The sequence below is a fragment of the Ranitomeya variabilis genome, chromosome 3 (genome assembly GCF_051348905.1).
Source record: "Ranitomeya variabilis isolate aRanVar5 chromosome 3, aRanVar5.hap1, whole genome shotgun sequence".
NCBI lineage: Eukaryota > Metazoa > Chordata > Amphibia > Anura > Dendrobatidae > Ranitomeya > Ranitomeya variabilis.
Genome location: NC_135234.1, coordinates 321,604,131 through 321,676,219, shown reverse-complemented (window position 1 = coordinate 321,676,219; position 72,089 = coordinate 321,604,131). Strand labels below are relative to the sequence as shown.

The 72,089-nt window shown below is 44.9% G+C and overlaps 1 long non-coding RNA gene across 1 annotated transcript; it reads left to right on the top strand.

Moving 5' to 3' along the window:
• The first annotated feature begins 35,547 nt into the window (after positions 1–35,547).
• Positions 35,548–67,149, top strand: LOC143818200 (uncharacterized). Its single transcript, XR_013224375.1, has 4 exons — positions 35,548–35,635; positions 50,088–50,161; positions 64,158–64,283; positions 67,104–67,149. It is a non-coding gene; the product is annotated as an uncharacterized LOC143818200 (long non-coding RNA).
• The last annotated feature ends 4,940 nt before the right edge of the window (positions 67,150–72,089 follow it).

The following is a 72,089-nucleotide window of genomic DNA, read 5'->3' as shown; positions in this document are numbered from 1 at the left end:
TGGTGGCCCAAAATCCGACAGGACGTGGTCTCGTACATGTCAGCATGTACCACGTGTGCTAGGGCTAAGACGCCTCGCTCCCGTCCTGCTGGCTCGTTACATCCTCTAGGGGTACCCAGTAGGCCATGGACGGAGATCTCTATGGATTTTATCACAGATTTGCCCTCCTCAGCTGGGAACACGGTCATCTTGGTGGTTGTTGATCGATTCTCAAAGATGTCGCACTTTGTGTCCTTGCCTTCGTTGCCTAACGCGAAGACTCTGGCTCAGGTTTTTGTGCAGGAGGTGGTCAGACTTCACGGGGTCCCGTCTGACATAGTGTCGGATAGGGGTACTCAGTTTGTGGCAAAGTTTTGGAAAGCATTTTGCTCACGGCTGGAGATCAAGTTGTCGCATTCTTCGGCGTTTCATCCTCAGTCAAATGGTCAGACCGAGCGTATGAACCAGAATTTGGAGCAGTATTTACGCTGCTTTGTTTCTGACAATCAGGAGGAGTGGTCGACGTTCCTTCCTTTGGCTGAGTTTGCCATTAATAATCACCGCCAGGAATCGTCTGGGGAGTCCCCGTTCTTTTGTGTTTACGGGTACCATCCTCAATTTTGTACTCTGCGTCAGGGTGGCTCTGCTGGCGTTCCCGAGGAGGACCAGCCAGGAGCACAACTGTCATCTGTTTTCAGGAGAGTGAAACAGCGCTTGCTGAGCGTGGGTGCAAGTTACAAACGAGTGGCTAACAGTAGACGTGTGCCAGGTCCGGACCTGAGTGTTGGTGATTGGGTGTGGTGTTATGGTTCTCAATGGCAAGAGAACATAGCCCAGCAAACATAAGTACTAGCTCTTGGAAGGATGGAAACTAAACTGACCATGAACTAAACCTGCCGCACAACTAACAGTAGCCGGGTAGCGTTGCCTACGTTTTTTATCCCTAGACGCCCAGCGCCGGCCGGAGGACTAACTAATCCTGGCAGAGGAAAATATAGTCCTGGCTCTCCTCTAGAGAAGTTTCCCCGATAGGCAGACAGAGGCCCCCACATATATTGGCGGTGATTTTAGATGAAATGACAAACGTAGTATGAAAATAGGTTTAGCAAAATTGAGGTCCGCTTACTAGATAGCAGGAAGACAGAAAGGGCACTTTCATGGTCAGCTGAAAACCCTATCAAAATACCATCCTGAAATTACTTTAAGACTCTAGTATTAACTCATAACATCAGAGTGGCAATTTCAGATCACAAGAGCTTTCCAGACACAGAAACGAAACTACAGCAGTGAACTGGAACAAAATGCAAAAACAAACGAAGACTAAAGTCCAACTTAGCTGGGAGTTGTCTAGCAGCAGGAACATGCACAGAAAGGCTTCTGATTACAATGTTGACCGGCATGGAAGTGACAGAGGAGCAAGGTTAAATAGCGACTCCCACATCCTGATGGAAACAGGTGAACAGAGGGGATGATGCACACCAGTTCAATTCCACCAGTGGCCACCGGGGGAGCCCAAAATCCAATTTCACAACAGTACCCCCCCCTCAAGGAGGGGGCACCGAACCCTCACCAGAACCACCAGGGCGATCAGGATGAGCCCTATGAAAGGCACGGACCAGATCGGAGGCATGAACATCAGAGGCAGTCACCCAAGAATTATCCTCCTGACCGTATCCCTTCCATTTGACCAGATACTGGAGTTTCCGTCTGGAAACACGGGAGTCCAAGATTTTTTCCACAACGTACTCCAACTCGCCCTCAACCAACACCGGAGCAGGAGGCTCAACGGAAGGCACAACCGGTACCTCATACCTGCGCAACAATGACCGATGAAAAACATTATGAATAGAAAAAGATGCAGGGAGGTCCAAACGGAAGGACACAGGGTTAAGAATCTCCAATATCTTGTACGGGCCGATGAACCGAGGCTTAAACTTAGGAGAAGAAACCCTCATAGGGACAAAACGAGAAGACAACCACACCAAGTCCCCAACACAAAGCCGAGGACCAACCCGACGCCGGCGGTTGGCAAAAAGCTGAGTCTTCTCCTGGGACAACTTCAAATTGTCCATTACCTGCCCCCAAATCTGATGCAACCTCTCCACCACAGCATCCACTCCAGGACAATCCGAAGATTCCACCTGACCAGAAGAAAATCGAGGATGAAACCCCGAATTACAGAAAAAAGGAGACACCAAGGTGGCAGAGCTGGCCCGATTATTGAGGGCAAACTCCGCTAAAGGCAAAAAAGCAACCCAATCATCCTGATCTGCAGACACAAAACACCTCAAATATGTCTCCAAGGTCTGATTCGTCCGCTCGGTCTGGCCATTAGTCTGAGGATGGAAAGCAGACGAGAAAGAAAAATCTATGCCCATCCTAGCACAGAATGCTCGCCAAAATCTAGACACGAATTGGGTTCCTCTGTCAGAAACGATATTCTCCGGAATACCATGCAAACGGACCACATTTTGAAAAAACAGAGGAACCAACTCAGAAGAAGAAGGCAACTTAGGCAGGGGAACCAAATGGACCATCTTAGAGAAACGGTCACACACCACCCAGATGACAGACATCTTCTGAGAAACAGGAAGATCCGAAATAAAATCCATCGAGATGTGCGTCCAGGGCCTCTTCGGGATAGGCAAGGGCAACAACAATTCACTAGCCCGAGAACAACAAGGCTTGGCCCGAGCACAAACGTCACAAGACTGCACAAAGCCTCGCACATCTCGAGACAGGGAAGGCCACCAGAAGGACCTTGCCACCAAATCCCTGGTACCAAAGATTCCGGGATGACCTGTCAACGCAGAAGAATGAACCTCAGAAATGACTTTACTGGTCCAATCATCAGGAACAAACAGTCTACCAGGTGGGCAACGATCAGGTCTATCCGCCTGAAACTCCTGCAAGGCCCGCCGCAGGTCTGGAGAAACGGCAGACAATATCACTCCATCTTTAAGGATACCTGTGGGCTCAGAATTACCAGGGGAGTCAGGCTCAAAACTCCTAGAAAGGGCATCCGCCTTAACATTCTTAGAACCCGGCAGGTAGGACACCACAAAATTAAACCGAGAGAAAAACAACGACCAGCGCGCCTGTCTAGGATTCAGGCGTCTGGCGGACTCAAGATAAATTAGATTTTTGTGGTCAGTCAATACCACCACCTGATGTCTAGCCCCCTCAAGCCAATGACGCCACTCCTCAAAAGCCCACTTCATGGCCAAAAGCTCCCGATTCCCAACATCATAATTCCGCTCGGCGGGCGAAAATTTACACGAGAAAAAGGCACAAGGTCTCATCACGGAACAATCGGAACTTCTCTGCGACAAAACTGCCCCAGCTCCGATCTCAGAAGCGTCGACCTCAACCTGAAAAGGAAGAGCAACATCAGGCTGACGCAACACAGGGGCGGAAGAAAAGCGGCGCTTAAGCTCCCGAAAGGCCTCCACAGCAGCAGGGGACCAATCAGCAACATCAGCACCCTTCTTAGTCAAATCAGTCAATGGTTTAACAACATCAGAAAAACCAGCAATAAATCGACGATAAAAGTTAGCAAAGCCCAAAAATTTCTGAAGACTCTTAAGAGAAGAAGGTTGCGTCCAATCACAAATAGCCTGAACCTTGACAGGATCCATCTCGATGGAAGAGGGGGAAAAAATATATCCCAAAAAGGAAATCTTTTGAACCCCAAAAACGCACTTAGAACCCTTCACACACAAGGAATTAGACCGCAAAACCTGAAAAACCCTCCTGACCTGCTGGACATGAGAGTCCCAGTCATCCGAAAAAATCAAAATATCATCCAGATACACAATCATAAATTTATCCAAATAATCACGGAAAATGTCATGCATAAAGGACTGAAAGACTGAAGGGGCATTTGAAAGACCAAAAGGCATCACCAAATACTCAAAGTGGCCCTCGGGCGTATTAAATGCGGTCTTCCACTCATCCCCCTGCTTAATTCGCACCAAATTATACGCCCCACGGAGATCTATCTTAGAGAACCACTTGGCCCCCTTTATGCGAGCAAACAAATCAGTCAGCAGTGGCAACGGATATTGATATTTAACCGTGATTTTATTCAAAAGCCGATAATCAATACACGGTCTCAAAGAGCCATCTTTCTTAGCCACAAAGAAAAAACCGGCTCCTAAGGGAGATGACGAAGGACGAATATGTCCCTTTTCCAAGGACTCCTTTATATATTCTCGCATAGCAGCATGTTCAGGCACAGACAGATTAAATAAACGACCCTTAGGGTATTTACTACCCGGAATCAAATCTATGGCACAATCGCACTCCCGGTGCGGAGGTAATGAACAAAGCTTAGGTTCTTCAAAAACGTCACGATATTCAGTCAAGAATTCAGGAATCTCAGAGGGAATAGATGATGAAATGGAAACCACAGGTACGTCCCCATGCTTCCCCTTACATCCCCAGCTTAACACAGACATAGCTTTCCAGTCAAGGACTGGGTTATGAGATTGCAGCCATGGCAATCCAAGCACCAACACATCATGTAGGTTATACAGCACAAGAAAGCGAATAATCTCCTGATGATCCGGATTAATCCGCATAGTTACTTGTGTCCAGTATTGTGGTTTATTACTAGCCAATGGGGTGGAGTCAATCCCCTTCAGGGGTATAGGAGTTTCAAGAGGCTCCAAATCATACCCACAGCGTTTGGCAAAGGACCAATCCATAAGACTCAAAGCGGTGCCAGAGTCGACATAGGCATCCGCGGTAATAGATGATAAAGAACAAATCAGGGTCACAGATAGAATAAACTTAGACTGTAAAGTGCCAATTGAAACAGACTTATCAAGCTTCTTAGTACGCTTAGAGCATGCTGATATAACATGAGTTGAATCACCGCAATAGAAGCACAACCCATTTTTTCGTCTTAAATTCTGCCGTTCACTTCTGGACAGAATTCTATCACATTGCATATTCTCTGGCGTCTTCTCAGTAGACACCGCCAAATGGTGCACAGGTTTGCGCTCCCGCAGACGCCTATCGATCTGGATAGCCATTGTCATGGACTCATTCAGACCCGCAGGCACAGGGAACCCCACCATAACATCCTTAATGGCATCAGAGAGACCCTCTCTGAAATTCGCCGCCAGGGCGCACTCATTCCACTGAGTAAGCCCAGCCCATTTACGGAATTTCTGGCAGTATATTTCAGCTTCGTCTTGCCCCTGAGATAGGGACATCAAGGCCTTTTCCGCCTGAAGCTCTAACTGAGGTTCCTCATAAAGCAACCCCAAGGCCAGAAAAAACGCATCCACATTGAGCAACGCAGGATCCCCTGGAGCCAATGCAAAAGCCCAATCCTGAGGGTCGCCCCGGAGCAAGGAAATCACAATCCTGACCTGCTGAGCAGGATCTCCAGCAGAGCGAGATTTCAGGGACAAAAACAACTTGCAATTATTTTTGAAATTTTGAAAGCAAGATCTATTCCCCGAGAAAAATTCAGGCAAAGGAATTCTAGGTTCAGATATAGGAACATGAACAACAAAATCTTGTAAATTTTGAACTTTCGTGGTGAGATTATTCAAACCTGCAGCTAAACTCTGAATATCCATTTTAAACAGGTGAACACAGAGCCATTCCAGGATTAGAAGGAGAGAGAGAGAGAGAAAGGCTGCAATATAGGCAGACTTGCAAGAGATTCAATCACAAGCACACTCAGAACTGAAGGGAAGGGGAAAAAAAAAAAAAAAATCTTCAGCAGACTTCTCTTTTCTCTCCTTTCTCTGTCAATTAATTTAACCCTTTTTAGGCCGGTCAAACTGTTATGGTTCTCAATGGCAAGAGAACATAGCCCAGCAAACATAAGTACTAGCTCTTGGAAGGATGGAAACTAAACTGACCATGAACTAAACCTGCCGCACAACTAACAGTAGCCGGGTAGCGTTGCCTACGTTTTTTATCCCTAGACGCCCAGCGCCGGCCGGAGGACTAACTAATCCTGGCAGAGGAAAATATAGTCCTGGCTCACCTCTAGAGAAGTTTCCCCGATAGGCAGACAGAGGCCCCCACATATATTGGCGGTGATTTTAGATGAAATGACAAACGTAGTATGAAAATAGGTTTAGCAAAATTGAGGTCCGCTTACTAGATAGCAGGAAGACAGAAAGGGCACTTTCATGGTCAGCTGAAAACCCTATCAAAATACCATCCTGAAATTACTTTAAGACTCTAGTATTAACTCATAACATCAGAGTGGCAATTTCAGATCACAAGAGCTTTCCAGACACAGAAACGAAACTACAGCAGTGAACTGGAACAAAATGCAAAAACAAACGAGGACTAAAGTCCAACTTAGCTGGGAGTTGTCTAGCAGCAGGAACATGCACAGAAAGGCTTCTGATTACAATGTTGACCGGCATGGAAGTGACAGAGGAGCAAGGTTAAATAGCGACTCCCACATCCTGATGGAAACAGGTGAACAGAGGGGATGATGCACACCAGTTCAATTCCACCAGTGGCCACCGGGGGAGCCCAAAATCCAATTTCACAACAGTGTGGTTGTCCACAAAAAACATAAAACTTAAAGTACCATCCCTGAAATTGGGTCCGAGGTTTATTGGTCCATTTAGGGTCGCCGCCATCATTAACACGGTAGCCTACCGATTGGAGCTTCCTACGGTATATAAAATACACAACGTGTTTCACAGATCTCTTTTAAAGAAGGAGGTGGGTTCCGTGGACGCGGCGCCGATGCCACCTCCAGTCTTGGTGGATGGCAATTTGGAGTTTGAAGTCTCCAAGGTGGTTGACTCTCGTATAGTGCGCCACACATTACAGTACCTGGTACACTGGCGTGATTATGGGCCAGAGGAGAGGTCTTGGGTACCAGCTTCGGACATACATGCGGACCGGCTGGTCAGTATGTTTCACCACCGCCATCCGGACAAGCCGGGTCCTATAAGTTGTGAGGGCCCTGGGGTCCCTCGTAGAAGGCGGGGTACTGTCATGTCGGACGCTATTCACACTAGGGCGTCCGACAGACAGCAGTATTTCCACATTCGTCCACTATACGCTCAGTGGCGCCGGCTAGATTTTTATCCAGGTTGTCCGGGGTTAATCTAGCTGGTAATCTGGTTAGAGGCTGGGTCACGCCCGTGGCCTTTAAAGTCCCTTCTGGACTTTGGGCGTCGCCGATTATAGCTTGTGTCTTGTGCCTGGTGATCTCGGTCTGGAGTGGTGGTCTAGAAGAAATATCGTATCTGGTGGTGTATTATCCTTTGTCATATTTCTCCTTCCTATATTTGTGTTTGTTTTGCCCTGTGCACATTATAGTGTTTTCCTGTGTGTCTGCGGCGTGGTGCGTTTTTTAGTTTTCCCTGTCTGTGCTTTCTGTGGAGGATGGTATGTGGTCTAATCACTGGGTGGCGGGTGGAGGTTTCAGCATAGGGCTGAAACAGGAGTCCGGGTCAGGCCTGGAGGCCCAGACAAGCACACCATCAGTGTTAATTCTGGGAGAGGGACAGACAGGGTTTTCCCTAGTCTGAGGGATTTCGCAGGGGCCCGGGTAATCAGCTGTAGTCTACCCATTACCCCCGTGACAACAGCCTTCCATCCGTAGATTATGTCAGTTGCTTGATTTGTTTATGATCAACATTGCGTGCAGCAGCCATCACAGCCTCCCAGAAACTGTTCAGAGAGGTGTACTGTTTTCCCTCCCTGTAGATCTCACATTTTATGAGTGAGTGAGGTCCTCTATGGGGTTCAGATCAGGTGAACAAGGGGGCCATGTCATTATTTTTTCTTCTTTGAGACCTTTACTGGCCATCTACGCTGTGGAGTAGTTGGAGGCATGTGATGGAGCACTGTCCTGTATGAAAATCATGTTTCTCTTGAACGATACCGACATCTTCCTACACCACTGCTTGAAGAAGTTGTCTTCCAGAAAATGGCAGTAGGTCACTCCATCCTCAACCCGAAAAGGTCCCACAAGTTCATCTTTGATGACACCAGCCCATACCAGTACCCCACCTCCACCTTGCTGGCGTCTGAGTCAGAATGGAGCTCTCTGCCCTTTACTGATCCAGCCTCTGGCCCATAAAGAGTCACTCTCATTTCATCTGTCCATAAAATCTTTGAAATGTCAGTCTTAAGATATTTCTTGGCCCAGTCTTGACGTTTTATCTTATGTTTCTTGTTCAAAGGTGTTCGCTTTTCAGCCTTCCTTACCTTGGCCATGTCCATGAGTATCGCACACCTTGTGCTTTTTGTTACTCCAGTAACGTTGCAGCTCTGAAAAATGGCAAAACTGGTGTCAAATGGCATCTTGGGAGCTTCTCGCTTGATTTTCCTCAATTCATGGGCAGTTATTTTGCGCCTTTTTTGCCCAACACGCTTCTTGCGACCCTGTTGGCTATTTGCCATGAAACGCTTGATTGTTCCGTGATCACGCTTCAAAAGTTTTGCAATTTCAAGACTGCTGCATCCCTCTGCAAGACATCTCACAATTTTGGACTTTTCAGAGCCCGTCAAATCTCTCTTCTGACCCATTTTGCGAAAGGAAAGGAAGTTGCCTAATAATTAAGCTCACCTTATATAGGGTTTTTATGTCATTAGACAACACCCCTCCTCATTACAGAGATGCACATCACCTGATTTAAGTAAATCTGGTAGTTGGCTCTCAAGCCTGAACAGCTTGGAGTAGGACAACATGTATAAAAAGTATAATGTGATCAAAATACAACTTGACTAATAATTCTAATTATATTTATACAGTATATACAGTACAGATCAAAAGTTTGGACACACCTTCCTATTTAAAGATTTTTCTGTATTTTCATGACTATGAAAATTGTACATTCACACTGAAGGCATCAAAACTATGAATTAACACATGTGGAATTATATACCGTACTTAACAAAAAAGTGTGAAAACTGAAATTATGTCTTATATTCTAGGTTCTTCAAAGAAGCCACCTTTTGCTTTGATGACTGCTTTGCACACTCTTGGCATTCTCTTGATGAACTTCGAGAGGTAGTCACCGGGAATGGTTTTCAATTCACAGGAGTGCCCTGTCAGGTTTAATAAGTGGGATTTCTTGCCTTATAAATGGGGTTGGGACCATCAGTTGTGTTGTGCAGAAGTCTGGTGGATACACAGCTGATAGTCCTACTGAATAGACTGTTAGAATTTGTATTATGGCAAGAAAAAAGCAGTTTAGTAAAGAAAAACAAGTGGCCATCATTACTTTAAGAAATTAAGGCCAGTCAGTCTGAAAAATTGGGCAAACTTTGAAAGTGTCCCCAAGTGCAGTGGCAAAAACCATCAAGCGCTACAAAGAAACTGGCTCACATAAGGACCGCCCCAGGAAAGAAAGACTAAGAGCCACCTCTGCTTCTGAGGATAAGTTTATCCGAGTCACCAGCCTCAGAATTCGCAGGTTAACAGCGGCTCAGATTAGAGACCAGGTCAATGCCACACAGAGTTCTAGCAGCAGACACATCTCTACAACAACTGTTAAGAGGAGACTTTGTGCAGCAGGCCTTCATGGTAAAATAGCTGCTAGGAAACCACTGCTAAGGACAGGCAACAAGCAGAAGAGACTTGTTTGGGCTAAAGAACACAAGGAATGGACATTAGACCAGTGGAAAACAGTGCTTTGGTCTGATGAGTCCAAATTTGAGATCTTTGGTTCCAACCGCCGTGTCTTTGTGCGACGCAGAAAAGGTGAACGGATTGACTCTACATGCCTGGTTCCCACCTTGAAGCATGGAGGAGGAGGTGTGATGGTGTGGGGGTGCTTTGCTGGTGACACTGTTGGGGATTTATTCAAAATTGAAGGCATACTGAACTAGCATGGCTACCACAGCATCTTGCAGCGGCATGCTATTCCATCTAGTTTGCGTTCAGTTGGACCATCATTTATTTTTCAACAGGACAATGACCCCAAACACACCTCCAGGCTGTGTAAGGGCTATTTGACCAAGAAGGAGAGTGATGGGGTGCTACGGCAGATGACCTGGCCTCCACAGTCACCAGACATGAACCCAATCGATATGGCTTGGGGTGAGCTGGACCGCAGAGTGAAGGCAAAAGGGCCAACAAGTGCTAAGCATCTCTGGGAACTCCTTCAAGATTGTTGGAAGACCATTCCCAGTGACTACCTCTTGAAGCTCATCAAGAGAATGCCAAGAGTGTGCAAAGCAGTCATCAAAGCAAAAGGTGGCTACTTTGAAGAACCTAGAATATAAGACATAATTTCAGTTGTTTCACACTTTTTTGTTAAGTATATAATTCCACATGTAAAATCTTTAAATGAGAAGGTGTGACCAAACTTTTGGTCTGTAATGAATGTGTGTGTGTGTGCGTGTGCGTGTGCGTGTGCGTGTGTGTGCCTTTAAAGCGACTATACAGGGATTATTGCCAAAATAGCACCAATCAGTAAATAAAGTGCAAAAATAATTGTGCTATGATTTAAGACACAAAAAAATAATAAATTAATAATATTAGAGCTCCAGACACTGTTGGAATTTGTTCCTGATTAACTGCTTGTAAGCATAATAGAACACAAGTGCGGTTAGAGAAGATACAGTAAGTAACAAATCACAGAGGAAACCAGGAACAAATAGTGCACACCATAGCTTTAAGACCACATAGTCTATCTATATAATGTTAACGGGTGAAAGCTATGGGCAGTCACAGCTGAAATTCAGAAATAGTCCAGAGTACCCCTTGACACGCATTTCGATAATGATCTTCCTTAGAAGTGGTGCATAACCTCCCACACTGACCAGACCACCTATTTATATCAATCCTGACGAGCTTATCCGATGGAAAGCACCTGTTAAGTGCCGTGCTCCGTACAAACCGGAAGTGTACTGCACCATCTTAGGTCAGCCTGACCCGGAGGCTTAACCCAGTGTGTTGTCTTGGCAACAGGTACGCTAAGCGGCCTCCTGCCTTCTCATGGTCTGACAGAGAACTCCCTCCAGGATTTATGTGGACCGAAGGCAAAGTGCACTGTTTAAGATCACTGTGAGCCAAAACATATAATCCAGTGTGTTGTCCTAGCAGCAACTACACCAGGTGGCTGCCTACAGATAAGAAATGCAGTAAAGCTGAATGTAGTGTCATGGTAACAGGCACGCCGCATGGCTGCCTATACAGAAAGCTTAGTCACATACACCTAGTAATCAAAATATGCTAATCAACCTACGATTAGAAAGAAAGGGGGGCTCAGCTGATCTTTACCACCTTCTCTGGGTTCATTAAAAGGTGTCATAGGTCCAATAACCAATAATGAACAAGTTTCCTATGCCTTTGTAGCTCAAACATCCCCAAAACATCAGCGATCCACCTCTGTGCTTTACAGTAGGAATGGTGTTCCTTTCATCATAGGCCTTGTTGACCTCTCTCCAAATGTAACATTTATGGATGTAGGCAAAAAGTTCAATTTTGATCTCATCACTCCAAATTACCTTGTTCCTGTAGTTTTGAGGCTTTTCTCTGAGCTGTTTTGCATATTGTAGGTGAGATACCTTGTGGCATTTGCGCAGTAATATCTTTCTTCTGGCGACATGACCATGCAGCCCATTTTTCTTCAAGTGCCTCCTTATTGTGCATCTTGAAACAGCCACACCGCTAGTTTTCAGAGAGTCAAGTATTTTAGCTGATGTTATTTGTGGGTTTTTCTTTGCATCCCGAACAATTTTCCTGACAGTTGTGGATGACATTTGTGTTGGTCTACCTGACCATGGTTTTGTCTTTACAGATCCCCTGATTTTCCATTTGTTAATCACTGTTTAAATGCTGCTGATTGACATTATCAATTCCTTGGATATCTTTTTGTATCCCTTTCCTATTTTAAACAGTTCAACTACCTTTTCCCATAGATCCGTTGACAATTCTTTTGCTATTCCCATGACTCACAATCCAGAAACATCAGTGGCTGGATGAAATATGCAAGAGTCTGTCTGGATCCCAGAAACTCACTCAGCTTTTATGCACACACACTGATTACAACCAAACAGGTCACAGGTGAGGATGTTTACTTTAGTAGCCATTTGTAGGGGGTGTGCAGGCTGCTGGTTTGGGCCCTGCATTTCTGTACATGTCTGCCTAATGAAAGTGGGCACATGTTATGTGTTTATTATAGCTGACAATGTCTTGATGTGAACTGATGTACCTGTGTTTATGTCTGTATATGTTAGGGACAGAAATAGAGACAGTCAGTTTTAGAGTTAGGTCAGCATTGGTAGCAGGAATGACAAGTTAGTGTTAAGGGGGGCGCTATAGAGGGGGGCACTATAGAGTTAAATGTAGATGTCAGATTAAGATAAGAATTGGTTTTAGCCAGAGTAGTAACAGTTAATTAGTTAAGCCAATAGGAGAGTTAGTGGGAGGAGCTAGAGCAGTGTTAGGAGAATTGTTCTAGAAATAGTTGTGACAGGGAGCTGAACAGAGATTAGAAACAGTGCAGAGTTGAGAGAGTGAGACTGAAGATTGAAGGAAGAAGTTCTGGAGATGCTAGATCTTGGAGCACGCAGGAAGTGAGGCAGCCTGGAAAAATTAGTGGTTAGTCTGTGGGTTACCTCCCGTGACGTCCGGGACTTACGGTCCGAACAGGAATTGCAGAGGCAACCTGATTTTTCACCCAGGATGGGGAAAATGGACGGGGAACACTCAGTATCAGCTAGCTGGATGGTTCAGGGAGCTGTGGGCCTGGAAACCATGGAGCATGAGGATAAGCTGAAGGAGCAGACCAGGGAAATCGCAGGAGATGGAGTTCTTATGTATTGTGAAAATGGATGGACTGTAACTGTCATGAAGAAGCCTGAGTTCAGTAAAGTTTTATTGGAAAAGAACAAGGACTCTGATTATATTTGTGTGTGTCTGAAAAGGACTGGAGCTCTGCATGCTGAAGAGATGGTGGGTGAAAAAAGTGACACACACAGCACACCACAAAATAGACACTTTGATTCTGTAGCAGAGCATCAGGGTGTCACAGAACAACAGCAGCCCCTCGACACAACTATCACCCTGGTCCCCATTACACATTCAAACCCATTGCGCTGAGGAATATGTTGGCGCTATATAAATAAAATTATTATTATTATATTATTATTTCTGTCAACTTCTGTGCAAAGTTATCAGGCCAAAATCACCAGGGTATGTAAACTTTTGATCAGGGACATTTGAATGTTTTAAGTTGTCATTATGATTTAAAAAAAGAAAACACAGTAGTTTGACAATAAATGGACTCACCCAACCACTAACCATGAATGGAGAAAAAGTTTTGGTTTTATCATTCATATCCTCTGAAAAAAGGCCAAGAAAGCAAAAATTCTGCGGGGGTATGTAAACTTTTGAGCACAACTGTATATACAGTTGTGTGAAAAAGTGTTTGCTCCCTGCCACACCTGTTCTCAAACAAGAAATCACAGGGCCTGCCTGTGAAAGTGAAGTAGGCCTAAAGTTCCTCAAAAGTTATACATAATGCCGCGATCCAAAGAAATTCTGAAACAAATAAGAAACAAAGTAATTGAAATCTATCTGGAAAAATTTATAAAGCCATTTCTAAAGTTTTGGGACTTCAGCGAACCACAGTGAGAGCCATTATCCACAAATGGCGAAAACATGGAACAGTGGTGAATCTTCCCAGGAGTGGCTGGCTGACCAAAATACCCCAAGAGCACAAGGATGAATCATCCAAGAGGTCACAAAAGATCCCACAATAACAAAGAACTGAAGGCCTATCTTGCCTCAATTAAGGTCAGTGTTCATGACTCCACAGTAAGAAAGAGACCAGCCAAAAATGGCCTGTATGGCATAGTTCCAAGACGAAAACCACTGTTGAACATAAAAGCTTGTCTCATTTTTGCCAGAAAATATCTTGATCCCCGAGACTTTTGAGAGAATACTTTGTGGACTGATGAGACAAAAGTTGAATTTTTTGGAAGGTGTATGTCCCATTGCATCTGGTGTAGAAGTAACACAGCATTTCAGAAAAGGAACATCATACCAACAGTAAAATATGGCGGTGGTAGTGTGATGATAGGGACTGTTTTGCTGCTGCAGAATCTGGTAGACTTGCTGTAGTAAATGAAATTATGAATTCTGCTGTCTACCAAAAAATCCTGAAGGAGAATGTCCGGTCATCTGTTCGTGACCTCAAGCTAAAGAACATGTGGGTTATGCAGGACCACAATGATCCAAAACATACCAGCAAGTCCACCTCTGAATGGTTTAAGAAAAAAACAAATTGAGACTTTGGAGTGGCCTAGTCAAACTCCTGACCTTATTCCGAGCAAGATATTGTGGCATGACCTTAAAAAGATAGTTAAGGCTCGGAAACCCTCCAATGTGGCTGAATTACAATAATTGCAAAGATGATTGCTCCAGAACTCCTCCAGAGTTTTGTAAAAGACTCATTGCCAGTTATTGCAAATGCTTAATTGCATTTGTTGCTGCTAAGTGTGGCCCAACCAGTTATTAGGTTTAGGGGGCAATCATTTTTCACACAGGGCCCTGTAGGTTTGAATTTCTTTTTCCCTTATTAATAAGACCTTCATTGAAAAACTGCACTGTGTGTTTACTTATTTATATTTAAATCGGTTTGACGATCTGAAACATTTAAGTATGACAAATAGTGATGAGCGAACGTGTTCGCCACTACTCGTTACGCGCCCGAGTATCACTATGCACGGTGCACTCGGCGAGCATTGACCATTTCTGGATTAATCGGGGGTAACTGGTGTCACCACCCAGCATTTTTGACACACTTTAGAGACCCAATCACGCTGCAGGGATTGTCTGCCAGGCCATGAAACGCCGCAGCCATCTTTGTTGTGGTCGTGCAGCGATTGGCTTGGCCGCACAGCATCATCCCAAGTATAAGAGACCCGGCGCCGCCCTGATCGCCGCATTCTGCTCCAGATTCAGCGAGAGTAGGGAGAGCTGCTGCCGATATAGGGTCAGAATCGTGGTTTTTATAGTTAGTGTAGGTCTGCAACTCTTAAATCCACAACTCCTGAGAAACCAACAGTCCTTTTTAGGGCTAATTTGTAGGTCCCGATATTGCAGCGCTAGGTAGGCAGGGCACACAATATCCACATCAGTGCAAGGCCTGCAGGCACTGTATGTGCGTACATTGCTCCCACTGCATCCCTCCCAAAGCTCCATAACTGTCTGCTGCTGCTTCTTTACTATATACCTAGTGTGAGGGCTGGCGGAATGCAGCGAGTTAATATGGATGTTATAATTGGTGTGTTCGCAGCCTGGGGTCCACCGTGCAGGAGACAACCTGCTGCTAGAAAATGACGGCACTATATGGCGGTATAAATGAACTCAGTTCACTGAGTCACACAGAAAAGAACACGCTGTGCCCTGTTAGCTTTACAGGGGAACACAGCTAACTGCTGAGCTGATAGCAGTCAGTGGTCACGCACACAGAGAAGCACACAAACACTCCTCACCGGAGGTGCTGGTATTCTAGGGGCTTATTTCAGCCGGGTCCCTGAATACAATCATACAAACTCCTCACCGGAGGTGCTGATATTCTATGGGCTTATTTCAGCCAGGTCCCTGAATACAATCATACAGGCGCGACCACAATTAGCAAGCTCATAACATGAAGTGATACTAGCACATGGCCGTGCGGCTATGCAAACCTTTTATAGCTGCAGCAGCTTCAGGACCTTCCTAGAGGACCAATGGGAGCTGCAGCAGTACCTGAGCGTGTGAGCCCTGACCTCCAATGAGAGGTCTTATCTTGGACATGCTCAGAAGGGAAAAAGCAGGACTTAGTCCCAGAGACATCTGCTCGCCTCTGACCAGTACTGGCTACAATGGCTGAGCCTGGGAAAGCAGCAGAAGCCATCTGCACAGTATCAGGCTGAGCCAGACGCTGGGACCGACGTTTCCACTGTGGCTGGAGAGGAATGGGAGACCGCAGAGGAGATGGCTCGAGATTCCCCCTGTGCAGAGGCGGGAACTCGACCCCTAACTAGTGTTGAGCATTCCGATACCGCAAGTATCGGGTATCGGCCGATACTTGTGGGTATCGGAATTCTGATACCGAGATCCGATACTTTTGTGGTATCGGGTATCGGTATCGAAACAACATTAATGTGTAAAAGAAAGAATTAAAATAAAAAATATTGCTATACTCACCTCTCCGACGCAGCCTGCACCTTACCGAGGGAACCGGCAGCGTTCTTTTCTTAAAATGCGCGCTTTTCCTTCCTTCCGTGACGTCTTGCTGTGATTGGTCGCGTCGCGGTCACATGGGCAGCACGTGACCAATCAGAAGCCGTGACGTCACGGAAGGAAGGAAAAGCGCGCATTTTAAGCAAAGAAGGCTCCCGGTTCCCTCGGTAAGGTGCAGGCTGCGTCGGAGAGGTGAGTATAGCAATATTTTTTATTTTAATTCTTTATTTTACACATTAATATGGTTCCCAGGGCCTGAAGGAGAGTTTCCTCTCCTTCAGACCCTGGGAACCATCAGGAATACCGTCCGATACATGAGTCCCATTGACTTGTATTGGTATCGGGTATCGGTATCGGATTAGATCCAATACTTTGCCGTTATCGGCCGATACTTTCCGATACCGATACTTTCAAGTATCGGACGGTATCGCTCAACACTACCCCTAACACCTAGTTCCTTTTTTTTCCCAAAAATTCACCCCACACCCAAAAAAATACAGTGTGTTCTGTCAGACTGAGGTAGCGCTGAGGTAGTGTTGTGTGTGCTAGCCTTGTGCCACTTTTCTTTTGTGGTGTTTTAAATTCACCAAAAAAGGCCTCATATATCTGCATGCTCCAAGTTTTGGCATTTTAGGCCGTTTTGCCAATGTTTTTGCTGTCTATTACTCTAATTATATACAGCACTATTTGTCATTTAAAAAAAAAAACAGGCCACATATTTGCCAGTGTGGTATTTTCGTGACAGCCCTCATATATCTGCATACTCCAAGTTTGGTCATTGTAGGCCGGTGAACCCCTTTTTTCGCTGTCTGATACTCCAATTATATACAGCACTATTTAGCATAAAAAAAATAAGAAGGCCACATATTTGCCAGTGTGGTATTTCCGTGACAGCCCTCATATATCTGCGTGCTCCAAGTTTGGTCATTGTAGGCCGGTGTACCCCTTTTTTCGCTGTCTGATACTCCAATTATATACAGCACTATTTAGCATAAAAAAATATAAGAAGGCCACATATTTGCCAGTGTGGTATTTCCGTGACAGCCCTCATATATCTGCATGCTCCAAGTTTGGGCATTGTAGATCGGTGTACCCCTTTTTTTGCTGTCTGTTACTCTAATTATATGCAACTCTATTTAGCATAAAAAATATAAAAAGGCCACATATTTGCCAGTGTGGTATTTCCGTGACAGCCCTCAAATATCTGCGTGCTCCAAGTTTGGGCATTGTAGGCAGGTGGACCACTTTTTTTGCTGTCTAATACTCTAATTATATACAGCACTATTTAGCATAAAAAATATAAAAAGGCCACAAATTTGCTAGTGTGGTATTTCCATGACAGCTCTCATATATCTGCGTTCTCTGTTATGATCCTTAGTGGTTGAGGATCACAAATTACTCCAGCTAAGTAACAATCATAGGACAAGCTCTAGAGAGGTGGCAAACTGGACTGACCGCAAATCTGAACCTATCCAAACACACTAGAAGTAGCCGGTGAACGTGCCTAAAAATCCTAGACGTTTCGAGCCAGCCTGAGGAACTAACTACCCTGTTATGGTTTCCAATGGCAAGGAAACATCAGAAGCATAGAATAAACGGACAAGCTCTCGGGTGATGGAAACTAGAGCTGACCGTGATGCTAAACCTACACACCACACTAGAAGTAGCCAGGGGGCATTCCTGCGTTGTCTCTAGATGCCGCGCGCCAGCCGGAGAACTAACTACCCCTGGTAGAAGAAAACACAGTCCTGGCTTGCCTCCAGAGAATGCCCCCACAGGAGATAGCAGCCCCCCACATATAATAACGGTGAGAGCAGATGAAAAGACACACGTAGTATGAAAGCAGATTTAGCACAGAGAGGCCCGCTAACTAAATAGCAGAAAGATACAACAGAGGACTTCGCGGTCAGCTGCAAAACCCTTCAAAACACCATCCTGAAATTACCTTAACTCATGTGACAACTCATGCCACTGGAGTGGTAATTACAGCCCAACAAGAGCTTCCAGCAGATTCACATAAGTGCAAACTGGACAAAACATACAAAAATAGACTTAAGGATTAAAGTGTCCAACTTAGCTGAGCAGAAAACTGGGAGCAGGAACATGCAACAGAATCACTCTGGATACATTGATGGCCAGCATTAGAATGACTGAGGAGCAAGGTTAAATAGGATACTCCCACATCCTGATAGGAACAGGTGAACTGAGAAGGCAAAGCTTGCAGGACACCAGTACCACAAGAGACCACCGGGGGAGCCCACGAACCGAATCACAACAGTACCCCCCCCTTAAGGAGGGGGCACCGAACCCTCACAAGAACCACCAGGGCGATCTGGATGAGCCCTATGAAAGGCACGGACCAAATCAGAAGCATGAACATCAGAAGCTGTAACCCAAGAATTATCCTCTTGACCGTAGCCCTTCCATTTCACCAGATATTGAAGTCTCCGTCTGGAAACACGGGAGTCCAAGATTTTCTCCACCACGTACTCCAATTCACCCTCAACCAGCACAGGAGCAGGAGGCTCAACAGAAGGCACAAGTGGTACCTCATACCTCCGCAATAATGACCGATGGAAGACATTATGGATAGCAAAGGATGCTGGGAGGTCCAAACGAAAAGACACAGGGTTAAGAATTTCCAAAATCTTATAAGGACCGATGAACCGAGGCTTAAACTTAGGAGAAGAGACCCTCATAGGGACAAAACGGGAGGACAACCACACCAAGTCCCCAACACGAAGACGAGGACCAACACGACGATGGCGATTAGCAAAACGTTGAGTCTTCTCCTGGGACAACTCCAAATTGTCCACCACCTGCCCCCAAATACGATGCAACCTATCCACCATGGTATCCACTCCAGGACAATCCGAAGACTCCACCTGACCAGATGAAAAACGAGGATGGAACCCTGAATTGCAAAAGAAAGGGGAGACCAAAGTGGCAGAACTGGCCCGATTATTAAGGGCAAACTCAGCCAACGGCAAAAAGGAGACCCAGTCATCCTGATCAGCAGACACGAAACACCTCAAATAAGTCTCCAAGGTCTGATTAGTACGTTCCATCTGGCCATTTGTCTGGGGATGAAATGCAGACGAAAAAGACAAATCAATGCCCATCCTGGCACAAAACGCCTGCCAAAATCTGGACACAAACTGGGATCCCCTGTCGGAAACGATATTCTCCGGAATACCATGCAGCCGAACCACATTCTGAAAAAACAGGGGCACCAACTCAGATGAGGAAGGCAGCTTGGGCAAGGGCACCAAATGAACCATCTTAGAAAAGCGGTCACACACCACCCAAATGACGGACATCTTCTGAGAAACAGGGAGATCAGAAATAAAATCCATAGAGATGTGTGTCCAAGGCCTCTTAGGAACAGGCAAGGGCAACAACAACCCACTAGCCCGAGAACAACAAGGCTTGGCCCGAGCACAAACATCGCAAGACTGCACAAAAGTACGCACGTCCCGAGACAGGGAAGGCCACCAGAAGGACCTAGCCACCAAATCTCGGGTACCAAAAATTCCCGGATGACCTGCCAACGCAGAAGAATGAACCTCCGAGATGACTCTATTGGTCCACTCATCCGGCACAAACAATCTACCAGGCGGACAACGATCAGGCCGATCCGCCTGAAACTCTTGTAAAGCACGTCGCAGGTCTGGGAAGACCGCAGACAATATCACCCCATCCTTAAGTATACCCGTAGGTTTAGAATCACCAGGGGAATCAGGTTCAAAACTCCTAGAAAGGGCATCCGCCTTCACATTCTTAGTACCTGGCAGATACGAAACCACAAAATTAAACCGGGAGAAAAACAACGACCAGCGCGCCTGTCTAGGATTCAGACGTCTGGCCGACTCAAGATAAATCAAATTTTTGTGATCAGTCAAGACCACCACCTGATGTTTAGCACCCTCAAGCCAATGACGCCACTCCTCGAATGCCCACTTCATCGCCAAAAGCTCCCGATTACCGACGTCATAATTTCGCTCGGCGGGCGAAAATTTTCGAGAAAAAAACGCACAAGGTCTCATCACTGAACAATCTGAACTTTTCTGCGACAAAACCGCCCCCGCTCCGATCTCGGAAGCATCAACTTCCACCTGAAAAGGAAGAGAAACATCAGGCTGGCACAACACCGGAGCAGAAGAAAAACGGCGCTTAAGCTCCCGAAAGGCCTCCACAGCAGCAGGAGACCAATCTGCAACATCAGCACCCTTTTTAGTCAAATCAGTCAAAGGCCTGACAACGCTAGAAAAACCAGTTATGAATCGACGATAAAAGTTAGCAAAGCCCAAAAATTTCTGAAGGCCCTTAAGAGAAGTCGGTTGCGTCCAGTCACAAATAGCCCGAACCTTCACAGGATCCATCTCAATAGAAGAGGGGGAAAAAATGTACCCCAAAAAAGAAATCTTCTGAACCCCAAAAACACACTTTGAACCTTTAACAAACAGAGAATTGGTCCGCAAAACCTGAAAAACCCTCCTAACTTGTTGAACATGAGATTCCCAGTCATCCGAAAAAATCAAGATATCGTCCAAATACACAATCATAAATTTATCCAGATATTCACGGAAAATATTGTGCATAAAAGACTGAAAGACCGAAGGGGCATTTGACAGACCAAAAGGCATCACCAAATACTCAAAATGGCCCTCGGGCGTATTAAATGCGGTTTTCCACTCATCCCCCTGCTTAATTCGCACCAAATTATACGCACCGCGAAGATCAATCTTAGAGAACCACTTCGCCCCCTCAATGCGAGCAAATAAATCTGTCAGCAATGGCAAAGGATACTGATACTTGACTGTGATCTTATTCAAGAGTCTATAATCAATACAAGGTCTCAAAGAACCATCGCTTTTAGCTACGAAAAAGAACCCCGCTCCAAGAGGAGACGAAGAAGGACGAATATGTCCCTTTTCCAAGGACTCCCTAATATACTCTCGCATGGCAGCATGTTCAGGTACAGACAGATTGAATAGACGACCCTTAGGAAATTTACTGCCAGGGATCAAATCTATGGTGCAATCGCAATCTCTGTGAGGAGGAAGAGAATTAAGAGTAGATTCCTCAAAAACCTCACGATAATCAGACAAAAACTCAGGAATTTCAGAGGGAATAGATGAAGCAATGGAGACCAAAGATGTATCCCCATGATTTCCCTGACATCCCCAGCTTAGTACAGACATTGTTTTCCAATCAAGGACTGGGTTATGAGTTTGCAACCATGGCAATCCCAGCACCAACACATCATGTAGATTATACAGTACAAGGAAGCGAATCACCTCATGATGGTCTGGAGTCATACGCATAGTCACTTGTGTCCAGTATTGTGGTTTATTACTAGCCAATGGTGTAGAATCAATACCCTTTAAAGGTATAGGAACTTCCAGAGGCTCTAGATCAAACCCACAGCGCCTGGCAAAGGACCAATCCATAAGACTCAAAGCGGCGCCAGAATCCACATACGCATCCGCAACAATAGAAGACAACGAACAAATTAGAGTTACAGACAAAATAAACTTGGACTGCAAAGTGCCAATAGCAGAGGATTTATCAACTTTCTTTGTTCGTTTAGAGCATGCTGATATAACATGAGTAGAATTTCCACAATAGAAGCACAAATGATTTTTGCGCCTATAAATCTGTCGTTCGCTTCTGGACAGAAAGCTATCACATTGCATACTCTGTGGTGCCTCTTCAGAAGACACCGCCAACTGGTGCACAGGTTTGCGTTCCCGTAAATGCCGATCAATCTGAATTGCCATTGTCATGGACTCATTCAGACCAGTAGGCGCAGGAAACCCCACCATGACGTCTTTTACAGCATCAGAGAGACCTTCTCTGAAAATTGCCGCCAGAGCGCACTCATTCCACTGAGTAAGCACAGACCACTTTCGAAATTTCTGGCAAGATATTTCGGCTTCATCTTGCCCCTGAGAGAGGGCTATTAGGGCTTTCTCAGCCTGAATCTCCAAATTTGGTTCCTCATAAAGCAACCCCAAAGCCAGAAAAAACGCATCCACATTGAGCAACGCAGGATCCCCTGGTGCCAATGAAAATGCCCAATTTTGGGGGTCACCCCGCAGTAAAGAAATAACAATTTTTACTTGCTGGGCAGGATCTCCAGCAGAATGAGATCTCAGCGAAAGAAACAATTTACAATTGTATTTAAAATTTAGAAAACAAGATCGATCTCCAGAAAAAAACTCCGGTATAGGAATTTTAGGTTCAGACCGAGAAGCATGTAACAAAAAATCTTGTATATTCTGAACTTTAAAGGCAAGATTATTCAAATTGGTAGCCAGACTCTGGGGATCCATATTTCAACAGATAAAGTCTGAGCCATTCAGGGGTTAAGAGGAGAGGAAAACAGGAGACTGCAATTAGAGCTGGAGTGCAACTTCAGAGGAAGGAAAAAAAAAAAAAAAAAGGTTTCACACAGTTCCTTTTCTCTCCTGCTTCAGCCTATAGATATAACATTTGGGCTGGCCATACTGTTATGGTTTCCAATGGCAAGGAAACATCAGAAGCATAGAATAAACAGACAAGCTCTCGGGTGATGGAAACTAGAGCTGACCGTGATGCTAAACCTACACACCACACTAGAAGTAGCCAGGGGGCATTCCTGCGTTGTCTCTAGATGCCGCGCGCCAGCCGGAGAACTAACTACCCCTGGTAGAAGAAAACACAGTCCTGGCTTGCCTCCAGAGAATGCCCCCACAGGAGATAGCAGCCCCCCACATATAATAACGGTGAGAGCAGATGAAAAGACACACGTAGTATGAAAGCAGATTTAGCACAGAGAGGCCCGCTAACTAAATAGCAGAAAGATACAACAGAGGACTTCGCGGTCAGCTGCAAAACCCTTCAAAACACCATCCTGAAATTACCTTAACTCATGTGACAACTCATGCCACTGGAGTGGTAATTACAGCCCAACAAGAGCTTCCAGCTGCAGAGATTCACATAAGTGCAAACTGGACAAAACATACAAAAATAGACTTAAGGACTAAAGTGTCCAACTTAGCTGAGCAGAAAACTGGGAGCAGGAACATGCAACAGAATCACTCTGGATACATTGATGGCCAGCATTAGAATGACTGAGGAGCAAGGTTAAATAGGATACTCCCACATCCTGATAGGAACAGGTGAACTGAGAAGGCAAAGCTTGCAGGACACCAGTACCACAAGAGACCACCGGGGGAGCCCACGAACCGAATCACAACACTACCCCTAGAGAGAAAGAAAGACCTCTCTTGCCTCCAGAGAAATAATCCCCAAAGATATAGAAGCCCCCAACAAATAATAACGGTGAGGTAAGAGGAAGGCACATACACAGGGGTGAAAGCAGATTCAGCAAATGAGGCCCACTAATACTAGATAGCAGAAAATAGAAAAGGGAATCTATGCGGTCAGTAAAAAACCCTTACAAAATATCCACTCTGAGATTTCAAGAACCCCCACACCAACTAACGGTGTGGGGGGAGAAACTCAGTCTCCTAGAGCAATCAGCAAGCGAGGAAATCACATTTTAGCGAGCTGGACTAAAAACATAATGAACGCTGATAATCAAAAAATGATCAAACAAAAACTTAGCTTGTCTTGGAGAGACTGGGAGCAAGGTAGACACAAGGAATCTGAAGAGCACTGAATACATTGATAGCAGGCAAGGAACTGAGTATCTAGGTGAGCTAAATAAGAAACCAACCAAGGATAACGAACCAGCTGATGCTGCAACCTGCAGAAAGACAACACTACACAGTACCGCTTGTGACCACTAGAGGGAGCCCAAAAATAGAGTTCACAACAGTTCTCCAAGTTTGGGCATTTTAGGCCATTTTGCCACTGTGTTTGCTGTCTGTTACTCTAATTATATACAGCACTATTTGGCATTTAAAAAAAAACAGGCCACAAAATTGCTAGTGTGGTATTTCCATGACAGCCTTCATATATCTGCCAGCTCCAAGTTTGGGCATTGTAGGCGGGTGGACCACTTTTTTTGCAGTTTGATATTCTAATTATATACAGCACTATTTAGCATAAAAAAAATAAGAAGACCACATATTTGCCAGTGTGGTATTTCCATGACAGCCCTCATATATCTGCGTGCTCCAAGTTTGGGCATTGTAGGCCGGAGGACCACTTTTTTTTGCTGTCTGTTACTTTAAATATATACAGCACTATTTAGCTTCAAAAAAGACAAAAAAGCCACATATTTGCCAGTGTGGTATTTCCGTGACAGCCCTCATATATCTGCGTGCTCCAAGCTTGGGCATTGTAGGCCAGAGGACCGCTTTTTTTACTCTCTGTTACTCTAATTATATACAGCACTATTTGGCATTTAAAAAAAATACAGACCACGTATTTGCCAGTGTGGTATTTCCGTGACAGCCCTCATATATCTGCGTGCTCCAAGTTTGGACATTGTAGGCCGGTGGACCACTTTTTTTTGCAGTTTGATACTCTAATTATATACAGCACTATTTAGCATAAAAAAATATAAAAAGGCCACATATTTGCCAGTGTGGTATTTCCGTGACAGCCCTCATATATCTCCGTGCCCCAAGTCTGGGCATTGTAGGCCGGTGTACCACTTTTTTGCTGTCTGTTACTCTAATTATATACAGCACTATTTGGCATTTTAAAAAAACAGGCCACATATTTGCCAGTGTGGTATTTCCGTGACAGCCCTCATATATCTGCGTGCTCCAAGTTTGGGCATTGTAGGCCGTTGGACCACTTTTTTCGCTATCTGCTACTCTAATTATATACAGCACTATTTAGCATAAAAAAATATAAAAAGGCCACATATTTGCTAGTGTGGTATTTCCGTGACAGTCCTCATATATCTGCGTGCTCCAACTTTGGGCATTGTAGGCCGGTGGGCCACTTTTTTTGCAGTCTGATACTCTAATTATATACAGCACTATTAAGCTTCAAAAAAGATAAAAAGGCTACATATTTGCCAGTGTGGTATTTCCGTGACAGCCCTCATAATATCTGTGTGCTCCAAGTTTGGTCATTGTAGGCCGGTGTAAAACTTTTTTTGCTGTCTGTTACTCTAATTATATGCAGCACTATTTAGCATAAAAAATATAAAAATGCCACATATTTGCCAGTGTGGTATTTCTGTGACAGCCCTCATGTATCTGCGTGTGTCACGGGGAGACTAGGTGAGCGAGAGCTAATAACCCGGGCCCCTGCAATTTCCCTCAGACTAGGGAAATCCTGACTCACCCTCTACCTGAAGTTTACACTGATGGTGTGCATGTCCAGGCCTCGAACCTCACCCTGTCTCCTGTTTCAACCCTAGGCTAAAACCTCTGCCCACCAGCCAGTGAAGAGGTAATACACCAATACCCACAGTAAGCACAGACAAGGATAAAGGAAAATATACACCACGCCGCAGTCACTCAGGAATACACTATAAATGTGCAGGGCAAAATAAACACAAATATAGGAAGGAGTAAATAAGACAAAGGAAAATACACCACCAGCAACGAATCTCCAACAACCAGCTCTCCACTCCAGACCGAGATAACAACGCACAAGACAGAAGCTATAATCGGCGACGCCCAATGATCAGGAGAACTATTTAAAGGCAATGGGCATGGCCCAGCTTCCAATCCGAGGATCAGGTAAATTAACCCCGGAACAGCTAGATAAAATCTAGCCGACGCCAATGAGCACATAGTGGTCAAAAGCGGAATTACCGCTGTCTGTCGAACGACCTGGTCTGAACAGCGTCCGACATGACAGTACCCCGCCTTCTACGAGGGACCCCAGGGCCCTCACGGCTTATAGGACCCGGCTTGTCTGGATGGCGACAATGAAAAAACCTGACCAGCCAATCCGCATGAATGTTTGAGGCTGGTACCCAGGACCTCTCCTCAGGCCCATAACCATGCCAGTGTACCAAGTACTGTAAAGTGCGGCGCTCTACACGAGAGTCAACCACCTTGGAGACTTCAAATTCCAAATTACCATCCACCAAGACTAGAGGTGGCATAGGCGCCGCGTCCACAGAACCCACCACCTTCTTTAAAAGAGACCTGTGGAACACGTTGTGTATCTTATACAATGTAGGAAGCTCCAATCGGTACGCTACTGGGTTAATGACGGCGGTGACCCTAAATGGACCAATAAACCGTGGACCCAATTTAAGGGACGGTATTTTGAGTCTTATTTTTTTTGTGGATAACCACACCCAGTCATCCACACTCAGGTCCGGACCTGGCACACGCCTACTGTCAGCCACACGTTTGTACCTAGCACCCACACTCAACAGGCGCTGTTTAACTCTCCTCCAGACTGACGACAATTGTGCTCCTAACTGGTCCTCCTCCGGAACGCCGGAAGAGCCCCTCTGACTCAAAGTACAAAATTGAGGATGTAGCCCGTAAACACAAAAAAATGGAGACTCCCCAGACGACTCCTGGCGGTGATTATTGATGGCAAACTCAGCCAAAGGAAGAAAGGTAGACCACTCCTCCTGGTTATCAGAGACAAAGCAGCGTAGGTACTGTTCCAAATTTTGGTTCATACGCTCAGTCTGACCATTTGACTGAGGATGAAACGCCGAAAAATAAGACAACTTGATCCCCAGCCGTAAGCAAAATGCTTTCCAAAATTTTGCCACAAACTGAGACCCCCTATCAGACACGATGTCAGACGGAACCCCATGAAGTCTGACCACCTCCTGCACAAATACCTGAGCCAGAGTCTTAGGGTTAGGCAACAAAGGCAAAGACACAAAGTGCAACATTTTTGAAAACCGATCAACAATCACCAAGATGACCGTGTTCCCAGCTGATGAGGGCAAATCAGTGATGAAATCCATGGAGATTTCCGTCCATGGCTTACTAGGTACCTCAAGAGGAAGTAGTGTGCCAACAGGATGGGGGCGGGGCGTCTTAGCCCTAGAGCACGTGGTACAAGCTGACACGTATGAGACCACGTCCTGTCGGATCTTGGGCCACCAAAACCGACGTGACACCAACTCCAAGGTACCTCTAACCCCTGGGTGGCCAGCCAGGACAGCATCATGATGCTCCGCCAAAACCTTTAAGCGGAGATGAAGCGGTACAAAAGATTTGTTGATGGGAAGCTCAGATGGTACCTCCTCCTGAGCCTCGGCAATCTCAGCCTCAACCTCGGTAGTGAGAGCCGAAACCACAACACCCTTTTGGAGGATGGGTACTGGATCCTCCCGAGGTTCTCCCCCCGGAAAACACCTGGACAGAGCATCCGCCTTAGTGTTTTTAGACCCCGGTCTATAAGTGACAACAAAATTGAACCGCGTGAAAAACAATGCCCAGCGAGCCTGCCTGGGGGGCAGACGCTTGGCTGACTCCAAATACAGCAGATTCTTATGATCGGTAATAACAGTAACCTGATGTACCGACCCCTCCAAGAAGTGTCGCCATTCCTCAAAGGCCAACTTAATTGCCAACAACTCCCTGTTGCCGATATCGTAGTTACATTCGGAGGACGACAGTTTCTTGGAGAAATAGGCGCACGGATGCAAACCACTCAAAGATGAGCCTTGAGATAGTACCGCCCCCACACCAACCTCAGACGCATCGACTTCCACAACAAAGGGTTTTGATACGTCTGGCTGCACAAGAATGGGGGCTGAAACAAAACTGTTCTTAAGAAATTCAAATGCGCGCACAGCAGCCTCAGGCCAAACGGAGAAATTGGTACCCTTTTTAGTCATGTCAGTTAGCGGTTTAGCAATGATGGAAAAATCCTTGATCAATTTCCTATAGTAGTTAGAAAACCCAAGGAACCGCTGAAGTGCTTTCAGGTTATCAGGACGTTCCCAATGCAGCACCACTTGCACCTTAGCGGCGTCCATTTTAAAACCAGAAGCAGGCCCAATATAACCCAAGAAAGGCAACTCTTGAACAAAAAATACACATTTCTCAAGTTTAGCATACAGCTTATTCTCTCTGAGAAGCTGTAACACCTGCCTGACATGATCTAAATGAGCATCACGGTCGCAAGAATATATGAGAATGTCATCTAGGTACACGATAACGAATTTCCCCAAAACATGCGAGAACACATCATTGATGAAATGTTGGAACACTGCAGGTGTGTTAGTCAACCCAAATGGCATCACCAAATTTTCAAAATGACCCTCAGGGGTATTAAAAGCCGTCTTCCACTCATCACCTTGACGGACTCTTATGAGGTTGTACGCCCCACTGAGGTCAAGCTTGGTAAACCACTTAGCACCTGCCACCTGGTTGAACAAATCTGGTATCAGTGGCATAGGTGTCATGATCTCAATGGCAAGAGATCATAGCATCAGCATATATAGGAACTAGCTCTTGGAAGATGGAAACTGAGCTGACCATGAACTAAACCTAACGCACAACTAGCAGTGGCCGGGTAGCATGCCTACGTTGATTCTAGATGCCCAGCACCAGCCGGAGGACTAAATAAAGCTAGCAGAGGAAAATATTAGTCCTAGCTCACCTCTAGAGAAATACCCCGAAAGGAGACAGAGGCCCCCCACATGTATTGGCGGTGAATCAAGATGAAATAACAAACGTAGTATGAAAATAGGTTTAGCAAATTTGAGGTCCACTTACTACATAGCAGAAGACAGAAAGGACACTTTCATGGTCAGCTAAAAACCCTATCAAAACACCATCCAGAAATTACTTTAAAACTCTGGCATTAACTCATAACACCAGAGTGGCAATTCCTGTTCACAAGAGCTTTCCAGACACAGTAACGAAACTACAGCTGTGAACTGGAACAAAATTGCAAAAACAAACATGGACAAGAGTCCAACTTATCTAGTAGTTGTCTAGGAGCAGGAACAAGCACAGAGAGGCTTCTGATAACATTGATGACCGGCAAGCAACTAACAGAGCAACAAGGCTATATAGCGACTCCCACATCTTGATGGGAACAGGTGAACAGAGAAGATGAAGACACCAGTTCAATTCCACCAGTAGCCACCGGGGGAGCCCAGAATCCAAATTCACAACAGTACCCCCCCTCAAGGAGGGGGCACCGAACCCTCACCAGAACCACCAGGGCGATCAGGATGGGCCCTATGAAAGGTACGAACCAGATCAGAGGCATGAACATCAGATGCATTCACCCAAGAATTATCCTCCTGGCCGTATCCCTTCCACTTGACCAGATACTGGAGTCTCCGTCTGGAAACACGAGAGTCTAAGATTTTCTCCACAACGTACTCCAACTCACCCTCAACCAACACCGGAGCAGGAGGCTCAACGGAAGGCACAACCGGTACCTCATACCTGCGCAACAATGACCGATGAAAAACGTTATGAATAGAAAAGGATGCAGGGAGGTCCAAACGGAAGGAAACAGGGTTAAGAATCTCCAATATCTTATATGGGCCGATGAACCGAGGCTTAAACTTAGGAGAAGAGACCCTCATAGGGACAAAACGAGAAGACAACCACACCAAATCCCCAACACAAAGCCGAGGACCAACACGACGGTGGCAGTTGGCAAAAAGCTGAGTCTTCTCCTGGGACAACCTCAAATTGTCCACCACCTGCCCCCAGATCTGATGCAATCTCTCCACCACAGCATCCACTCCAGGACAATCCGAAGATTCCACCTGACCAGAGGAAAATCGAGGATGAAACCCCGAATTACAGAAAAACGGGGACACCAAAGTGGCAGAGCTGGCCCGATTATTGAGAGCAAACTCCGCCAATGGCAAAAAAGCAACCCAATCATCCTGGTCAGCAGACACAAAACACCTCAGATATGTCTCCAGGGTCTGATTAATCCGCTCGGTCTGGCCATTCGTCTGAGGATGGAAAGCGGACGAAAAAGATAAATCTATGCCCATCCTAGCACAGAATGCCCGCCAAAATCTAGACACGAATTGGGTGCCTCTGTCAGAAACGATATTCTCAGGAATACCATGCAAACGAACAACATTTTGAAAAAACAGAGGAACCAACTCGGAAGAAGAAGGCAACTTGGGCAGAGGAACCAAATGGACCATCTTAGAGAAACGGTCACACACCACCCAGATGACAGACATCTTCTGAGAAACAGGCAGATCTGAAATAAAATCCATCGAGATGTGCGTCCAAGGCCTCTTAGGAATAGGCAAGGGCAACAACAATCCACTAGCCCGAGAACAACAAGGCTTGGCCCGAGCACAAACGTCACAAGACTGCACAAAGCCTCGCACATCTCGTGACAGGGAAGGCCACCAGAAGGACCTTGCCACCAAATCCCTGGTACCAAAAATGCCAGGATGACCTGCCAACGCAGAAGAATGAACCTCAGAGATGACTCTACTGGTCCAATCATCAGGAACAAACAGTTTATCAGGTGGGCAACGATCAGGTCTATCCGCCTGAAACTCCTGCAAGGCCCGCCGCAGGTCTGGAGAAACGGCTGACAATACCACTCCATCCTTAAGGATACCTGTGGGCTCAGAGTTACCAGGCGAGTCAGGCTCAAAACTCCTAGAAAGGGCATCCGCCTTAACATTCTTAGAACCCGGTAGGTATGACACCACAAAATTAAACCGAGAGAAAAATAATGACCAGCGCGCCTGTCTAGGATTCAGGCGCCTGGCGGTCTCAAGATAAATCAAATTTTTGTGGTCAGTCAATACCACCACCTGATGTCTGGCCCCCTCAAGCCAATGGCGCCACTCCTCAAAAGCCCACTTCATGGCCAAAAGCTCCCGATTCCCAACATCATAATTCCGCTCAGCGGGCGAAAATTTACGGGAAAAGAAGGCACAAGGCCTAATCACGGAGCAGTCAGAACTTTTCTGCGACAACACTGCCCCAGCTCCGATCTCAGAAGCGTCGACCTCAACCTGAAAAGGTAGAGCAACATCAGGCTGACGCAACACAGGGGCAGAGGAAAAACGGCGCTTAAGCTCCCGAAAGGCCTCCACAGCATCAGGGGACCAATCAGCAACATCAGCACCCTTCTTAGTCAAATCGGTCAATGGCTTAGCAATATCCGAAAAACCAGCAATAAATCGACGATAAAAGTTAGCAAAGCCCAAAAATTTCTGAAGACTCTTAAGAGAAGAGGGCTGCGTCCAATCACAAATAGCTTGAACCTTGACAGGATCCATTTCAATGGAAGAGGGGGAAAAAATATATCCCAAAAAGGAAATCCTCTGTACCCCAAAAACACACTTAGAACCCTTCACACACAAAGAATTAGACCGCAAAACCTGAAAAACCCTCCTGACTTGCTGGACATGAGAGTCCCAGTCATCAGAAAAAATCAGAATATCATCCAGATACACAATCATAAATTTATCCAAATAATCGCGAAAAATATCATGCATAAAGGACTGGAAAACTGACGGAGCATTTGAAAGACCAAAAGGCATCACTAAATACTCAAAGTGGCCCTCGGGCGTATTAAATGCGGTTTTCCACTCATCCCCCTGCCTGATTCGCACCAAATTATACGCCCCACGAAGGTCAATCTTAGAGAACCACTTGGCCCCCTTTATGCGAGCAAACAAATCAGTCAGCAACGGCAATGGGTATTGATATTTTACAGTGATTTTATTCAAAAGCCGATAATCGATACATGGTCTCAAAGAGCCGTCTTTTTTTGACACAAAGAAAAAACCGGCTCCTAAGGGAGATGACGATGGACGAATATGTCCCTTTTCCAAGGACTCCTTTATATATTCACGCATAGCAGCATGTTCAGGCACAGACAGATTAAATAAACGACCCTTTGGGTATTTACTACCCGGGATTAAATCTATGGCACAATCGCACTCTCGGTGCGGAGGTAACGAACCAAGCTTGGATTCTTCAAAGACGTCACGATAGTCAGACAGGAACTCAGGAATTTCAGAGGGAATAGATGATGAAATGGAAACCACAGGTACATCCCCATGAGCCCCCTTACATCCCCAGCTCAACACAGACATAGCTTTCCAGTCGAGGACTGGGTTGTGAGATTGCAGCCAAGGCAATCCTAGCACCAAATCATCATGTAGATTATACAGCACCAGAAAGCGAATAATCTCCTGGTGATCCGGATTAATACGCATAGTTACTTGTGTCCAGTATTGTGGTTTATTATTAGCCAATGGGGTGGAGTCAATCCCCTTCAGAGGAATAGGAGTCTCCAAAGGCTCTAAATCATACCCACAGCGTTTGGCAAAGGACCAATCCATAAGACTCAAAGCGGCGCCAGAGTCGACATAGGCGTCCGTGGTAATAGATGACAAAGAGCAAATCAGGGTCACAGATAGAATAAACTTAGACGGTAAGGTGCAAATGGAAACAGATTTACCAAGCTTTTTAGTGCGCTTAGAGCATGCTGATATAACATGAGTAGAATCACCACAATAGAAACACAACCCATTTTTCCGTCTAAAATTCTGCCGCTCGCTTCGGGACAGAATTCTATCACACTGCATACTCTCTGGCGATTTCTCAGTGGACACCGCCAGATGGTGCACTGGTTTGCGCTCCCGCAAACGCCTATCGATCTGAATAGCCATTGTCATGGACTCATTCAGACCCGCAGGCACAGGGAACCCCACCATAACATCCTTAATGGCATCAGAGAGACCCTCTCTGAAAGTCGCCGCCAGGGCGCACTCATTCCACTGAGTAAGCACAGACCATTTACGGAATCTTTGGCAGTAAATTTCCGCTTCATCTTGCCCCTGAGATAGGGACATCAAAGTTTTTTCTGCCTGAAGCTCCAAATGAGGTTCGTCATAAAGCAACCCCAAGGCCAGAAAAAACGCATCCACATTGAGCAACGCAGGATCCCCTGGTGTCAATGAAAAAGCCCAGTCTTGAGGGTCGCCCCGGAGCAAGGAAATCACAATCCTGACCTGCTGTGCAGGATCTCCGGCAGAGCGAGATTTCAGGGACAAAAATAATTTGCAATTATTTCGAAAATTCTGAAACCCAGATCTATTCCCCGAGAAAAATTCCGGCAAAGGAATTCTCGGCTCAGATACAGGTGCATGACAAACAAAATCTTGCAAATTTTGTACCTTCGTGGCGAGATTATTCAAACCTGCAGTTACACTCTGAAGATCCATTGCAAACAGGTGAACACAGAGCCATTCAAAGAGAGAGAAAAAAAAAAAAAAAAATTTCAGCAGACTACTTATTTCTCTCCTTTCTCAGCCAAGGATTTTAACCCTTTAGTGGGCCGGTCAAACTGTCATGATCTCAATGGCAAGAGATCATAGCATCAGCATATATAGGAACTAGCTCTTGGAAGATGGAAACTGAGCTGACCATGAACTAAACCTAACGCACAACTAGCAGTGGCCGGGTAGCATGCCTACGTTGATTCTAGATGCCCAGCACCAGCCGGAGGACTAAATAAAGCTAGCAGAGGAAAATATTAGTCCTAGCTCACCTCTAGAGAAATACCCCGAAAGGAGACAGAGGCCCCCCACATGTATTGGCGGTGAATCAAGATGAAATAACAAACGTAGTATGAAAATAGGTTTAGCAAATTTGAGGTCCACTTACTACATAGCAGAAGACAGAAAGGACACTTTCATGGTCAGCTAAAAACCCTATCAAAACACCATCCAGAAATTACTTTAAAACTCTGGCATTAACTCATAACACCAGAGTGGCAATTCCTGTTCACAAGAGCTTTCCAGACACAGTAACGAAACTACAGCTGTGAACTGGAACAAAATTGCAAAAACAAACATGGACAAGAGTCCAACTTATCTAGTAGTTGTCTAGGAGCAGGAACAAGCACAGAGAGGCTTCTGATAACATTGATGACCGGCAAGCAACTAACAGAGCAACAAGGCTATATAGCGACTCCCACATCTTGATGGGAACAGGTGAACAGAGAAGATGAAGACACCAGTTCAATTCCACCAGTAGCCACCGGGGGAGCCCAGAATCCAAATTCACAACACATAGGGTATGGATCACGAACCGTAATCTGGTTCAACTCCCTGGAATCCAAACACGGGCGTAATCCGCCATCTTTCTTCTTCACGAAGAAGAACCCTGCTGCCACCGGCGAGGATGACGGCCTGATGTGCCCTTTGCTCAAGCTTTCAGCAATATAATCTTTTAACGCTTGTCTCTCCGGACCGGAGATGCTAACATCCTTGCTTTAGGCAATTTGGCCACTGGTTTAAACCTGATAGAACAGTCATAGGGACGATGTGGCGGCAACTCTGAACAACCCTTCTCAGAGAACACATCCACAAAATCCAGAAGTGACTCCGGAATGCTTGAAGTCACCGCAGCCACACATGTGGCCAGGCAATTCTCCTGGCAGAACTCGCTCCACTGAATTATGTCCTGAGTTTTCCAGTCAATTACCGGGTTGTGCATAGACAACCAAGGAAAACCCAAAACCACCTGAGCAGGAAGATTCCTGAGCACCTTACATGTAACCCGCTCGGAACGTAGAACCCCATTGTGGAGTTTCACCTCAGCCACAAATTCAGTAATCTCCCCCTGAGAGAGAGGAGCAGCATTGATGGTGACCACGCGGATAGGATGAGACAGTTTTTCAATCCTAAAACCTGCTGTGCGCGCAAACTCCTCATCAATGAGATTTGTGGCTGAACCACTATCAACAAAAACAGTAATTGGCAGCTCACTGCCAGCGATAAAAACCTTAGCAGGGAGCATGCATTGAGAAACCACCATGGAGGATATACATAAGCTCAGATTGGTCTCCTCCACACCCTCTGAGCTTAGAAGTTTTCCGCCGTTGCGTTTTTCTTAGACAGCAGAGGACAGATGTTAATAAAATGACCAGTTTTACACGCTTCACATGTGACACCCCTGCGATTTGCATAGGCTCCGTGGGCTCACCTGCAGCAACCTCACGTGAACCTAAACCCTCTCCCATAGGCGGTGTCTCATGCTCCCCCTGACGCTAACGGTTTTGAAAAGTCTCAACATTTTTGCCTAACTTTGGGTTGTGTAAAAATTTTATGACCTTTGGCATTTTTTTGTCAGTTCTGCCTAGCTCCACCAATTTGGGTAGAGCTGAGCAGGACAGGGGTATGGCAGGGGCATGATGCCACAGCTCATCTAAGTCATGACTAGCTGTGGCCTACCTTATGCCACAAATCTTATTCCAGTGTCCGATTGGGTTAGGATTTGTGATGAGAAGCATGGAGGTGCATGCTACTTGTCAGAAGCTCCTGATTCCTTAAGAGGCATGCGATTACCGTATTCAGGAATGTCTGACTCCAACATGCCCCATTCTTTAAGAAATTCAAAAAAATTGCTGGTCTTTCTGATTTGAGACATATGTATACCGAGGTTAAAGAACTGAGGTAACTGTTTAAAAAGATTGATCAATTATTAAAAAAATGAATATATATCATCTTCTTCCCTAGAACATCCACTTCCATCTTTTTCTCTGCATTCTCATCTTCTATGCTCTGTTCTACATGACATGCAGTGTGTGTGCAGGATTCATGAGGTAAGGGCTTTGTTTTCTTTTCACAATTAAGAAGAGTATTAGCAAGAGGTGTAGCTAGGTGTTAGGCCGGCGTCACACTCGGCGTAAGACAATACGGTCCGTATTTTACGGCCGTAATACGGAGAAATGTTCTCAAAATATTGATCCGTAGTCAGGGTGTGTCAGCGTATTTTGCGCATGGCATCCTCCGTATGTAATCCGTATGGCATCCGTACTGCGATATTTTCTCGCAGGCTTGCAAAACCGACATCTAATGGATTTATGTGCTCAAATGTTCGGGAAAACATATATACAGTATATATATATATGTCATTGAGACACATATATATATATAGTCTGTATTTATATTTACTACAGTGCGATATCTGTGAAAAGTCGGTAATTCAATTGCCGGCTTTTCATTTCTCCTGCCTAAACCCGACAGGATATGAGACATGGTTTACATACAGTAAACCATCTCATATCCCCTTTTTTTTGCATATTCCACACTACTAATGTTAGTAGTGTGTATGTGCAAAATTTCAGCGCTGTAGGTGCTTAAATAAAGGGTTAAATGGCAGAAAAAATTGGCGTGGGCTCCCGCGCAATTTTCTCCGCCAGAGTGGTAAAGCCAGTGACTGACGGCAGATATTAATAGCCAGGAGAGGGTCCATGGTTATTGGCCCCCCCGTGGCTAAAAACATCTGCCCCCAGCCACCCCAGAAAAGGCACATCTGGAAGATGCGCCTATTCTGGCACTTGGCCACTCTCTTCCCATTCCCGTGTAGCGGTGGGATATGGGGTAATGAAGGGTTAATGCCACCTTGCTATTGTAAGGTGTCATTAAGCCACATTAATAATGGAGAGGCGTCAATTATGACACCTATCCTTTATTAATCCAATTGTATGAAAGGGTTAAAAAACACACACACACATGATCTAAAAGTATTTTAATGAAATAAACACAGCGGTTGTTTTAATATTTTATTGCTCTCTCAATCCATTTGCAGACCGTCGCTTGGCAAAACAATAAACCCACAATATACATACCTTCTGCTGACCCGTCATGTCCCACGAGGTAATCCATCTGAAGGGGTTAAAATAATTTACAAGCAGGAGCCCTGCAAATGCAGCTGTGCTCGTGCTTGTAATTCCCCGGCGAATGAAGGAAATGTAGGTCATTAACCTACATTTCCTTCAGTCGCGGTGATGCGCCCCCTGGTGGATGTCCTCATATGACCTGGAGCGTGGGAAAAAGTTCCCAGGCTGCAGTTCATGAGAACATCCAGCAGGGGCGCATCACCGCGACTGAAGGAAATGTAGCACGTCGGGTACTTGTGCGGTAGGAAAGTCCTGGCCCTGGTCTCCCCATAGTCCTCCATACAGTATACTGCACTCCCCATTGTCCTCCATATAGCATAATGCTCTCCCCATAGTCCTCCATACAGTATACTGCACTTCCCATAGTCCTCTATATAGTATAATGGCCAGCACACTTTATGGAGACCCCATAATGTATGAGGGCCCCCCACAGTAGTTCCTACAATGTATGAGAGGCACAAAACCTACAAGAAACAAAATGAGCAAAAAACCCTGCTGAAACTAAATAAGTAAAAAGCAAGTGCATTTAAATAACTCAGGGTTCATAGTAATACAATTTTTTATAAAAAAAAAAAATAGCATAAAAGCCATCCCACCCTCGTCAAGGTTCGGGACGAAACCTATGCTATCTAATTTTAAAAATCTTACCATGTGTCAGAATTGACCCCAGTGTGTGAATAAAGGCAGACAGAAGGACCGAGTCCCAATCTATGGACACCAGTCTGGGGAAGAATGCAAAAATACAAAGAAAAAAACACAAAAATTGAGCTTGGATTAAGTTGGTATACATGTAGCACATAAACACATGTTCACATTAGCCATAAAGTGCACAAAACCTACAAGAAACAAAATGAACTTTATAAATATCAAGAGTCCATTTAAAGTAAGATACCAACCTCATGTTTCATGGTATCATGAGTTTAAAATAAAGCAAAGGGATATTCTTAAAATTAGGCGGGTATGGATAGATTCCAGGAATAATAAATTAGGGCAGTAAATTAGAGCAGTAATTTATTTACAAACACTGTTTCAAGATTACCTCTTATAAACCAATAAATCTCAGTAGGCAGCGTTCACATATATCCATAAAGTGCAAAGTGCTAACATTATTATAGGATTATTGTCACATAAGATAAAGTAACCAAAATCATGGCACGGTGTAGGACAATTAATTAAATCATTAAGTGCATTAGTGTATTCTATATAAAACCGCCCCATAAGTCAAAGACTGATATTTACTATGCATTTATGTTTAATCTGGTTTTTATTGAAAAGAACTTCAAAACAAACAAAGGAACAAAAGATTCAACAACATAAAAAGTATTGAGTACAAAAAGAAATCTCATATACAACTGTATATCAAGACCTGTAACCAACAAGTCCCGAAATAGTATAACTTTCAGGTCAAAATCATTTTCAATCAAGTCCAACAAGATCTGAAGACTGATATTTACTTACATTAATTTCTGCCCTGGCCACAAGCACACCTCAGCTATACCCCTTTATTGGTTTATAAGAGGTAATCTTGAAACAGTGTTTGTAAATAATTTACTGCTCTAATTTACTGCCCTAATTTATTATTCCTGTCTTCTATCTGTACCCAGGTAATTTTGAGAATATCCCTTTTCTTTATTTTAAACTTTTTAATAATTTTTGAATAAAAGATTATATATTTTAGTACATTTTTCGCCTATGCCTCTTTATCCCCGTTGTGTATGAATGGGATTTTTGTTAAGTATGAAGAAACAAAATGAGCAAAAAACCCTGCTGTAACTAAATAAGTAAAAAGCAAGTGTATTTAAATAACTCAGGGTTCTTAGTAATATTGTTTTTGATCAAAAATAGCATAAAAGCCATCCCACCGTTGTCAAGGTGCCCCTGATCGGGACAGAACCTACACTATCTAATCTTAAAAACCTTACCATGTGTCAGAATTGACTTCAATGTGCGAATAAGGGCAGTCAGAAGGACCGAGTCACAATCTATGGGCACCAGTCTAGGGAAGCTTTGAAATGTAATTAGCAGTTCAGGAAATGTATGAGGGGCCCCATATTTTATGATGCCCACACAGTCACACCATATGTTTCAATTAAAATAAAAAACATTATGTGCATCATATACCGATTCCTCCTGCAAACCCGGGTCCTTACTACCCCAGGATTATTTGACTTCCTGCGCGTGTGCTGGCACTTCTATCCTGGCATCACCTTCTGTTGATCGCAGGTTTAAAGCAACCTGGGGTCGACAGAACAGTGAGCAGTAGTGCAGGGAGATTGTGTCTCCCTGCTCTACTGCATTGATTAACTATATCGGCGATTAGTTAACCTGCTATTAACGTGCTATTAACCTGCAGATATGGATTTAATCTGCAAGGTAAAGGGGTTGTCCACTACTAGGACAACCCCTTCTCATTCCCCATGTTTGGCTGTGTTAATACAGTATATAAAAGCTTATACTCACCACCTGTAATGGCACCATTCTAGCAGTGTCAGCACTCGCATTCCCGGGGCTCACGTAAAGTTGTTATGACACGTGAACCTTGCAGTCAATCAGTGCTGGTGTCACTATCCCCACCTTCAAATGAATAAGTAATCAACAGAAAGTGAGAGCTGAGTCTGAAGGCGTGGACAGTGACACCAGTGTTACTTGGGTGTCGGGCACCACGAGTCATAACAACCACGTGAGTCACGGAAAAGCAAATGCTGGAACGGAGTGGGCACAGGAGGTGAATATAAGCCTTTTTTATTTTAATGGAGCAAAACATGGGGAATGAGAACGGGTTGTCCTAGTAGTGGACAACTCTTTTAGTAGATTCCTACCACACTGAAAGCCTTTCTGCCAGTAAACAGAGAGGCTGCCGAAAGGAATAAAGTAAATTTCCACCTGGCAGCCGGGATCTCAATATGGGGGCCGCATGTCTTTGGAACACTACTGATCTGCAGACCAACCCCGTATCTGCAGGTAAGTAGCGTTTTTTGAAATGACAGGTTCCCTTTAAGGTCGTACAAACCTCCCATGTGATGGATCATAGAATTATTTACAAGTGCTTCTCACTAAATTAGAATATCATCAAAATGTTAATTTATTTCAGTTCTTCAATACAAAAAGTGATTCTCATATATTATATAGAGTCATTACAGACAGAGTGATCATTTTCAAGTGTTTATTTCTGTTACTGTTGATGATTATGGCTTACAGCCAATGAAAACGCAAAAGTCGTTATCTCAGTAAATTAGAATAGTTAGCAAAACACAACTGCAAAGGCTTCCTAAGTAGGGTTGAGCGAAACGGGTCGACCATTTTCAGAAGTCGCCGACTTTTGGCAAAGTCGGGTTTCATGAAACCCGACCCGACCCCTGTGTGGGGTCGGCCATGAGGTCGGCGATCTTCTGAATCTGGTATCGGGATTCCGATACCGAGTTCCGATATGTTTGCGATATCGGAAATCGGTATCAGAATCCACATTTAAGTGTAAAATAAAGAATTAAAATAAAAAATATTGATATGCTCACCTCTCCGACGCAGCCTGGACATCGCCGCTGGTAACCGGCATCTTCCGTTCCTAAAAATGGCGCTTGAAAGACCTTTCGAATGCTTCACGGCTTGTGATTGGTCGCGGCGGCCCACGTGACCGCTGAGCGACCAATCACAAGCTGGTGACGTTATTCTCAGGTCCTGTTCTGGTTCTCAGGTACATGAGAATTACGTCACGGCTTGTGATTGGTCGCTGAGCGGTCACGTGGGCCGCCGCGACCAATCACAAAGCCGTGACGTCATCGGAAGGTCCTTCACGCGTTCATTCTTAAGAAGGAAGGCTGCTGGAAAGAAGCCGAGGGTGAGTATATTCCTATTAGGTATATACTCACCCTCGTACGTGCCCTGCTTCTTTCCGGCAGCCTTCCTTCTTAAGAATGAACGCGTGAAGGACCTTCCGATGACGTCACGGCTTTGTGATTGGTCGCGGCGGCCCACGTGACCGCTCAGCGACCAATCACAAGCCGTGACGTAATTCTCATGTACCTGAGAACCAGAACAGGACCTGAGAATAACGTCACCGGCTTGTGATTGGTCGCTCAGCGGTCACGTGGGCCGCCGCGACCAATCACAAACCGTGAAGCATTCGAAAGGTCTTTCAAGCGCCATTTTTAGGAACGGAAGATGCCGGTTACTACCAGGGCACGTCAGAGTGTGAGTATATCAATTTTTTTTATTTTAATTCTTTATTTTACACGTAAATATGGATCCCAGGGCCTGAAGGAGAGTTTCCTCTCCTTCAGACCCTGGGAACCATAGTATCCCATTGCACTGCATTGGGTTTCGCGTTTCGGCCGACCCCGACTTTTTTATAGGATCGGCCGATTTCACTCGACCCGACTTTTGAGAAAGTCGGGTTTCGTGAAACCCGACCCGATCCTATAAAAATAAAAGTCGCTCAACCCTATTTGTCATGTTCTCAATGGCAAGAGATCATAGCATCAGCATATATAGGAACTAGCTCTTGGAAGATGGAAACTGAGCTGACCATGAACTAAACCTAACGCACAACTAGCAGTGGCCGGGTAGCATGCCTACGTTGATTCTAGATGCCCAGCACCAGCCGGAGGACTAAATAAAGCTAGCAGAGGAAAATATTAGTCCTAGCTCACCTCTAGAGAAATACCCCGAAAGGAGACAGAGGCCACCCACATGTATTGGCGGTGAATCAAGATGAAATAACAAACGTAGTATGAAAATAGGTTTAGCAAATTTGAGGTCCACTTACTACATAGCAGAAGACAGAAAGGACACTTTCATGGTCAGCTGAAAACCCTATCAAAACACCATCCAGAAATTACTTTAAAACTCTGGCATTAACTCATAACACCAGAGTGGCAATTCCTGTTCACAAGAGCTTTCCAGACACAGTAACGAAACTACAGCTGTGAACTGGAACAAAAATGCAAAAACAAACATGGACAAGAGTCCAACTTATCTAGTAGTTGTCTAGGAGCAGGAACAAGCACAGAGAGGCTTCTGATAACATTGTTGACCGGCAAGCAACTAACAGAGCAGCAAGGTTATATAGCGACTCCCACATCTTGATGGGAACAGGTGAACAGAGAAGATGAAGACACCAGTTCAATTCCACCAGTAGCCACCGGGGGAGCCCAGAATCCAAATTCACAACAGTACCCCCCCCTCAAGGAGGGGGCACCGAACCCTCACCAGAACCACCAGGGCGATCAGGATGGGCCCTATGAAAGGCACGAACCAGATCAGAGGCATGAACATCAGATGCATTCACCCAAGAATTATCCTCCTGGCCGTATCCCTTCCACTTGACCAGATACTGGGGTCTCCGTCTGGAAACACGAGAGTCTAAGATTTTCTCCACAACGTACTCCAACTCACCCTCAACCAACACCGGAGCAGGAGGCTCAACGGAAGGCACAACCGGTACCTCATACCTGCGCAATAATGACCGATGAAAAACGTTATGAATAGAAAAGGATGCAGGGAGGTCCAAACGGAAGGAAACAGGGTTAAGAATCTCCAATATCTTATATGGGCCGATGAACCGAGGCTTAAACTTAGGAGAAGAGACCCTCATAGGGACAAAACGAGAAGACAACCACACCAAATCCCCAACACAAAGCCGAGGACCAACACGACGGTGGCGGTTGGCAAAAAGCTGAGTCTTCTCCTGGGACAACCTCAAATTGTCCACCACCTGCCCCCAGATCTGATGCAATCTCTCCACCACAGCATCCACTCCAGGACAATCCGAAGATTCCACCTGACCAGAGGAAAATCGAGGATGAAACCCCGAATTACAGAAAAACGGGGACACCAAAGTGGCAGAGCTGGCCCGATTATTGAGAGCAAACTCCGCCAATGGCAAAAAAGCAACCCAATCATCCTGGTCAGCAGACACAAAACACCTCAGGTATGTCTCCAGGGTCTGATTAATCCGCTCGGTCTGGCCATTCGTCTGAGGATGGAAAGCGGACGAAAAAGATAAATCTATGCCCATCCTAGCACAGAATGCCCGCCAAAATCTAGACACGAATTGGGTCCCTCTGTCAGAAACGATATTCTCAGGAATACCATGCAAACGAACAACATTTTGAAAAAACAGAGGAACCAACTCGGAAGAAGAAGGCAACTTGGGCAGAGGAACCAAATGGACCATCTTAGAGAAACGGTCACACACCACCCAGATGACAGACATCTTCTGAGAAACAGGCAGATCTGAAATAAAATCCATCGAGATGTGCGTCCAAGGCCTCTTAGGAATAGGCAAGGGCAACAACAATCCACTAGCCCGAGAACAACAAGGCTTGGCCCGAGCACAAACGTCACAAGACTGCACAAAGCCTCGCACATCTCGTGACAGGGAAGGCCACCAGAAGGACCTTGCCACCAAATCCCTGGTACCAAAAATGCCAGGATGACCTGCCAACGCAGAAGAATGAACCTCAGAGATGACTCTACTGGTCCAATCATCAGGAACAAACAGTTTATCAGGTGGGCAACGATCAGGTCTATCCGCCTGAAACTCCTGCAAGGCCCGCCGCAGGTCTGGAGAAACGGCTGACAATACCACTCCATCCTTAAGGATACCTGTGGGCTCAGAGTTACCAGGCGAGTCAGGCTCAAAACTCCTAGAAAGGGCATCCGCCTTAACATTCTTAGAACCCGGTAGGTATGACACCACAAAATTAAACCGAGAGAAAAATAATGACCAGCGCGCCTGTCTAGGATTCAGGCGCCTGGCGGTCTCAAGATAAATCAAATTTTTGTGGTCAGTCAATACCACCACCTGATGTCTGGCCCCCTCAAGCCAATGGCGCCACTCCTCAAAAGCCCACTTCATGGCCAAAAGCTCCCGATTCCCAACATCATAATTCCGCTCAGCGGGCGAAAATTTACGGGAAAAGAAGGCACAAGGCCTCATCATGGAGCAGTCAGAACTTTTCTGCGACAACACTGCCCCAGCTCCGATCTCAGAAGCGTCGACCTCAACCTGAAAAGGTAGAGCAACATCAGGCTGCCGCAACACAGGGGCAGAGGAAAAACGGCGCTTAAGCTCCCGAAAGGCCTCCACAGCATCAGGGGACCAATCAGCAACATCAGCACCCTTCTTAGTCAAATCGGTCAATGGCTTAGCAATATCCGAAAAACCAGCAATAAATCGACGATAAAAGTTAGCAAAGCCCAAAAATTTCTGAAGACTCTTAAGAGAAGAGGGCTGCGTCCAATCACAAATAGCTTGAACCTTGACAGGATCCATTTCAATGGAAGAGGGGGAAAAAATATATCCCAAAAAGGAAATCCTCTGTACCCCAAAAACACACTTAGAACCCTTCACACACAAAGAATTAGACCGCAAAACCTGAAAAACCCTCCTGACTTGCTGGACATGAGAGTCCCAGTCATCCGAAAAAATCAGAATATCATCCAGATACACAATCATAAATTTATCCAAATAATCGCGAAAAATATCATGCATAAAGGACTGGAAAACTGACGGAGCACTTGAAAGACCAAAAGGCATCACTAAATACTCAAAGTGGCCCTCGGGCGTATTAAATGCGGTTTTCCACTCATCCCCCTGCCTGATTCGCACCAAATTATACGCCCCACGAAGGTCAATCTTAGAGAACCACTTGGCCCCCTTTATGCGAGCAAACAAATCAGTCAGCAACGGCAATGGGTATTGATATTTAACAGTGATTTTATTCAAAAGCCGATAATCAATACATGGTCTCAAAGAGCCGTCTTTTTTTGACACAAAGAAAAAACCGGCTCCTAAGGGAGATGACGATGGACGAATATGTCCCTTTTCCAAGGACTCCTTTATATATTCACGCATAGCAGCATGTTCAGGCACAGACAGATTAAATAAACGACCCTTTGGGTATTTACTACCCGGGATTAAATCTATGGCACAATCGCACTCTCGGTGCGGAGGTAACGAACCAAGCTTGGATTCTTCAAAGACGTCACGATAGTCAGACAGGAACTCAGGAATTTCAGAGGGAATAGATGATGAAATGGAAACCACAGGTACATCCCCATGAGCCCCCTTACATCCCCAGCTCAACACAGACATAGCTTTCCAGTCGAGGACTGGGTTGTGAGATTGCAGCCAAGGCAATCCTAGCACCAAATCATCATGTAGATTATACAGCACCAGAAAGCGAATAATCTCCTGGTGATCCGGATTAATACGCATAGTTACTTGTGTCCAGTATTGTGGTTTATTATTAGCCAATGGGGTGGAGTCAATCCCCTTCAGAGGAATAGGAGTCTCCAAAGGCTCTAAATCATACCCACAGCGTTTGGCAAAGGACCAATCCATAAGACTCAAAGCGGCGCCAGAGTCGACATAGGCGTCCGTGGTAATAGATGACAAAGAGCAAATCAGGGTCACAGATAGAATAAACTTAGACGGTAAGGTGCAAATGGAAACAGATTTACCAAGCTTTTTAGTGCGCTTAGAGCATGCTGATATAACATGAGTAGAATCACCACAATAGAAACACAACCCATTTTTCCGTCTAAAATTCTGCCGCTCGCTTCGGGACAGAATTCTATCACACTGCATACTCTCTGGCGATTTCTCAGTGGACACCGCCAGATGGTGCACTGGTTTGCGCTCCCGCAAACGCCTATCGATCTGAATAGCCATTGTCATGGACTCATTCAGACCCGCAGGCACAGGGAACCCCACCATAACGTCCTTAATGGCATCAGAGAGACCCTCTCTGAAAGTCGCCGCCAGGGCGCACTCATTCCACTGAGTAAGCACAGACCATTTACGGAATCTTTGGCAGTAAATTTCCGCTTCATCTTGCCCCTGAGATAGGGACATCAAAGTTTTTTCTGCCTGAAGCTCCAAATGAGGTTCGTCATAAAGCAACCCCAAGGCCAGAAAAAACGCATCCACATTGAGCAACGCAGGATCCCCTGGTGTCAATGAAAAAGCCCAGTCTTGAGGGTCGCCCCGGAGCAAGGAAATCACAATCCTGACCTGCTGTGCAGGATCTCCGGCAGAGCGAGATTTCAGGGACAAAAATAATTTGCAATTATTTCGAAAATTCTGAAACCCAGATCTATTCCCCGAGAAAAATTCCGGCAAAGGAATTCTCGGCTCAGATACAGGTGCATGACAAACAAAATCTTGCAAATTTTGTACCTTCGTGGCGAGATTATTCAAACCTGCAGTTACACTCTGAAGATCCATTGCAAACAGGTGGACACAGAGCCATTCAAAGGAGAGAAAAAAAAAAAAAAAATTTCAGCAGACTACTTATTACTCTCCTTTCTCAGCCAAGGATTTTAACCCTTTAGTGGGCCGGTCAAACTGTCATGTTCTCAATGGCAAGAGATCATAGCATCAGCATATATAGGAACTAGCTCTTGGAAGATGGAAACTGAGCTGACCATGAACTAAACCTAACGCACAACTAGCAGTGGCCGGGTAGCATGCCTACGTTGATTCTAGATGCCCAGCACCAGCCGGAGGACTAAATAAAGCTAGCAGAGGAAAATATTAGTCCTAGCTCACCTCTAGAGAAATACCCCGAAAGGAGACAGAGGCCACCCACATGTATTGGCGGTGAATCAAGATGAAATAACAAACGTAGTATGAAAATAGGTTTAGCAAATTTGAGGTCCACTTACTACATAGCAGAAGACAGAAAGGACACTTTCATGGTCAGCTGAAAACCCTATCAAAACACCATCCAGAAATTACTTTAAAACTCTGGCATTAACTCATAACACCAGAGTGGCAATTCCTGTTCACAAGAGCTTTCCAGACACAGTAACGAAACTACAGCTGTGAACTGGAACAAAAATGCAAAAACAAACATGGACAAGAGTCCAACTTATCTAGTAGTTGTCTAGGAGCAGGAACAAGCACAGAGAGGCTTCTGATAACATTGTTGACCGGCAAGCAACTAACAGAGCAGCAAGGTTATATAGCGACTCCCACATCTTGATGGGAACAGGTGAACAGAGAAGATGAAGACACCAGTTCAATTCCACCAGTAGCCACCGGGGGAGCCCAGAATCCAAATTCACAACACCTATTCCTAAGCATTTAAAAAGGTCCCTTAGTCTGTTTCAGTAGGCTCCACAATCATGGGGAAGACTGCTGACTTGAAAGATGTCCAGAAGGCAGTTATTGACACACCACAAGGAGGGTAAGTCACAAAAGGTCATTGCCAAAACAGCTGGCTGTTCACAGAGTGCTGTATCCAAGCATAATAATGGAAAGTTGAGTGGAAAGAAAAAGTGTAGTAGAAAAAGGTGCACAAGTAACCGGGATAACCGCTGCCTTGAAAGGATTGTTAAGAAAAGGTCATTTAAAAATTTGGGGGAGATTCACAAGGAGTAGACTGCTGCTGTAGTCATCGCTTCAAGAGCCACCACACACAGACGTATCCAGGACATGGGCTACAAGTGTCGCATTCCTTGTGTCAAGCCACTCATGGCCAATAGACAATGCCAGAAGCATCTTACCTGGACCAAGGAGAAAATGCACTGTTGCTCAGTGGTCCAAGGTTTTGTTTTCAAATGAAAGTAAATTTTTCATTTCAATTGGAAATCAAGGTCCCAGGGTGTGGAGGAAGAGTGGAGAAGCACACAATCCAAGCTGCTTGAGGTCTAGTGTGAAATTTCCAAAATTTCCACAATCAGTGATGGTTTGGGGAGCCATGTCATCTGCTGGTGTAGGTCCACTGTGTTTTATCAAGACCAAAGTCAGCGCAGCCGTCTACCAGGAAATTTTAGAGCACTTAATGCTTCCCTCTGCTGACAAGCTTTTTGGAGTTGGAAATTTCATTCTCCAGCAGGATTTGGCACCTTTCCACATTGCCAAAATTACCAATACCTGGTTTAAAAACAACAGTATCACTGTGCTTGATTGGCCAGCAAACTTGCCTGACCTTAACTCCATAGAGAATCGTTGGAGTATTGCCAAGAGGAAGATGAGAGACACCAGAAACAACAATGCAGATGAGCTAAAGGCTGCTATCAAAGCAACCTGAGCTTCCATAACACCTCAGGAGTGCCACAGGCTGATCACCTCCATGCCAAGCCGCATTGATGCATTAATTGATGCAAAAGGAGCCCCGACCCAGTATTTAGTGCATTTACTGAATATTCATTGAGTAGGCCAACATTTCAGATTTTAAAATCATTTTTTCAAGCTGGTGTTATAAAGTATTTTAATTTACTGAGATAATGACTTTTGGGTTTTCATTGGCTGTAAGCCATAATCATCAACATTAACAGAAATAAATACTTGAAATAGATCACTCTGTAAGGACTCGAATATATGAGTTTCACTTTTTGTATTGAAGAACTGAAATAAATTAACTTTTTGATGATATTCTAATTTAGTGAGAAGCACTTGTATGTATCTGCATCACATCATAATTAAGCAAAATGAAAAAAAGAGCAGCGCAAAGGTATATGGGAAGATCGAATATATAAATTTTGAACTCTATAACTGCTGTATAGACTACACCTGTAGAATTGAGGCCCTTGGAGCACAAATTGGCCAATTTGCACATGGCAATCTGATATGACAAGGTGTATCTTGGAGATCGGGACATACTCTATTAAATATAAAGAGTAACTGTAGTTTATATTTCATAAATCATTAGAATACGTGAAAATAAACAACTTTGTAGCTTGTTAGAAAAATATGCTTCTTTCTCTGCCAAAATTGATCAGTCATTATCAAAAATCTCAATTCTGAAGTAAAATCTGCATTCAGTGTAGATAGACTTTCCCATTAGTGAGACAGGAGATGGCGGCTGCTACTGATGAGATTATATGTATATAGAAGGGAGAGGAGCTCTGCCTCTAGCTCCTCTTTCCTCTTGTCTACATAGAATTGTATTCCAAGTTCAAAGTGGTCTGATGGCCATCACCTGAATACAAAAATCACCAAGCAGACTGTTATCATCATATGCAATTGGCTATATGCATTTTCAAGCTAAAAGCAGCAAAATGGAGGTGCAATGAAGTGTCTTCATATTTATCTATTATTACATGACTGTAGCATCGGTTCAACCATGCAGAGTGCAGAACATAGGGCCTCAAATACAGATTTAGGACCTCATCAATCCAAATTGGAGCCAGGAAAGCAGCACTAAACCACATAACAGCTAATTAGATAATTAATATTTACTTACTTGCCTTGAAAATGTGAAATATACATAAACATTTTAATTCATGTTCACCTGATACTTAAGCGTTTAAGAATTAAATTATTGGTATGCAACACTAATTAGTGAATTTTTCATATGGATATATCAAATACACTAAAGACAATATATTATCAAGTATACTTGCAAAAAAAAAACAACAAGTTGTCCAATATTAGAATGGAGGTTCTGATTTTGCTGCTCTGCCCTTACAGTGGGGATAGGCTGCAACAGCAGCCACACACCTTAGGCAAGAGTGATGCTATTTTTGCTATTTTGTAAAAGAAAAAACAGCAGCCACTTTCCTAATCTTGGGCAGCCACTTTTCTAATCCTGGACAGCCACTTTCCTATACCTGGGTGGCCACCTCACTAGTCCTGGTTGGCCACCTCCCTAATCCTGAGCGGCCACCTCCCTAATCCTAGGTGGCCACCTCCCTAATCCTGGGCAGCCACCTCTCTAATCCTGGACAGGGACAGCCACCTCCCTAAATCCTGGGTAGACACCTCCCTAATCCTGGCCAGCCACTTTTCTAATCCTGGGCAGCCACTTTCCTATATCTGGGTGGCCACCTCCCTAATCCTGGGCGGCCACCTCCCTAATCCTAGGCGGCCACCTCCCTAATCCTAGGTGGCCACCTCCCTAATCCTGGACAGCCACCTCCCTAATCCTGGGCAGCTACCTCCCTAAATCCTGGGTAGACACCTCCCTAATCCTGGCCGGCCACTTTCCTAATCCTGGATAGCTCCCATACTTTTTGCTATTTTGTCAAATGTTCAATTAGTCTTCAGAAAAGTGACAATTTAATATTGTCTATATCACTGCATAGAGATGACTCTAATTATCGCTATAAAAACTCTCTCTCTAGTATCCAGAGTCAATGTCCAACACATTAAAGAGCCTTAAATCATGACTAGGTGTATAAACCAAACGAGAGACACCAATGTGTGCACAGTACAATTTCTCCTTCTCATCAGTGTGGGCTTCTTGATTCCTGACTGAGGTGATAGAGAGCATCGTTTGGAAGACACCCTATTCCAGCTGGATGTCTGCGAGAAGGACTAGACTTAGAAGACTAAGAGCTCCTTGGATGTGATCATGATGTAAAAACTCATTTTCAGTTATTTTTTGCTAACTTAAAAAATATATTTGAATTTTTTTTTTAGGATAGAAGATTTTGATTGGATGTTACCATTTAGACACACAATTACACCATCTCTCAGGTGCTTCCAGTATCTAGGTGGGTATTAAAATATGCTTTACAAAAGTCCATTTAACAGGCCCATTAACCAGCACAGATTAAGTAAATACAGGTTGATCAGCGCTCATTTAGGTCACCAAATACAAATGGGAACAGAACGATTGTTAATACAATTGTTCTGTACCCACTCCTCATGCAAGTTATCTGGAGCACATCCTGTTTACATAGGGTGATTTGTGGCCAACAATGATTTTTATGCTGTCATAAATGATCCGATCACACAATAAACTAGTGTTTCACTCGTTTGTTAGGTGGTCGCTGGCATGTTTACAGGGGCTGAATTAGGTTCCATATTGTGTTCACTAGATTCAGTTATTTTTTATAAATAATATTCTATAATTTTTTTCTGCCAAAGTGTCATCACTGTCTGGCTACAATTCTACTGAGAGATCTGAATGTGTTACCATATTCACATTTATTACCCTGTACTTTGCTGCAGATTTTCAGTGCATTAGGTGACACATGGTCTGTAGTCAATGTTTTACCTACAAGGGCCAATATAATATGGAATGCCAGTTTAGTTCTCTACTCAGTATTCAACTACTTGTCTTTTAAATGAACTCTGTAGACATTTATTGTTTATTTATTGTGCTCACTTATATAGTCATCATATTCCAAAGCACTTTACAGATATTGTCATCAATGTCCCATTGGTGCTCACAATCTAGAATCCCTATCAGTATGTCTCTGGAGTGTGGGAGGAAACCGGAGAACCCAGAGGAAACCCACGCAAACAAGGGGGAGATGAGACAAACTCCTTGCAAATGCCGTCCTTCATGGGAATTGAGCCCCGGCACTGCAAAGCAACAGTGAAAACAACTGAGCCCCCATGCTGCCAGACAGTACCCATGTAGAACTGTCAGTTTCTAATTTGCTGGATATCAAATTGAATGACTTAAAGGGGTTGTTTGTTCATACCCTTTATAAATATCTATTTTTAAGAACCACTTTTATAATTTGCTTTCTTATAAAATTCCTTTTGTGACATTCTGTTTGAGACTCCCCTCAAATGCAAAGTCACAGCAAGTAAGCACTTACAGGGAATGGCTACATAGGGAGAATGGTATAAAACCAATTACAAAAGTGGCTAGGGCTTAAAAGTAGAAATTTATAAATGGCTTTATAGGTATTGGACAACACCTTTAAAAATGTTGCTTATAAATATTTCTTAACATAGGTAACAATTTTTTTTTAATAATTTTTTTTCATGAGATTGGCAAATAATCTAATTAAAGGGTAAAGTGGGCCAAACTCATAATACAGCTGTCAGACAAAGGCCCCTCTGGCCTCACCATACAGCGGCAATAAAGGGAGTCACTCTTTTCAGCAACAATGTCCCTCATGCCGTGCCCCTTCCTGTAATAATGTCTCCCATCCTGGGAGGCGAAGGAGTCATCAAACTAATAGGAATAGATAGGATCTACCCACCTCCTAGAGGAGGGAACTGGGACAAATTTTACAAAGAGAGACAAAATGGATTTTCTGTTTACAAACCATGAATCCTAATGAGCTTAACGAGCAGCTCACCATTTCTCTTCTTTAGTTTATTCTGTAACTAGGGTAAGTTACCACTAGGACATGAAAAAAGAACGGTATTTCAGCTCACCCTTAGTTCAGATGAGATGGTAGAAGTCAGTCCGAGCACGGATACAGAGTGTTGCTGCCACAACACTGATTGGTAAGTAGAAAGAAATGGTGTGGATCCAGCTCCGGGATAAAAATGCAAAATTTTATTTAAACATTTAAAACGCTGCTAGAACATGACCAGCATGAAGGTGACGGAGAGCAACCAGCACCTGGTTTTAAATGTTTAAATAAAATTCTAAGTTACCACTAGGGACAGCTGCCATTGAGTTTTGGAATTAATGTGCAGGTTAATAGGGTGCCAACCTCCGCGTTAGGAAGGATTTGAGGAATGTAGTATATTAATAGGGATCTCGTAGATCACATCCCTTCTTTTCTTTCCCCAGAGGATCAGTGTTGTCACTAAAAGGTATAAGTAAATTCTGTCCCTCTTGTTGCTGTTTGTGACCCTTCTATTTACTCTGACACCTAATACATCTATTGCTTCTGTAGGAGATGTCTTGTTAATGTAATGATTGATTTGGTTAATGGTTTCTGTCATAAGGTTTCCTGCACTTAGTCCTTAGGGCTATTTACAAGATGGGTAATTTGCAGCGCCCCAGAGTCCTGGTTGCTGCAGTAATGTTATTCTTCCACCAGGAGGAGTGATATTACGTCTGATGGCACTAAAGGAGTTCATCTTTCCAGGTATCACGGCATCACAACACACTTCACACTCCAGACCACCAGGGGGAGCCATGCTCCTATCTAGTAGGGCACTCCTCACAGAAGGGTAAAACTGATGGTTTGGATAGAAAGTTAGGGAGACGCTGGCTGGGCTTTGCCCAGGCAACACCTGTCAGGCAGACAGGGGGAAAAGGAGGAACATCTGAGCTGCAGACAGAGGCTCCCTGTCAGGGGTGGGATCCTGACAGAGGCCTAACGAGACAGAAAGACATGGAGCTGCGCCTGCCCCACGTGCGGCAGTATCCTAAGAAAGGACACGAAGAGAAGTGTATTGTAAAGAGTGAGAAACAAAGTCACAGCACAAGGAGATAACACTGGGAGGAGTTCTGCCCTGAGATCGGCAGCCTCCTTCTGAGGCGCGTAGCTGGTGGCCGGAACACCAAGGGAGTAATTGACTCTACGCATTACTTCAGAGACCGGCAGGACAGTCAATTCCAAGTTGGCTGCCCGACCTTAATACCTAAGAAGACATGGTGGCAAATTGTGGGGGTCGGGGCGTCACTAGGGTCCCTATAAACAAGCCTCAGGCCATCCCACTCATACGGGTTTGTCCTATTCATACCATCTGGGGGACAGAGAGAGAGAACATCAGAAACATCCACGAAAGTTGTGAGGACTATCCCGTGGTGCTCAGCAGGGAAGTACTACAACACCCAGGCGCTAGTAGGAAGGCTACTGATTTCCACCTGGATAAGAGAACTCTGGATTTGCCTTTGGACCGGCCGGACTCTGCCTGCCCTGTGAACGGTACACTGGACTGTGGATGCTGAAGTCTTCAGTAAAAGGTAAAGAGACTGCAACCTTTGTGTCCTTGTTATTCATTGCGCCTTACATCGTCCACCATCACCACCTACATATCTGGGAAGCCCTGGGGACATACTTCACCTGTGGGAAGGTATACTATCTAGCTGCCATTCCATCACCCCAGCGGACCCCTAAGCAGCGTCGGTCATCCTGACCGAACACCACAGGTGGCGTCACGAACACCAGACAAACTACACCTTTATTTGGACGCCCCTCAAAGGGCCACGGACCATGTCAGGCCACCATGACATCCCCAGAATCGAGAGGGACCCGGTACCGAGTACCCCATTGCCCTTAACGTGGGGGCGATCCAACTTTGGCGTCACGAACAGGATCTACTTAAGCCTGAAAATCGGGTCATGTGTGCCTAAGAACTGTGTCAGAACTGAATTGGAACTGTGATTTATTGCAAAGACTGGGTATTGCCATTTGCTGCCAAAATTCCACCCAAAACCACCGCTATTACAGCGCCACGAGGAGCGCAGGAGAAGAAGAAGGGCGTGGAGTTGTGGGCGTGAACGAACTGAGAAGCGCAAAAAATAATATCCGCCCAGTCTAAATATCTCTGTACCTTGAGGACGTGTCCGTCAGCAGCCGAGATCCGCCTCCTGATCCTCAATGGCGGGTGGAGACTGGAAAACTGCCCCAGGAGGAGAGAGCGGGAAAAAGGAAGAAGAAGAAGTCAGCCACGTGGAGGACGCCATGGCCAGCCACCCGGGACCAGAGTGGAGCGCCCCCAGACGCAGGGCCGCGGGGTACTCGGTACCGGGCCTCTCTCTTAGGTTCTGGGGTTGTCACAGTGGCTAGACCCGGTCCGTGACCCTGCTAAGGGGCGTCCAATGAAGGGTGTGATGATGGTGCGTGGTGCAAGGCGCGATGAATAACGAGGACACAGGGTTGCAGTCTCTTTACCTCTTTACTGAAGGCTTCAGGATCCGCAATCCAGAGTACTGCTAACAGGGCTGGCTGAGACCGGCCGGTCCGAAGGCACATCCAGAGTTTCCTTTGCAGGTGGAAATTAGTGCCTACCTTCTAGCGCCTGTGTGTTGTAGTACCTCCCTGCTGAGCACCACGGGATAGTCCTCACAACTGTTGTGTCTGTTTCTGATGTTCTTTCTCACAACTCGTATCTGTTCTGATGTTCTTCTCCGTCCCCCAGATGATATGGATAGGACGCACCCGTATGATGGGTAGGCCTGGAGTTCTTCCGGGACCCTAGCGTCGCCCCTCTCCCACAATTGCCGCCTATGTCTGCTTAGGTGATTTAGGTGAGACAGCCAACCTAAAATTAACTGTCCTGCCGCTGTTTGAAGTAATGCTTGGAGCCTAATACTTCCTCGGCGTTCCGGCCACCGGCTACGTGCCTCAGTAGGATGTTGCCTCGATCTTACGGCACGACTCCTACTGGCTTTATCTCCTTTTTGCTGCGATCTCGTTTCTCACTTCTCCACAATAAACCTTGCTTCGTTTCCTTTCTTAAGATGCCGCCGCAACGGGTGCAGGCACGGCTCCATAACGTTCTGTTCTGTTCGCTAGGCCACTGTCAGGATCCCACCCGACAGAGACCCCCCTGAATCTTCCCCTGCAACACCCTCTGCCACAGGATGTTGCCTGGATCCAACCCAGTCAGCTTCTGACTAACTTCCTATCCAGCCCCCAGTTTTACCAGATTGTGAGGAGTGGCCTAATACATAGAACCCTTTGCTCCCCCTGGTGGCCAGAATGTGAAGTGTAAAGTGTGACTGTGATACCTGGTCAGGTGAACTCCTTAAGTGCCATCAGACGTACCATCACTCCCCTTAGCGGCGTAGCGGCGGTACTGCAACGACCAGGACTCTGGGGCGCTGCACTAGCGTGGGGTTGGAGCAGAGGACTCCTCCAGCTACCCGGAGAGGCACCGCGACCAGGCCTCCACCGTTGGCGCTGACTTCCTGCAGGCCGGAACGGAGGAGTTGATTGACCAGCTCCTGCAGATGCGAGTAACCACCAGGGCCGCATACCGGACGACACCTGTGGAGGATTCCTCAACACCGCCACCGCTCCCTACATCGCTACATGAGCCGCTGCCAACACCGTCGCGGACGCCGCCACCAGCAGAGCCAGCCGACATCGAGGACACCGCTGCAGCAGGTAAGAATGCCAACCCTGCCCTGGTGACCGAAGGACTGCTGATAGGCCCCGTAGCAGTGCTACCTGCTGCCACAACTAAGACTAACGACATTAACCCTCTAGTCTCTGAACTAGCTGATCCTAACACTACCACCACGGTGTGCATCATTTCTACTACTGAACCTGCCACTAAAACTGACATTCGAACCAAGACTCCTAGTGACTTGATCACATTTGAGAGACGAATCAACGACATTGACACCGCATCAGGTGAGGACACGGAACCGAAGCTTCCCTGGTCAAGAAGTGTTCATTACCGACTGATGTCTTGCAACCTACTATGAGAATAAACCTCGAAACCACGACTTGTAAATAGTTAACTGTTCATTCCTTCTTTGCTGCTTTAAAACCCGTAGGGGTTAGTGAGTCCTCTAGAGAGCCATAGATAGATGGTTAATAGACTTTGCACTTAGAGAAAGAAAATGTTAATTTATTGTTGTGTAAATGTACTTAGTAGATAGAATACCTGTATGGGTAATTGTGTTTCATAGATAGATAATAACTGTTTCCCATTTGCCTTATGCACAATGTAAATATGTTCTTGTTTTGCAACGTTTAAGTGTTCTCACCTCCCATAAAGGGAAGCATTGTTATTAATTTGTTCCATAGCATTTCAAAAAATTTGTATGTCTTTTGCTAACATGTATTGTTGTTCTTCTTTTCCCAGTCCCGGAGTGCTGGATTTAACGGGGGGGAGTGCAGCGCCCCAGAGTCCTGGTTGCTGCAGTAATGTTATTGTGCCACCAGGAGGACTGATATTACGTCTGATGGCACTAAAGGAGTTCATCTTTACAGGTATCACGGCATCACAACACACTTCACACTCCAGACCACCTGGGGGAGCCATGCTCCTATCTAGTAGGGCACTCCTCACAGAAGGGTAAAACTGATGGTTTGGATAGAAAGTTAGGGAGACGCTGGCTGGGCTTTGCCCAGACAACACCTGTCAGGCAGACAGGGGGAAAAGGAGGAACATCTGAGCTGCAGACAGAGGGTCCCTGTCAGGGGTGGGATCCTGACAGAGGCCTAGCGAGACAGAAAGACACGGAGCTGCGCCTGCCCCACGTGCGGCAGTATCCTAAGAAAGGACACGAAGAGAAGTGTATTGTAGAGAGTGAGAAACGAAGTCACAGCACAAGGAGATAATACCGGGAGGAGTTTTGCCCCAAGATCGGCAGCCTCCTTCTGAGGCGCGTAGCCGGTGGCCGGAACACCGAGGGAGTAATTGACTCTACGCATTACTTCAGAGACCGGCAGGACAGTCAATTCCAAGTTGGCTGCCCGACCTTAATACCTAAGAAAACATGGTGGCAAATTGTGGGGGTCGGGGCGTCTCTAGGGTCCCTATAAACAACCCTCAGGCCATCCCAGTCATACGGGTTTGTCCTATCCATACCATCTGGGGGACAGAGAGAGAGAACATCAGAAACATCCACAAAAGTTGTGAGGACTATCCCGTGGTGCTCAGTAGGGAAGTACTACAACACCCAGGTGCTAGTAAGAAGGCTACTGATTTCCACCTGGATAAGAGAACTCTGGATTTGCCTTTGGACCGGCCGGACTCTGCCTGCCCTGTGAACGGTACTCTGGACTGTGGATGCTGAAGTCTTCAGTAAAAGGTAAAGAGACTGCAACCTTTGTGTCCTTGTTATTCATTGCGCCTTACATCGTCCACCATCACCACCTACACATCTGGGAAGCCCTAGGGACATACTTCACCTGTGGGAAGGTACACCATCTAGCTGCCATTCCATCACCCCAGCGGACCCCTCAGCAGCGTCGGTCATCCTGACCGAACACCACAGGTGGCGTCACGAACACCAGACAAACTACACCTTTAATTGGACGCCCCTCAAAGGGCCACGGACTGGGTCAGGCCACCGTCACATCCCCAGAATCGAGAGGGACCCGGTACCGAGTACCCCATTGCCCTTAACGTGGGGGCGATCCAAATTGTCTTGCTAAATTTGTTTATTACATGGTTTAAACATCCTGCATTTAGGCAAGATATCCTTGTTATGCTTTGTTCCACGGCTAAGTCGGCTTTACCTGCCCCATTATTTACATAGAGCAACACTTTACTTACGTCACCATATTATACTCCTGGCCAGATATGATGTAGGCAGCCTCCGCCGGATGTGACATTTGCAGTCCACTCTGAACTTCCTCCACTTCACAGCCCGGAAGTTCGGAACATGCTGTCCAAGGACTGGAAACACACTATTCGTCTCAGCATGATACCATTCAAAAGGGTAGCAAGAAAGTATGAAGTTAGCAGTAGCTCAGTCTGGGCATCAGATATGTGCCCTTGACTTCCCTGATCAATCTTTGCTGAGGAATCGCATGGGGAGAAATCATGTTTGGAAGAGACCAACATGGAATATATGGAGTATGACATCCCACTGATGTTGGACATTTACACTCAGCCTGCAAGAACCGGTGATATAAATAAGTGATGTACAGCTAAGACACTCTGGATTGTTTTGAATCACACGCTTTAGAGGTCAAAATGAGTTTGTGAATATGACCTGATGGTGTTGGAAGATGGTATTTTCTCCGGTGGTGAAAACCCATTGTGTTAACTATGCTCATAGAGCTCGTGATATGTAAACACTTAATTTATCAGGTCCCTAGTCTTTTTCTTGCTGCTACCAATTTAAGTAGCTCTTATGCTTCCAAATGGTTTACCTTCAGCAGGCTTTATGCAGGGTTTAAAAAATCCATCTTTTTATAGGTGTTTGGCTGTTCACCTTCCTGCTTTTGAGGTATAGCCAATTAGTCTTGCATGTTGTCACTATTAGGTTAATATCTATATATGAGGTAATAGTTACTTAACTGAATCATTTGATGCATATTGTTACATTTTAGTGTAATCAGGGCTCTGTGTGTATTGAATACAGTTCTGATTTCTTTGAGCCCACACATTTTAAATCTGACGTGGCTGTCTGCATCTAGTGTATCCGCAATATTTGAGACCGTCCCTTACATTGATCTATAATTCTACCATGGGTGTACAAGGGAACTGGCTGGGTCTTGCATAAGGACTATAGAATATGTCCTAAAAGAGGTGTATCAATAGACCATTACTTGATGTAATGATAAATTGATGGTGGCAATCTGCTACTTATTTCTTATCTATGCACAATTGTTTGGCACGCCTGCACTTTACATGTTTCGTTTAGTAAGAGTTTTTTATGTAACTAAATAAAAGTTAATTATTAAATTTTCCCAAGCTGCTAGTACCTATTTAATATTTCTTGGGTCTCAGTACTGCCCCTATTCTTTGATTTTCCAGATGACGAGACTCTAATTTCCGAAGTCACAATGTGGCTTTTGGAGCAACCTGAAGACTTCTAGTGTGTGTCCCTAGGTGGCACCTATGTAGAAAAAGGACTAATAACTGCACTAAGTTTCATTGCTCTCAGTTGACAGGAAGTGGGTCAAGGGACATTTTTAATGAACGCCCTTCGTACAACTCCAGAAAAAGTAAAATTTATTTTTAAAGTACAGTGTGAGAAAGTGTGTATGAAATGGCTGGTTGGTGAAGTCATACACATCATTACACACATTTATTAAAGGGTTTTTCCAGGCATATGATATTCATGATCTACCCTTAAGAAGGGTCATCAATCTCAAATTGCTGGGAGTCCAACACCCAGCACCTCCACTGATGAACTGTTGTAAGAAAGAAATGGACGAAGAGACAAAGGGTAATCATTACCCCGATCTCCGGTGGCTCAGGGGATAGAGACCCCAGCAGACCAACACAAGACTGCTGAATCGAATCCTGAGGCATGACAGTAATCCCCCTTCTATGAGGGGCCACTGAACCCAAATAAATCCCAAACTGCTGATGCCACTGACAGAACCCCTTCAATAGGCAACCTGAATGGAGATTTTTATTCATTAACCCCAGCAATATCCTCTGGACCGATACCTTTTTCACCCCCAACATTCTTAGTATTCGGGAGATATGTCACTAAAAAACCAACAGCGGATTGACGGAGGACAAGGGCTTTACAGAAAGATGCTACTCCAGGACAGACCAACTGACACGTAGCAGCTGGACCCAGTAAGACAGGCTGGATGGTGCAGCAGGCAGAGTTGGTATCAGAGTGCAGCAGGCAGAGCTTGAATCAGAGTGCAGCAAGCAGAGTTTGTATCTAAGTGCAGCAGGCAGAGCTTGAATTAGAGTGCAACAGGCAGAGTTCGTACCAGAGTGCAGCAGGCAGAGTTTGTACCAGAGTGCAGCAGGCAGGATCTGCACCTGAGTGCTGCGGGCAGGATCTGCACAAGAGTTTAGCACGAAAGATCTGCACCAGAGTGCATCTGGAACTGGTACACAACCTTATGCAACTTAAACTGAAGAATAGGAAGGTTGCTCAGGCACCTTCCCAGTGAGGAGGAAGCAATATATACATAATGCCCCACAGCCATCGGCTGGGGAGGAAATAGCAAGTGCACGCGCTGGCCCTTTAAGAGGGTGGGAGCGTGCGCTTGCACTAAGTACATGGCTGGGAGCCCATGTGGAAGCTCTGCTGGATGCAAGAAGAGCATGGGGAAGGAAGGTCGCGACTGCAGTGCGGGTGAGTGAAGTGACACGCCGGAGACTCTGCCTGTCAGAGCAGGGATCCAGCATGGTGCTAACACTTTAGTCTCCATTGACAAAATCTGGCAAATTTATCTGGGGTTTAGAGGGTGGTTTTAGATTTAGCAGAATCTGTGTAGTGGCGATTAGCACATGCTGTTGTTGCTGTTTGATGTCGGCCACCTTCAAAGACAAGGACCGCACCTGCATGTTAAGGGCATCCATCATGTCCACAAGTAACGAAGTGGGCTGGTGATAATGTTATGATGTGCCGGTCTGAAGTAAGAGAGAGAGGGAGTCTGCAACTGTCCCTGGAGCCGAGGCCCGCACTATTCCTGTCCAGGGTTACTCTTGAAGGTAGAGAGGGCAGGGTCTCCAACCTTACTATGCTCCTGCCTGTTGGCAGATATGCAACAGATACAGACTTTTGTGCAGGAGGAGTTTACACTTTTCTGACATTAGATGGCGATGCTGTTACTGTTATATGCTTAGTTAAATGTAGTGCATATACTTGTTGTTCTTTGGTTTCACTTTCTCTCTGGTAAAAGGTCCTTTAGACTTCCTGTTATGCTGTATTAAGAAGCTGATGCGTGTGGAACGCCTGCAAGGACAATGGGGTACTTGGTACCGGGTCCGGTACTTAAAGGGATGTGTCATGGCGGCGGTAACTCGGTCCATGGCCCTGGGCGCCCATGTTAAAGGGACGGTCTTTAAAGGGGTTAGTTGAATAATAAAAGTTTGTGATGCCACCTGTGGTATTCGGTCAGGGGTGACCGACGCTGCTTAAAGGGGTCCACTGGGGTGATGTTATGGCAGCAGGGATGGTACAGCTTCCCACAGGTGAAGCTGGGTCCCCAGGGCTCCCGGTGTATAGGTGAAGATTGTGGATGGTGCAGTAAAGAACAGAAGACACAGGTTTGCAGTCTCTTTGCCTGGTTTACTGTAGGTTTCAGACAACCGCAGTCCAGGGCACCAGATCACAGGTACAGGTAGGGTCAGGCCAGCTTGGAAGCAAGCTCTAGAGTCCCCCTTTACCAGGTGGGGTTGAAAGCCTTCCTACTAGCGCTTTGGTGTAGTCCCCTGCTGCCAGTGGCTACGGTCAGGGTCCTCTCTGTTCTTTCTGCCCCCTTAAAGGTAGGATGCTAACCCGTATGACAGGTGGCTTGAGCCTTTTTACAGGGTCTCTATCACGACCTGGGCTCTATGCGCCATTTTGTCTCCTGGGTGTTAGGGCAGACAGGTGACGTGAAGTCCAGCTGTCCTGCCGGTTTCTGCTGTAAGTCTTGAAGTCCCTCACAACCTCGGTCTGCCGGCTACCGGAATCTGCGCTCTGCAGGGAGGTAGCCCAATTGTAGCTGTCCTCCTCCCCAGTTGTCACTTGCCTGTGCTTCTTCCTCCTTTCAGTCTCTTTACAAGTTGCTCTTCTCTCTTTTTCCTTCCCAGGAGCCGCAGAATCACTCGTCTCCACGGCCCCAGCTTTCCTTCCTCTCACCTCACTCTCCTCTCACCAACTGTCTAGCTCCAACTGCCTAGCAACTGCCTAGCAACTGACTCCTTCTCCCGACCAGAGAGAGCAACTCCCCTGAAGTTGGGTATAGAGCTCCTCCTTCGGGCCTGGAGTCAAAACAGTGTTGTATGTGCTGAATACCTGTCAAAGGGATCCTTCCTCGCCTCCAAGCGTGATATCACTCTCCCCATGAGGAAAGCAATGCCACTGTTACCCCATAGAATCTACTCTCACAAATTTATTCTGCAACCAAGCTATGCAACACAGACTGCACACAAACTATTCCCTCCGTCGTCACCCAGGGAGGTATGGGACAGACGTGAAAAGCATAGCACAAACCAGACAGACAGAGGAGTGAAAGGAAACTGCAATCATACAAAAATGCTCAAGAAACAACAAAGTGAAGAACAAAGCAACAACAGGAGCAACCAACCAAATGGGAGAGGATAAGGAAATAAACACACAACCAAAAGCACGCAGATAACTCCTAGAGTTAACACCAACTGACACAAATCAGGAGTACTCCTTCACCACCAAACTGGGTAGTGTAAGCTATCACCAGCAGGATCAGAGAAATCAGCGAAGTTTAAATAGAAGACCCTGCAGAGTGATAGGATAAGGCAAATAGCAAATAGAAAACACCTGCAAAGTGAAAACCATTTCCGGTGACTACCTCTTGAAGCTCATCAAGAGAATGCCAAGAGTGTGCAAAGCAGTCATCAAAGCAAAAGGTGGCTACTTTGAAGAACCCAGAATATAAGACATATTTTCAGTTGTTTCACACTTTTTTGTTAAGTAAATAATTCCACGTGTTAATTCATAGTTTTGATGCCTTCAGTGTGAATGTACAATTTTCATAGTCATGAAAATACAGAAAAATCTTTAAATGAGAAGGTGTGTCCAAACTTTTGGTCTGTGTTGTATATATTAAATTTATTGATTAAAATCAGTAGTGTAATATAAAGTAGAAAATACATATTTAGTGAATAAGGATTCATTTTAATCTATATATTTAATAAAGATATGAAATTTAGAGAAACATTTCGCTTCCTTTGCCTTTTTCTTGTGTTCTATCGGAAACTAAAGGGTCTAGGGGTGAACCACCTATGGTCCAAGGGCTACATACACAATGGAAAGCAACTTTGTGTGTCCCCAATACATATGAATGGAAAACTGCTTGTCTGAAAGGTTACCTGAGAAGCTCGGACTGGCAAGTACTAATGGTGCTCCATGTAGACATCTCTGGATGCTTCATACATCAGGATAATGGGGTCACTTAATCTGTTTGGCACTCCAGAATGAAGTATGTGAATTAGACAGGTGGCCTTCCGTGTCTGTGGCTCCACTGTAGTTTATGGGAGTTCTTTTTGCACTACGCAAAAAAACATGATCTATTGCAGAGAGCTATGTGTTCTATGTCTATATGACCTCTTCCTCTTTAGGTTTTCACACAGGTTTTAATGAGGATTTATAAGTGGATTTTACTGTAAATCCAAATAAAAATACTGCTTTAAATACTCTTTGAATAAGCTTCCTATTAGTTTTAATGTAAAATGTTCAAAGTAATGCAGAAAAATAACACTGTGTGCACTTTAGTAGTTTTTCCCAATGAAATAAGTTGAAAACGTATTTGATGCAGTTTTTGATGTGTATTGAGGAGCAGAATCTATTTCTCAATCATCGTAAAAATAACCCTCAGTGTGAACATACCATTAGAGTGCTGATTTTTGGAGGTAAGAGTCCTATAATTAGAATTTGTACCTAGCAGACATTAATGGCATATACTTTCAATAATCCACAAATGTCACAGGAGGCAATACCCCTTCATTTTTAGTGTGGTCCCTACAAAGGCTGAGTATGACAATGTGGCCCTTGGACCAAAAAAGGTTGTGCACCCCTGGGCTAGACCAATTTTTGTAAAACAACCTCATGACATTATCCCTCCTCCATCAAACCTTACAGTTTGCACAATGCAGTGAAGCAGGTAATGTTCTCTTTGCATTAATCACTCCACAGACCATGTTTCCACTGCTCCAGTCCAGTGATGGTGTGCTTTACATCACCTCATCCAATGCTTGGCATTGGGCTTAGTAATGTAAGGCCTGTATGCAGCTGATCGGTCATTGAAATCCATGTCATGAAGTTCCCGATATTTGTGTTGATCTTAATGTCAGAAGAGGTTTGGAGCTCTGCATTTATTGACTCAGCAGTGAGGGTGAATTTTATTCACTGTTCTCCACTTCGGGTGTGAGTTTGCACTTTTTAAATACCACTGACAGCAGATGGAGAATTTAGAACGGAAGAAATTTCATAAACTGATTTGTTAGAGTGGTGGCATAGTATTACAGTAACATGTTCAAATTCAGTAAGCTCTTTAGCCCATGGCTATGGGCTGGACTTTACATACCTGTGACAAATGGACTGAATGTAAAACCTGAAGTTAATGATTAAGAGATATGGACCAATACTTCAATCCACCTAGCTTATGTAAAATTTATTAGCTTTAGTCATAACATACTAGAAACTAATGCTACACAGGTGTTTTTAAGCTACTTTGATACTACTAAACTTAACCACAACTTTATTCTTTCTACCAGTACATGTGATTTCGGCAGGGACAACCTTCTTCCTAAGTGGCCTCTTCTTTGTCCCTGTTGTTGGCTCCATGGTGTGGGATTACTCAGCCACAGTGACTTTTGTTCATGTAATCGTCTGCTGTGCAGGTCAGTGAGGTATACATTGGTTACCAGGATTTTTACGGATTCTCTGAATCACTTGCAGGGTTATTCACTTTGAAATGATGACACTTAATCATGATTGTAATGCTTGCATCTGTAGAGTGTGGTTATCTACTTCAGGGCTGGCAGAATGTGGATCTAACCACAGTATTAGTATGGATTCTGTGGTATTGCTATATTTGAAAATTTAAGCTCTATAGGATAATACCACTAGATCCCACATATGAATCTAAGTGTCACAACTCTGTTGTCGGGTGTCCCAGGACCAGGGGCACCTTCCTTGTCTCTAAGGCTACTTTCACACATCCGTCGGTACGGGGCCATCGCAAACCGTCTGCCCGACGTACGAAAGGACGTTGTGCACAATTGTGCACAACGTGGGCAGCGGATGCAGTGTTACGACGCATCCGCTGCCCATTGTGAGTTCCGGGGAGGAGGGGGCGGAGTTCCGGCCACGCATGTGCGGTTGGAAATGGCGGAGCCGACGGACAAAAAAACGTTACATTGAACGTTTTTTTGTCATGACGGACCGCAAAAACACAATGCATCCGTCGCATGACGGATGCGACGTGTGTCCATCCGTCGCAATCCGTCGTTAGTTAAAGTCAATGTCAAAAAAACGGATCCTGCGGGCACATTTTCAGGATCTGTTTTTTTGCCATAACGACAGATTGTGACGGAGGAAAAAAGACAGAAGTATGAAAGTAGCCTAACGCTAGGGGCGCACTAGCTCGCCCTGTTCCACAGATTGCTTCTGATGGTGATGATGCCTGGGCCATGTACCTTGCCTTAGCTAGAATCTGCCCAGTCTGTACCCTTCCCCCACCCAGGGAAGAGAGAGCAGTAGTCTACCGTAATACACCAGACTAACAAGGTAATACAAACAGGGGTAAAGGAAAACACCAATCATACAAATATATACACATAAACAGCAGAGGTAAACACAGGAGGGTGGGGGATGGGGATAGGGTTAAACTGAAGTAGGAGAAGAAAGGGAATTATCACTCTCTCATAACCTAGCAGCAGTCACAGACAAATCCAACAAACGCCTTCTCCAACAACAACCACCAGTCATGCAGCATAAGCTAGATCTGACAAGGAGTGCTAGTCAGGGCCAAGATTATACAGGATATGGGAGTGGCTAACAGTGCACAGCTGAGAGCCTTAATGAAGGAAAGCTTCCAGTAGCTCTCAACTGAGCAGATTAACCGCTGCACTGCTAAAATAAATTTACACCATTTAATATGAAGGTGAACTGCTTCTAATCAGTGCAGTAATAGGAGAAATCAGACGCTGCAGACTTGTGGATCCTCTCTGTCGTAGTAAGCCTGTGACACTGTATTAATGGATGCTCTAAGACAGTGTTCCCCAACTCCGGTCCTCAAGAGCCACCAACAGGTCATGTTTTCAGGATTTCCTTAGTATTGCACAGGTGATAATTGCATCACCTGGACAGGCAAGCATTCAATCACCTGTGCAATACTAAGGAAATCCTGAAAACATGACCAGTTGGTGGCTCTTGAGGACCGGAGTTGGGGAACACTGCTCTAAGACATAAGCCATGATAGACTCATGTGTCATTTATGCTCCAGTCCTACACCCCATTCATGAGAATTAAAATACCAATTCCAAATTGTTAATGCACCCATATATTTTAGCGACTCATCTTCTATATATAACAAGAGGGCTAGAGTCTGAATATGCTAAATTATATCAACATGTATTTATTATAACATAAAGTAACAATCATAAAATGCATAATACATAATTACAGGCACAAATGTGATTTGATCCCTAGACAAAAAGTAGGCTGATGAATAGGTCTGGACCTAATTAGTTAAATACGTACAACTGAAAGAAATATTTCCAAGTCTTATGGTAGCATAAGAACCACGTGGATAACCTGGTGTTCATATTCAATATAGCCCTATAGTGGGGAATATATGTATATTTTTATATATATATATATATATATATATATATATATATATATATATATATATACACACATACATATATATACTGTATGTACAGGGTGAGCCATTTATATGGATTCATCTAAATAAAATGGGAATGGTTGGTGATATCAACTTCCTGTTTGTGGCACATTAGTATATGGGAGGGGGAAAACTTTTCAAGATGGGTGGAGACCATGACGGCCATTTTGAGATCAGCCATTTTGGATCCAACTTTATTTTTTCAATGGGAAGAGGGTCATGTGACACATCAAACTTATTGAGAATTTCACAAGAAAAACAATGGTGTACTTGGTTTTAACATAACTTTATTCTTTCATGAGTTATTTACAATTTTATGACCACTTATAAAATGTGTTCAAAGTGCTGCTCTTCGTGTTGGATTGTCAATGCAACCCTCCTCTCCCACTCTTGACACACTGATAGCAACACCGTAGAAGAAATGCTAGCACAGGCTACCAGTATCCGTTGTTTCAGATGCTGCACATCTCGTATCTTCACAGCATAGACAATTGCCTTCAGATATACACATACTGTGTATATGTATATGTATATATATATATATATATATATATATATATATATATATATATATATATATATATATATATATATATATATATATATATATAAATAAACATACGAGGTACTTGGAATGCCTCTGGTTCTCCTGCTGCATTTTTGGATGTTTTCTGTGAACAATTCCTTTAACATCAACTGAGGGGCTAGCTTCAGTCACCTAATTAACTCCAGAGATTAGGTTTTCTTCTAGGTTTAGAATATCCTTTATACTGGTTGATAAAACTTAATTTTACTCTTATTCTTACAGTTACACAAGAATTTCCTCTCATGTGGCAATGGTGGCTGCAAATAGGTAAACAATTATTCTGTGGCAATAATATCATCCTATGGGGGTATTCTAGGGGTACGTTCTAAACACTATATTTATGAAGGCGGCCATCACTTAATTGTACAAATATTGTTTTTTGGGGGTGGTAAAATAGTTGTGAGGTTCTTTTTGTCAGCTTGCCTGGCATTGTTCAGTACCATGCTGCATATTGCCTACAGATGTCCACATAGGATACACTGTGCTGGCTACATTACATTACAGACTTTATCACTTGCCTAAGACCTGATCCACCATAACCAACCTTGTAGTCCACATTATAGCTTCTTCCTTTACTCCTTCACCGAATTTTGGGTCTGACCATTAGTATAAGTTGTACTCAATCATTGTGGGTATATATCACGAAAGACACCAGATGGGGGGTGCACACAGATGGCACTGCTGCCACTAGTTTGTCACAGATAACAACAGGTTCATCACTCAGATCACCCCACCGTTTCCAGTTTGTCAAGTTGACACAACTCCGCTGCCTCCAATCGTCAGTGTAATTGCGCAATTGAGTAACGAGTGATGGATAAGGCTGTGGCTGCTTCCACTACTAGGCCAGTTATTAGGGAACTCACAATGCTTTTATCAGAAGTAGTAGAGCGTCGGGTGGTTTCGTCAAACTCAATTTGACAGGTGGGCACGCCCCTATCAGAGTGTATCAAAGTGTGTAACCCCACCCCTCCCCTGTCTTCTGACAGCAGCTGTGTGACTGCTCCCCTCCCTTTTTATATAGTTTAATATTATCACTGTATTTGATAGTGTTTATTATCCCAGTAGTTGTTTTATATTAGATTAATGTGCTGTATTAGAGTTTACCCTTGTTTGATAAGCCTGTGATAGTAGAAACACAGGCTCATTCTCCCTATCACAGTGTTTAATATTGTTAATACAGTGTTTATTATCCCAGTAATACACAATGTAAGAGCCCCGTGATATTTGGCTATGTCTGCAAGCAGCATTTTACACAAGATTCAGGAATCCTGCAAGAATCACATGCCATGTCATTTGTGTCTTAGATTAGTATTAGATGCTCATATGTAGCTGCTTTGAGAATAAGGGCATTGTGTGTTTTAGAATCGTGAGTTTCACATGACAGCATTTTACAGGGGCATTGTGCGTCTTAGAAACGTGAGTTTCACATGACAGCTCATGGCTGCTGTCAGCAGCTGTGTGCCTGACCCCCTCTCCCTTTTTGAGAATCCAGACAGCTGATCAAAACACAGAAAGTTTTATCAGAGATTTAGAGTCTGTATAATTATCGGACTTCAGTACCGCTGTAAGCTGCAGACTGCCCATTTGATAATAAAGTGTTATCAAAGTGTCAGCAAAATGTATTAAATTGATTACTGATACTCTTCCAACAAATTGATAATAATATCAAAAGTGTATTATTTTATTTATAGTCCCAATAATATTTATTCTCTTTTTATTGACATTTTCATAAACCTATAGTCCCAATAATATTTATTTGACCAGCAGATAATTAATTAAAATCGCATAAAGCGTGTTAAATAGACATTACACCAAAATCATAGCGAATCAAAATGTATTAAATTGATAATTTATAATTTATTAGATCGTGGAAGAATAAGTACATTTGGTCAGAGATTTAGATCAACGAAGCTGACAATAGCAAGTGCATTTTTGGCTAAATTGATAACCACGATTAGAATGAGTTAAATTTGAAAACGTTGTTGCAGTAAAATCTGATACGGTTCTATCGTTTCTTTGTACATCGCTCGTGAAATGTTGTAAAACATTCTTGAATGGTAATCCCCGAGCTAAATGATGTAAAACATATACGCAGTAATGGCCGCAAGTGCGACTATACAGGTCTTGAATTTGGACATTTTGATAACAATACGCGTCACAATTCTTGTTCAGGAATGTCACAAAATCGCGTGGGAAGATAATATTTTCAGGGCTAAAGCCGTAACTATCAAAAAATATGCCCGTCTCATCATCGCAGAGTACGATTAATACCCAGTGGCGGCCGGCTTGATTCGACGGGTCTGTATTCACGATATATGCCGCGGGTCTCTGAGTCACCCTTTCTTCCGGAAGCAAATCACACGGAAACACGCCGGCGAATATGCGGCCTGCATAATTATCGGACTTCAGTATCGTTGTAAGCTGCAGACTGTCCATCGTTAATTAAAATCGTACAAGATCTCTCTCCTATTATTAATTTCCAGAATGGTGTGGTTGACTGCAAAAACAATCATATTTATCGTGTGGGGTGTCGCTAGCGCAAAGCGGACTTCAGCACGTAGGTTACCTGTTTTAATGAGCGAGAAATGTCCTCCAGGCTCCTGATCAGGCGATAAATCAAAAGCAAACAGAGTGAATCCAGCCATAAATTCTTCACGATCTATCGCCATGGCACAATCAGCCTTTTGCTTACCAGATATATGGGCAAGCGCCATATACTCTCTGATGGCTAGCCCATCATTAAAATTAGGATTATAAGGCCTCGCGGGTATCTGCTGACCGTCCAGATATAAGGCGGCACGGTTGATGTGGTAGTGGTGGAAATGAAGGGGATTTTTTGCATAAGCCCCACTGAACCCCTAATTATCTACAAACCCCAATATAACAGTCTTTGGGATCTGACCTAGGAAGAGGTTCTCGTGGTTCGTGATCCGTGTCCCTGCGGCGATGCTGTACACTTTCAGACATGTTCGGTCAATAGCATACTTGGCGGTTGCGGATAGGAGGGCCTGGCTGTGGCCGATTCGGACAGCCGGAGACACCTGCACTATTTTCACGTAGAGAGCCGCCTGCGAGATTTGCACCTTCAGCGGCTCGGCTTCTACGGACATGAGGCAGAAAGCATCCTTATTTCTTGTTAGCTTAACCTTAAGGTCAAGCCCGTTCAATATTAACTTTGGCTGATTAAATATATCCCCAAAGATGGGCCCCAAGAGGTCGATGGGTTTTGAGCGAGAAGCTGCATCGGCTCTTTTGATAAACCCCGCATTTGCGCCATCCAAGCTCCGGTCATTGTGATGGCCCGCAGTGTCTTTATAGAACAAACCGGCTGTAAATTGTGATGACAGCGTCTGCGAGCTGTAATTTAAAAGGGTCTCTATGTACGCTCTATAGCTGTAGAGATTGTCCGATTGTGAGATAAGTCGATCTCCCAGAGTAATATCGACCTGGTTAAAAAGGGTGGCTAGAGGATAGTTTATGAGAGCCACCTGGGCATCATCGGCAATAGCCGTATTATCCTGCTTCACGATGCGACAGCTTATGTACAGCAACGTGTTGTTCAGATCATAATAATAATCGCCGCTCCCAGATATGAAAAATTCCAACGGCCCATTGTCTGACAGAGCCGCAACCGGTTGTACTTCTACAAATAGAGATTTCTCTATGCTTGTTTGTGTCGGGGGTACGTCAAAAATATCCAGTTCAGATTTTGCGCACTCTACAGAAGCGTCATGCAGGAATGCCATGATAACTGATTAGAAGATGTCGTCCGCAGAGCGTCTTACTCGTTTCTGACGGTGGCGTCTCTTGGAGGTAGTTTTATTCATGAGCATCGGTGGTAAAGGGGAGCAAGCGCGCCTCTTTCTTTTTTGTGCTTTTTTAGCGACATAAATTATTCCAGATCCGTCTTGCTGCGGTTGTGTATTTATCCGCTTCATAAGGGCCGTTGAGGCGGTCGTGACGGCGTCCGTCGCGATGTTCCGGACCGCCGTCTTTATGTGCGGTTTTACTAATTCTAAGCCTTTTCTGAAAAGCGGCACTGCGCGACGAAATAAGCCTTTAAATATCCCGGCCAGGCCGGAGCCATACATGTACTCGCTCCCGTGGAAGCCCTCTAGCCCGTGCCCCGACTGGGCAGTATAGTAGCGGGCATAAACAGCGGGATCTCCATACACCCTTTGAGACACCATTTTACCGTGTCAATACTGTCGCGGTCTGAAATGTAATCGCACTATACACTTTCCGTATCTGAATTTAACCGGCGTAGCCTGGTCCGACATGACTGTAATGTTTATGGAGTCAAAGTGCTGTTTGCACAGCGGTATGTAATCGGGGCGCGTGTAGCGCACAGTGACAGTATCACTATCATCGCCGCTAACTTCTACGGTTCGTAACAGCTGAATGTAACTGTCGCCTACAAGCTGGTGCTGAATTATATCAGTGTATACAAAAAGCGAATGAAAACCAGCCTTTGAATCGGGGTAAAAGCGTCGATTCCACGGCATTAAAGCAACGGGGGAGTCATCGACGGTCTGTAGCCCAAAGATAAATTTTAGCTTAGTACCCAGAGCAAACTGTATAGGGGCCGGGTCGGGCAGGATCACCTCTCGGCGTAGCTCATCATACCGTATTCTGTAGGCAGGCGCGGATAAATTCAGCGCTTCTATTCGGGCATTGACCGTGGTAACCAGCTTATGAATGTTTGAGTAAAATCCTGATTTTATGTGATAATGTTCTAACGGTTCGCCGTGTTTGGCAGCGTAGAAGTTCCCTTCAAAAGCCTCAAACGTGTTCCACGTATGGGGGTACTGTATTTCCGTTAACGCCACTTCATAAGCGTCTGAAAGGTGAACGGCCCTCGCTAACTTGGTATTGTAATTCGATATGGTGTTATCGGGGTAGATATTAATTGAAGAATTACTGGGCAGGGTCACGAAAAAGGAGCGCGCTTCCATGGTTATATATCTGTCAACTCCGAAGCCGGGATCCAACTATTGAATTTTTTGGGGTACCCCAGCCATTTGATGAGGCAGTGACTTACACCCCCGACACGTTTTTTTCTCAAAATCTTTTCTACTCTGTGGACGCGATTCTCATCCATAGGTATTTTTTGCAGCTCTTCCTTATAAAATGACCCCTCTACAACGTCACCGGCTAAATCACTAATTTTATAAAGAGGTTTATGAAATTTATTGGAGACGCCGGTAA